Source organism: Carlito syrichta, unplaced genomic scaffold (genome assembly GCF_000164805.1).
Source record: "Carlito syrichta isolate Samal-C Ts95f unplaced genomic scaffold, Tarsius_syrichta-2.0.1 Scaffold302575, whole genome shotgun sequence".
NCBI classification, from domain to species: Eukaryota; Metazoa; Chordata; class Mammalia; order Primates; family Tarsiidae; genus Carlito; species Carlito syrichta.
Genome location: NW_007246671.1, coordinates 33,814 through 105,902, shown reverse-complemented (window position 1 = coordinate 105,902; position 72,089 = coordinate 33,814). Strand labels below are relative to the sequence as shown.

At 45.9% G+C, this 72,089-nt stretch overlaps 1 protein-coding gene across 1 annotated transcript; it reads right to left on the bottom strand.

The window, feature by feature from the left end:
* Positions 1–26,497: 26,497 nt before the first annotated feature.
* AGPAT3 (1-acylglycerol-3-phosphate O-acyltransferase 3) lies at positions 26,498–51,140 on the bottom strand. Its single transcript, XM_008056903.2, is given in 9 exon segments — positions 26,498–27,635; positions 28,738–28,936; positions 33,965–34,040; positions 39,004–39,106; positions 39,839–39,992; positions 40,656–40,817; positions 41,067–41,135; positions 41,137–41,237; positions 50,914–51,140. Coding segments are annotated over 9 exon segments (1,131 nt in total). The 5' UTR covers positions 51,092–51,140; the 3' UTR covers positions 26,498–27,546.
* Positions 51,141–72,089: the final 20,949 nt, after the last annotated feature.

The following is a 72,089-nucleotide window of genomic DNA, read 5'->3' as shown; positions in this document are numbered from 1 at the left end:
TGGTGCATTGTACCTGTGCGAGAGGCGAAAGACCAGACTTCAGAGCAGCTGGAGCAACCAGACCCAACAGAGCAGAGCACTGGAGAGGAAGAAGCTAAGCAGCGGTGGAGAGCCAGAAGTCTGTGTAGGGTTCCCTGAAAGTCCTTGGCCTAGTCTGGGCTAAGCCTATATAGATGACACTCCATGAAACTTACCAGTTAGTAGCTGTTACACAGTGGAGAATGACACAAAGACTAGAGGCCAGGCATTACTACAGCAAAGACTTTTTTAATTCCATGAACACCAAGGACATTCAGCTGAGACACTAGATTGAGGATCACAACTCTAGGGGTCAGCAAAATCTGTAATGGCCCAAATAAGTACTGCAGACCACATGCACTTGTTATCTCACATTCTTATATTTTTTAAACAACTCTTTAAAAATCAAAAACCATTCTTAGCTCAAGGGCTATGGACACACAGGCCAAGGCCAGATATGGCTTGAGACGTCAGTTGCCAACCCGTGTTCTAAAATAAGGCCTCCTTTTACCTGCCTTACCAAAGTCTAAAGCAAAGCCTTGACATGATCCACAAGACAGACAGAGTTTGGAGGTAAAGTCCTGTCAAATTAGACAGTAAAAGGACATAACATGGATTTAATATACCGATGAAAGGGCATAACGTAAATTTAATATACCCAATGAACAGCCATTTTAACATCACCTAAATCTCGTGTTTTTCTAGCAACTCACTTAACTTAACCCTCTAATCACTAGCCAATGACAGAACCAGTTTCTCAGAGGTAGCTTTTGATAGTTACTTTACTACTCCCTCTCAGCTTTTCTGAGCTTTTCTTTTTCAAATATTTGCCTCCACTTATAAGACCCAAGTTAACCTAATAAGCCCTTCCTGTCCTATGTGACAGACCCCACCATGGGAGCAATTATGTGATTAACCCACCCATCTGCCTGCTGTTCATCTCCTGATGTCAGTACCTGCATTTACCTGCCCCTTTGTGATGATGTGGAGCAGACCACCACCCAATCATTTTAACAACCTGCCCCTATCAAAGGAAAGGATTCAAAGTACTCGACCATGAGTAACCAGTTGCCATTGCTTTACTAGACTCTGATGTGGCCATGTGTTCTTTGAGCTATGGCTGTCACCATGTTTCCTGACTTTGTCCCCCTTCCCTACCTTGGAGAGGTGAACCTCCTCTCTCTCTCTCTCTCTGTCTCTCTCATTTACTCTTTAAATAAACTATATTTTCCAATCTAACTTCTGTGCAATTCTGTGCATATTTCACATAGCACTGGATTGCACACCAGATACCCACACCCCTGGCGGGTCTGACCTAACATTCTAGAAGCCCCTGCTAGGGAGTATGTTAGGAGTGTGACCTAACAGATCGGCTTGGGAAACACCTTGGACATTCCTTAGAGCCAGGCAAACAAAGCATAAAACTAAACCTACATATGCCCAAGGTGATAAATATGGTAACTGAACTGCAAGCTTGAACAAAAATCAAGATTCTTCAGTGGTTAATAATCCAGAGTCTCTACAATTTATTATTTACCAATGTTGAATATACACTAAAAAAAAAAAAAATTAGGCATAGAAATAAACAGGAAAATGTAAACCACAGTGAAGAAAAAAAGCAGTCGATAAAAACCAACACCCCAATGGCCCAGATGCTGTATTTACAAGAAGTCTAAAGCAACTATAAAAAATATGTTCAAAGAACTAAATGAAAATATAGTCTTAATGAGTAAAAAGATAGGGACTCACAGCTGAGTAACAGAAAGTATTAAAAAAAGAATTAAATGAAAATTATAGAACTGAAAGGTACAATCATAGAAATAAAAATTTCACTAAATGGAATTAACAGCAAATTGGAGATAGCAGAAGAAGGAGTCAGTGATCTTGAAGACATGGATAAAAATTATTTAATCTGAAGAAGAGAAGAAAGATTAAGGAAAAATGAACTAATTCTCAGAGACCTGTGGGGCAATATAAAATGACCAAAAACACATAGGAGTTCCACAAGAAGAAGAGTATGAGGCTAGGGCAGAAAATATTTTTGCAAAATAATGGCTCCAAATCCAAAAACTTGGTGAAAAACATTGATTTACACATCAAGAAACTTAGGAAAACCTGAGTAGGATACATATAAAGAAAATCTCATGCAGGCATATCACAGTCAAACTGCTGAAAACCACAGCTAGTGAGAAAATCTTTAAAGCAGCCAAAATTGAAAGACATTATGTCCAGAGGAACAAAGGCAAAAAGATACTGACTTTTCATCAGATACAACAAAGATCAAAAAACTGTGGCATAAATCTTTGAAGTGATAAATTTTTTAAAACCTGTCAACTCAAAAACTCTATATATAGCAAAAGTATCCTTCAAAAATGAGGGCAGAATAAAGATATTTTCAGATAAAATTGAGAGAATGTGTGGCCAGCAGGTAGATAGTATGAAAAATGCTGAAGGGTGAATGGAAATGAAACCAGATAACAATGAGGGAGGAAAGGAGTAACATAGAGCCCCAAATCTGAGAGGGCTTTTGGGTAATGTTCTTTACCTGTTCCAAAGAAGTCGCTCAGAGCCCAGTAGGGAAAGACCTTGGTTTATTAGAACTTATGAAGACACTGATGGCAGCCAGTCAGTGAAGAAGGAATCCATGTCTCAGGACAGCACAGCAAGCAGTTTTGTAATAAAGCAAGTAAATTATTAAATTGCTACATGGTGTTTACAAATACATTAAGGGTGCTGCCTACATTGTTCTCGGCTCTGCTTGGCCACCTGCATCCCATGACTCAATTTGGGGGAATATGCATGTCCTGCAGTGACCAGCCTTGGCCAGATGCTGCTCCCTGAGGGAGAGGGCAGAAAGAAGTCAGGTATAGGGGGAAACAGTCTGTGTCCAGATAGTCCAGGAAAGAGCAGCAGATAGTAAACATTACATATTATACTATTTTCTTCTTGTAATTTCTTTGAGTCAACTGACTATTTAAAACAAACAATAATTTGTGATGGTTATAAATGTATACAGAAGTGAAAGAGAAGACAAGGCTAGCATGAAAAATAGAGAAAGGGCATCACACTCAATAAGCTCATTCCATTTGTGAAGTGTGAAACCTCAGGTGTGAAGTGGAAGGTGTAAAGGGTTATATATGAAGAGAGAAAATTGAAGTGATGCAGTACTGACTTTAAAATTTGATATGTTAAGTACACATATTCTCTGCCTGGAGCAAACCCACTAGAGACAAATAAGTAAAAGAGACTTGGCTAAGAAGCCAATAGAGAAAATAAAATGGAATATTAGAAAATATTCGATTAATTCAAAGGAAGGCAAAAAAAAAAAAAAAAAACAGAAAGGACTACACAAAGGACCAGTTAGCACAAGAAAAGATGCTCAACACCCATTAGACATCAAGGAAATGTGAATCCAAATGAAAATGAAATACCACTTCACATTGACTCAAGTAGCTAAAATTAAAACAAAAAATAAAAAACCCCGACAATACCAAGTGTAAACTCCAAGCTGAAGAATATCCATGTCTTCGGTCTGTACCCACAGAGAACAAAGTACAGCTACTCTGAGAAAATAGACACTAACAACTCCCTACCCACAAGAATGTGGACTCAGTGATGTGCCCATGGGCCGGCTCCTACAAGGAAGAGTGTTCTTTCTGTAGGGAGGGAAGGCAGAGACGAAGCTCTCCAGATCCTTTCCTGGTGGCACTCTGCTCGTGGGTCATAAGTGGATTGCTGGGTAAGAGGATTCCTCTGAGCATACCTATTAGAGATGTTTTTTCACATGGGAATTTAGAAAATGCTTGAATTCAGCACAAATACTGGTTTAGCAATTCCTTTTAATAATGGTGAACACAATGCTATTCCTATTGATCAATGTTCATTCCTTTTTTTAGACTCTTTTCTCATGAGACAGCATTTGGGACATTTGTTTTGTTTTCTTTTTGAAAAGTTGTTAGAACCTGAGCTCAAATGGGCTTTCCTGGTAACCCATTACATTGTGTCCAGGCTGCAAAGAGCCTGTTAAATTATGTATTCCGATATTGAATACTTTATCTAACAGGATTTGTGCAGGCCCTCTTCACACAGGGCTGGGGCAAGAAGAAGAGCCAGTCAGTGAATGTCTATACAGGTGGCCCCAAACTGGACACAACCCAGATGTCCTTCAACAAGTGAAGAGTTAAACAAAATGTGGTACATCCACACCATGGAATACAAAAAAAAAAAAAGGAACAGACTGTCGTGTGCAGTGTCACATGCCTGTAATCCTAGTACTTTGGGAGACCAAGGCAGGAAGGTCACTTGAGCCCAGGAGTTCAAGACCTGTCTGGGCAACATTGTGAGACCTGGTCTCTACAAAAAACAAAAAATTAGCCAGGTGTGGTGGCACATGCCTGTAGTCCCAGTTACTTGGGAGGCTGAGGCAGAAGGATTGCCTGAGCCCAGGAGATCAAGGCTGAGGCAAGCCATGATCATGCCACTGCATCCTGGCCTGGGTGACAGAGTGATAAGCTTACTCAAAATTTATTTTTAATTTTTAAAAAAGAAACAAACCATTGATATACACAACAATCTGGATGAATCTGAATGCTGAATGAAAAATGAAAAATATCCAACCCCAAAATTACATACTGGGTGGTTGCATTTATAAAACATTCTAGTAATAACAAAATTATAGAAATGGAAAATAGGCCAGTGGTTGCCAGAGGTCAGGAATTGAGTAGGAAGGAAGAGAGTGTGGCTATAAAAGGGCATATAGATCTTGTGGGGATAGAATGGTCCAGATCTTGTCTGTGTCAGTGTCAACACCTGGCTGTGTCATTGTGCTGTTGTTTTACAATATGTTGCCACTGGAGAAATTCAGTGAATGTTGCTTGGCGTATCTCAATTATTTCTTGCACTGCATATGAATCTACTGTTATCTCAATATTTTAATAAGAACTCCAATGAACTTTAAAACGGTGACATGTAAATTTTCATATAATCCATGAGGTGAACTGTGTGTCACTTTTCATCTTTCACCTCATGGTCCTGCATCTCCCTAATTGCTCCTCGCTTGTTCACCAGGTGTTTTGGGGAGCATCTCCTTGTGCAGTACTCTGCCAGGCAAGGTGGACGTAAGCCTGGCCTTCTGGGTCAGATATTTTCTCACATGTATTTTCATGGGTACTGTTGGGACAAGTGACTTTATTTTCAGTGCTAATCTGCCATGTAACTTCTGACTAACCCCAAGACTGGGACTGCCTCTGAAATGTCTAGTTGATGTAGTCTATCTGTCTATGTAGGAACATATTTTAGTCTATGTAAGGACATCCATTCATTGAAAGTTTCACTTTTCCTTCAAAACAACCATTGATGCCATTGCAGAAATCATAGGCTATGGTGCCCATAGTCACCTACACATTTCTTCCAGGGTATGTACACTTTGTCCCAAGATATAAGCCCTAGGTCTAGAGGGGTTGCAATGCAGAAATCTCCCTGTCTTGCAGCTGCCCAAGACCATAACTTCTGTCCCTAATAAAACACCCTTTACCAACAAACTGGATTTTCTGCCTTCTTCTTTGGTTTCTCAGCTCCTTACGCATTTGAGTGTTGCCTTGCTATATGGCCCTTTCACAGGCACAGATGTTTAACAAATTCTTCATCACAGAGGAGCAAACCATCCACAAAATGGGAAGTGAAAGTGGCAATAATTATATGGAGAAATAACCTGCCTCATGAATCATCAAGGACAGTCCATATAAACCATTTTTTTCTATTAAATTAACAAAAATTTAGGGGAGAAAAAGAGAAGCGCCAAGATGGTGAAGGCCTGGAGAGATGAGCATGCCAGCCTGCCTACAGGGCACCCTGGGAATCCTTGGAGGTGTCCACTTTTCATACAAGACTGGACATGTTTGGCAAGGTACGACTGTAGACAGTTGTCTGCTTTTTTAAAAAACAGTTATAACCTTTCATCCTTTGGCCCAGCAGTTCTGATTCTAGAGCTCCTTAAGAAAACCACTCTCTCAAACCTTTACGGATAAAAAACATTGTAGCTGGGTGCTGTGGCTCATGCATGCAATCCCAGCACTTTGGGAGGCTGAAGCAGGAGGATTGCTTGAGCCAGGAGTTCAAGACCAGCCTGAGACCTCATCTCTAGGAAAAGTAAAAAATGAGCCAGGAATGGTGGCATGTGTCTATAGTCCTAGCTATTCGGGAGGCTGTGGCGGGAGGCCTGAGCATTGAAGGTCGAGGCTGCAGTGAGCCATGATCATGCCACTACACTCCAGCCTGGGTGAGAGTGAGACTCCGACTCAAAACACACACACACACACACACATTGTAGTATCATTTGCAAAAGCAAAAAGTTGGAAACAAACGAAATGCTAACAATTGTGTTACATAAACTATACCATATCCATTGATGAACTGTTATGTTGCCATCAAAATGGTGTTTATGAATTTTTACAAAATTATCTGATGGGCACAGTGTTCACTATTTGGGTGATGAGTACACTAAAAGCCTAGACTTTACCACTATGCAATATGTCCACATAACAAAATTGCATCTGTACCCACTGAATCTATAAAAGTAAAATCAAATAATTTTAAAAGAAAGGACTTATGATAATTTAGGGAATGCTTATAAGACTAATTGATTAAAGTCTTAAAAGTGACGATGTGATATAATAACTACATAAAAGCAAAAGAGGCCAGGAGCGGTGGCTCACTCCTGTAATCCCAGCATTTTGGGGGGCCAAAGAGGGAGGATCCCTTGAACCCAGGAGTTCAAGACCAGGTTTGACAACATAGTGAGAAATCATCTTTACAAAAAGTTCAAAAAGAATAAAAGCAAAAAACTCACTCCACTATTATTACAGAAGAGACTGGAAGGAAATGCATGAGAGTGGCAAATGGGACTTCACTGACCAGGGGCAATTTCTTCCCCTTTTCCTCCTATCTCCATTTTCTACTTTTCTGCAAGGATTGTCTGCAAAAGCAGAGCCACACTATGAGCAGGTAGCAGACTCTGGAGTGGGGACGCGTGGGCTCTAAATTACTCTTCATGTCTCCTGTGTCTGTTTTCTCATCTGAAAGCAGGGATCAGGATAGGTTTGTTTGTTTGTTTTCACTCCAGATCTCTGCACTTGACAAACCTGAATTCTTTAATGCCAACAAAACCCCTGGGAGGAGGTGTCCCATCCCTGAGGCACAGACATAGTTCAAGTGTTGGCTCCATGACAGTTTGGTGGGACTCAGTCATGCCCAGAACATAGTGAGCACCTTCCTCATGGCAACTGCTGAAGGCCATGGAACCCAGGGATGCAGTATTACCATCATTTTCCCATCTTATCCAGGAGGATGCCGCGGGCCTACCAGCAGGCTGAGGTGTGCCTGGCCCTCTAACCACCCACCCTCCTTTTACAAGTCTCAACGAGTGCACTCAAGCACTGACAACTGCTGTTGTTGTCATGCCGTATCTTCACAAAAAAATCCGCTTGCCACATGTGCTTGTGTAGAAACAATATACTCTTCCCAGGCTTTATTCTGCACAATGTAATTTAAATAAGTAGCAGTAATGAAATCAAAGCTGGCACTGCGGACGGCATTTCTGGACACTCTGTTCAATGCCTCTATTTATAACTAGTTGCCTCTTTTTCTTGGCTTCCTACAGTCTGGATTCACAGTCTCTCTCTCCCAGTAGAGCTTACTCTCCAAGAGGCCTGTCTGTACCTATGCCCCCGTGCCTCACTTGTGTCCCTGTACAAGGTGGGGTGGGACAGGAGAAGCCACCTTGCTGAAGGTCTCATCTATGCTCCATCTTTCCCTGACTATTCTCAGGGCCCTGGTGGCAGAAGCCAGCTGTAGCCTGGCTTAGCCATGGGAGCAGGGACGATGACTCTCATGCCAGTCCCTGGCACATCTCATATCAGGTGACATGGGCAGCAGGAGGTAGGGAGAGGGAAGGGCTGGTTAAGGGCTGAGCTGCCTAGCAAGCCAAGCTCCAAGGGCACCAAAACTTCACTGAAGTAGACTGGAAAGTTTGTGTCAGCTCACCCAGATTTCTGTTTTTTCCTCCCTAATTGGTACAATGAAAAATTCTCCAGCCACAGTGGCCTGAGTGGTGACAGAAGAATAGACCCTAGCAGATGCATCAGATGCCCAGGCCACATGCCTTCAGCTCACTATGATTCCAGCTATAGCAAAGCAGCAGCAGGCACTGCTGGGGTCCCTCCTCTGAGACCTGCTGGGAACCTCAATTTTCTGCTCCAGGCCTATAACCTTCTCCACGTCCACTTAACCAGAAAGTATCAGAAAATTGACACTACCAGGCCCTTCCTCGGCGATGGGGCCTGGGTTCAGTGAATAGTTGTGCAAACCTTCCTTTACTCAGAGGGGGCCTGTGACATGGTTTCCAAGAGGGCCTCAGTGTGTTCAAGCCCACAGGAGAGCCAGCTTGATGACAATCCTTGTCTCATCTCCTTGGCCACTTTACCTCACCCTCTCCATATCCTTACTTCTCTCTCTGGGTCCACCTAAATAAACCACCTGCACCCAAGTCCTTGCACACTCTCTGCCTCAGATACTCCATAATGGATACAGTTTTCCTGCACACCTGCTGTCCAGTCACCAGTACTGAGAGGGGCATCAATGGCTGCCCAAATTCTAGAACAGATGCACCCATGGCCTAGTTACTGAAATCAGTGGCTCATCTTATTACCTAAATGTTTAATATGCTGCCCTAGAACTTGACTGGCTCAGGAAATTGCCAGTAGTAAGTACTTTGTTTTGAACACGAAGAGTACTTAGTTGTTATTAATAGAAATTCCAGTTTCTTTCTGCATCCTTTAAATAGATGTGGAGGCAATGTCTGAAGACTGCAGGTCTGCAGGGGGCCTGGTAGCCTCAGCCTAACTCTGGTAGAACCAAAGGCCTCTCTCTCAGCAGTTATTCAGCTGACCCTGATAAGACAGGCAGGAGTTCAGACCTAGGTGACACACTACTGTGGCATGGGGCTGGCATGGCATCCATGGGAGGCTCGCCAAGATCCCTCTGTCCTGTTCTGGCCCAGGTTGGCACAGGGACTCCAAATAGGTTTTCTGAGTAAAGGAACTTACTTTTCTCTACATAGCACTCCCCACTGCCTGATCCCAAGAGTGGCCTTCCTTAGGGCTGGCAGCCACTCCTGCTCCTGGATGCCTTCTCAACAAATACCCGCTTCTTCGCAGAAATTGCTTCAAGGGTTTGCACAGACACATTCTACCAGAGAAAATAGAGATGGGTAAATTCTCAGAGTGTTAGGGAAAGGAAGATGTACCCATCTTCCTGGCAATTTCAGAAAGAAGTAGATCTTGATTTATAAAATACATTCTCATGTCAAGAGAAATGAATGGAATGGCTGAACCTGCTAACAATAAGAGATTCTACCTCTCTTAGTCCAAGGCAGAGCAAGTAGAAAAAGTAAATCCTTCCAAGACCTCTGTCGTTACATCAGTTGTGAGGGACACATCCCTGACACAGGAATGAGGGGGAGCAGCGACTTTTCACATGGCAGTAGAACATTTGTAAATGTTGAGCGTACACTAAGCTACCAAGGAAACCTCAGAGACATCCAAAATGTGAAATGATGTATTTTCTGATCAGAACGCAAGAATACCAGAAATTGAGAAAATAAGAAAGCAAAAAGGTTGTTCTACTCAGAAATCTACAAACGTTCTCTTAAAATGTTGAAATAACAGATGCTGGAGAGGATATGGCGAAAAAGGAACACTTCTATACTGTTGGTGGGGGTGTAAACTAGTACAGACTCTGTGGAAATCAGTGTGGCGATTCCTAAAAGTTCTAAAAATCGACCTTCCATGTGACCCTGCAATCCCCCTACTGGGAATATACCCGGAAGAACTGAAATCACTCTATAAAAAAGGTACCTGCACACGTATGTTTATCACAGCATTGTTTGCAATAGCAAGAACATGAAACCAACTGTGCTGCCCATCAAAAGAGGACTAGATTTTAAAAATGCAGTATGTATTCACAGTGGAATATTACATGGCCATAAAGAAGAACAAAATCACGAACTTCGCAGCGACCTGGATGAAATTAGAGTTTATAATACTGAGTGATCTCTCACAGAAACAAAGAGCTGAGTATCACATGTTCTCACTCTAAGTGGACCTTGAACAAATACTGTAATACTATAAGAAAAGAATTTGCAGTAGTGGGAAACTGCAAGGGGTGGGCAGGCAGGGAGATTGGACTGACAGTAGTCGATATCTGCCTGGAGTAGCGGGGGCACACCTCATCAACAAGGGTACCTGCACAATGAATATTTGTATATCTCACCTTAAATTGTACCCCACAATTAAAAAAATTAAAAGAGGAAAAAAACAATGTTGAGTCAAAGGGCAAATATAAACCCAACTGCACAATTCCTGAAAATCAAAGTAAATGAGAACACTGCATATTAGTTAGCACTGATTCATAGACAAAAGGGAGCCCTAAATTCAAACATGTCCATTTTTAAAAAAAAGAATGAAAAGAAATTAATTCAGCACAAACTTAATAGGTTAGAAAATGAAAAACAAGAATATAAAAATAGACAAGAGAAAGGAGCTAATAAAGACAAAAGTAGACATAATCACTTCAGAAAAAATAAGTAAATGACTGAGTGAAGGAAAAAAGACGATAAAGCACAAATACACAAAATTTACCACAGAAACAAGAAAAATGTTTTAAATTCAAGTCAATATTAGTTCAAAATAAAATTTCAACCAGGATAAAATATAATTTTCTAAGAAAAACTGACTTCAGAACATTTAAAAAGACTAAAAACAAGAAAGTTGTTAAAGAGCCCTTAACCCTTCCCTCAAAAAAAAAAAAAAATCCCAGTTAACCAAACAATTTCCCAAGGAAAGTCTATCAAAAAACTGTACTCATCACCACCTCAGCATAGAAATGAAAGAAAAGTACAACTTTTTGTTTTTTAAAATAGTCGATTGATATTTAATAACGGTTCAAAAGCAGTACAACAAAGAAAGGACTATCTTTTCAGCAAATAATGCAGAAACAACTGGACATCCATATATGCAAACAAATAAACTTCAACCCATACCTCATATCTTATCCAAAAGTTAAAAAAAATGTAAATATAAACTTATCTTCCCTTCCCCAAAAAAGCTTCTAGAGAACATAGGATAAAATCTTTGTAACGTTGTGTTCACAAAAATTTCTTAGGTAGGACACCATAAGCATGATCCATTAAAAAAAAGGATTGATCGGGTGCAGTGGTTCATGCCAATAATCAAAGCACTTTGGGAGACCAAGGTGAGAGGATTGCCTGAGCCCATGGGTTAGAGACCAGTCTGGGCAACTTGGCGAGAACTTACCTTTACAATATATCAAAAAATTGGCAGGGAATGGTGGTGCGTGCCTGTAGTTCCAGCTTCTTGGGAAGCTGAGACAGAAGAATCACCTTAGCCCAGCAGGTCGAGGCTGTGGTGGCCAGGAACATGCCACTGCACTCCAACTTGGGTGACAGGGTGAAATTCCAAATCAACAAAAGAAAAGAAAAGATTGATAGACTGTACTTCCACAAAATTAAAAAATAACAGATCTTCAAAAGGCATGGTTTTTTAAAAATTTATTTTAGATTCAGGGGTACACATGTGTATTTGTTACATGGTCATATTATGTAGTGGTGAAAATTGAGTCTCAGGTGACCCATTCCCTAGATAGTGAACATTATGCCCCATAAGTAGTTTCTGATCCCTAGGCTCCCTCCCCCTTCCTCCTTACTGATGCCTCCAGTGTCTATTATTTCTATTCTGTGACCATTTAGTTCTCACATATGAGTGAACAACTTATTTTTATTAGAGGAATATAAAATTGATGCCAAAACTTGGTCAACTGCACACAGAAAGGAATCTAGACACCAACATAACTTACAAATATCAATGCAAAAAAATTTTTAAAAATCAGCAAATAGAAGCCATCAACATGCTAAATAAAGAAAAAAATCCCTTATTGCCAGGCAGGGTTTTTGCAAAAATGAAAAGGAGAGCTAATATCAGAAAATCTATTCCTATAGCCTATCATATTAATAGATTTAAGGAGAAAACCTTTGTGACTCTCTCTCCAAATTCAACACTCAATCTTGATTTTTTAAAAAATGTTCAGTAAAATAAGAATTAATGAATTCTTTCTTTCTTAACAGGACAATATATGTAACATTATACTCATATAAACACCAGCCCCCAAATCATTATTAATGAGGAAACTTTGAAGTTATTTCCATTAAAGTCAATAACAAGACAGGAAACCCCAGGGCCATCACTACTATTTAACATGGTACTAGACAGTGAGCAGTGCAATTTGACAAGAGGAAGAAATTAGGCCAGGCATGGTGGCTTACACCTTCAATTCTAGCACTTTGGGAGGCTAAATGGAAGAATCTCTTGGGGCCAAGTGTTTGAGATCATGCTGGGCAACATACTGAGACCTTGTCGCTATAAAAATAAAAATAAAAAGCTGGGTATGGTGTTGGGTGCCTGTAGTCTCAGCTATTCAGGAGGCTGAAGTGGGAAGATACCTTGAGGAGTTTGAGGCTGCAGTGAGCTATGATTGCACCACTGCAATCCAGCCTGGGTGACAGAGTGAGACTTCCATCTCTAAAAAAGAAAATAAATTAATAAATTAGAAGTATAAAAACTGTCACTATTTTGCAAATTAGATGACCATACAACTATAAAGAACCAATTTTAAATGATAACAAGAATATTCAGAAGGTTAAATATTCAGATTAACATACAGAAAAGAAAAGCCTTCATATCTATCTATCAATCAGTAAATATCTATCAATGACTAACAATAACTAGCTGGATAAGATTAATGGATAGGTAGATGATAGGTATGTATGTGTGTGTGTGTGTGTGTGTGTGTGTGTGTGTGTGTGTGTGTGTTTCATTTAGAAGGAATGATGGAAAGGAGGACATTATAATAGCAACAGAAAAATATAAAATACCTGGAAATCCATGTAACAAGTAATGTGCAAAACACACAAGACGGAAACCTTGAAGGGACCCAAAGTTGACTTGAACAAATGAAGCCTAAACCATGAAACACAAACCAAGAGACTCATAAAGAAGCCAACTTTTCCCAAGTTGATCTCTAAAGTTAATGGAATCCTTATAATGAAAGTATAAGGCTCATTTTTCTGTAACCAGAAAAGCTGATTCCAAAGAGATATAATAAAATAAACAAAAAAGGATAGGCAGGCAAACATGTAAAGGAAGAGTAATGAGCAAACTCTATCAGATAGTAAAACATTCTACCAAGTCTTAATACTTAAAATGATGTGGCATCAACAGACCAGTGGGACAAAATAAAAATTCACGTATAGACCCTAAAACTTCTGGGAATTTGATATGTGTTAAAGTTGGAACATCAAAGCAAAGGATGTTAACTTTGATTAATTTTTGTAAGTATTAAGAGAGAGCAGGATGAAAGGCATTGAATAAAGATGCATAAAATTGTATTTATGTTCTTTTTATAAGTGTATTACACTACTCAAAAAAAGGACAATCTCTTCAATCAATAGTACTGAGAAAACATGTAGAAAAATGAAATCAGACCCTTATCTTATGCCACATGCAAAAATCAACTCTAAATGGACTAAAGACTTAAAATAGGGCCTGAAAAAAATAAAACCATTAGAAGAAAACATAGGGAAAGTCTCCATGATACTAGTCTGGGCAATAATTTTTTGAATATGATCCCCAAAGCCCAGAAAACAAAAGCAAAAATAGACAAATGGGATTATATCAAACCAATACTCTTCTGCACAGCAAAAGAAACAATTGACAGAGTAAAGAGACAACCTATGGAAATAGAAGAAAATCTTTACAAACCATACATATAAGGGATTAATATCCAAAATATACCAACCTAGGCAACATGGGAAGACTTCATCTCTACAAAAATAAAAATTAGCCAGGCATAGTGGCTTGCACGTGTAGTCCCAGCTACTCTGGAGGCTGAAGCAGAAGGATCACCTGAGCCCAGGAAGTCAAGGCTGCAGGGAGCCCTGGTTGTGTCACTGCACTCTAGTTGGGCAACAGAGTGAGACACCCAACTCAAAAAAAAAAAATAGAAAGTATATAAGAAACTCAAATAACTCAACAGCACAGACACAAATAACCCAATTTAAGAAGTGAGCAAAAGATCTGATAAATATTTCTCAAAAGAAGACATATAAATGACCAAAAGGCATATGGAAAAAAAAATGCTCAACATCACTAATCATCATTGATCCTTTGTATTGCAGGGAAATTCAAATTAAAACCAGAGAGAGTGCCATTGGAAAGATGGTGGACTACAGACACTTGGCGCTCATCCCCCTGTAAGGAAGGAAGAAGGCAATGAATAAACAGCTAAGCTTTGACTGTGGTGTTGAAGGGAGAGTGTTGGAGTGCAGCAGGGGAGTGGAGAGGCACCTGCGGTGATTGGAAGTCCAGGAGGGCAGTGTGGAGGTACCCTGCCTCTTCAGACTTGTCTTCCCTGCCTGGCTCAGATCTGCCTGAAATCAGGAGGTATAGCCAGGCTCGGTGGCTCAGCCTGTGATCCGCACCTTTGGGAGGCTGAGGTGAGTGGATTGCCTGAGCCCGCGGGTTCAAGACCTGCCTGGGCAACTTGGCGAGACCTCATCTCTACAATAAATAAAAAAGTAGCCGAGCGTGGTAGCACGTGCCTGTAGTTCCAGCTACTTGGAAGGCTGAGGCGGAAGGATCGCCAGAGCCCAGCAGGTCGAGGCTGCAGTGGCCGGGAGCAGCCTCTGCACTCCAGTCTGGGCAACAGAATGAGACTCCAACTCAAAAAAAAAAAAAAAAGAAATCAGGAGGTACTTGCTGTTGTAGGGGAAAAGGTAAGCGGAAGAACCCCAACAGTCTCATGGCAACTGTAAATACCTAGAGTCCTTACCACAGGAGAATTCCACAGTCCTTGCAAGTCCTATGCCCAGTTTGGAGAACTTCTGGGAATTCATGCAGGGGCACTGACCTGAATTAGGTGCACAAGGTGTGCACCCCTTACGCTCAACCCACCCCCTGTGAACTAAGCTGTCACAGCACCATCTTGAGACCAGAACTAGCTCTGGAGTGCATGCTGCTCTGGGGGCCAGTTAGCCACTGCACCTCTCCAGCACTGGGGTTCCATCTTAATTCCATCAAGTCCACATGGGTGGCCGAATGTCACAATCCCAGCTGTGTGGAGCTTGAGCCTAGGATTGGTCCTGCACAGCAGGAAAACTAACCGCCACCACTGAACTTCAGCTGGAGGAACAGTCTGGTTGTCCTGCCCAGGGCAAGCCCACCTGTAAGCTGACCAGACTGCTTCATGCTCTCTTCCAAGCAGAAGAGACCCCTGAAGTTTCAAGCAGTTGACATACTCCTGGACCAGTGCAATGACTATGCACCTGCACCCAAGTCCTGAGAAACAGCCCATGGTGCCCTATCCCCTGCAGACAAGCCCCTGGCCTGCTCACTGACCTTATGTTCACAATTAGAGCCTGAAAAATAGTCCTGCAGGCCACCACTGGCAAACATACTTCCATGATGGCTGAGGAGCTGTGCTTCCATGTCCTAGGCCTGAGAAGCAGCCCCAGAGACAATCCATGGCAGACGTGCCCCCCAGATTGTTGAGCAGCTGTGCACCCATATCTTGACTTGAAAAACAGTCACACCCCCCCCCCCCCCCACCAGCAGACACATCTTTAGGTCAGTCAAACAGCTGTGTGTCCACATCCTGGGCCTGCAAAACAGCCCCATGGACCACCCCCCGCAGACATTCACCTATGGCAGCCAAGAAGCCATGCATAAAATTAGAAGAGGTGATTTTTTTCACTAGATGTGTAGAAATCAATGTGAGGACACATCAAACATTAAAAAGCAAGGAAACATGACACTTCTAAAGGAGCATAATAATTCCCCAGACCCCAATCATAAGGAAAAATATATAAAATATCCAAAAAAGGATTTAAAATAGGAATTGTAGGAAACTCAGTGAGAAGCAAGAGAATACAGATTGATAATTCAATGAAATAGGAAAAATAGTTCATGATTTGAATGAGAAATTCAACAAAGAGATAGACATCATAAAAAAAGAACTGAACAGGGCAACCCCTTTGGGTCCCCTCCCACTGTGAAAGCTTTCTGTTTTCTCAATAAATCCTACTTTCTCACATTTCAAAACAACAACAAAAACAACAACAACAAGACTGAACAGAAATCTTACAGCTGAAGAATTCAATGAATGAAATAAAAAATACAACTGAGAGCTCCAAACAACAGGCTAGACAAAGCAGAAGAAAGAATTTCTGATTTTAAAGACAAGTTGTTGGAAATAACACAGGTGGATCAAAATGAAGAAGAATAGAAGAAGGAGGAGGAGGAGAAGGAGAAGGAGAAGAAGAAAACATAGAGAAAGCCCACAGAGTTAATGGAACATCATAAGTAAATGCATATTCTCATTGTGGGCATTCTAGGAGAAGAGAAGGAAAAAGGTGTAGAAAAAATATTTAATTAAATAAACCTGGAAAACTCAAGTCTTGAGATAGAGATGGACATTCAGGTCCAGGAAGCTCAAAGAATTCCAAATAGATTCAACTCAGACAGGTCCTATCTGAGGCACATTATAGTCAAATTGTCAAGAGTCAAGGACAAAGAATTCTAAAAGCAGCAAAAGAAAAGTGTCAAGTCATATGGAAGGAACTCCCCCTTCAACTAACAGCAACTTTTTTTTTTAAAGAAGAAACCATATACCCCAGGAGAGAATGGAATGATATATTCAAAATTACCAAAATTAAAAAAAAAAAAACTACCAACCAAGAATATTATACTCAGCAAATTAATCTCTCAGAAATGAAGGCAATCTATAACAGACAAGCAAAAACTAAGGGATTTCATTACCACTAGACGGTTTTACAAGAAATGACCAAGGGAGTCTTACATCTGGAAATTAAAAGAACACAAAAACCATCATGAAAACATGCAAAACTATAAAAGTATTGGTAGAGCTAATACACACAGGAGAAAGAGAAAGAAATCAAACCTCAACACTACAGAAAAACTGTCAACCACAAAGAACAAACGATGAGAGAAAAAGGAAGGAACAAAGGCTATCCAAAATAATGAGAAAATAATCAATAAAATGACAAGAATAAGTCCTAATTTATCCATAATAACCTTAAATGTAAACATGTTAAGTTCCCCATCAACTGGCTAAATAGATTAAACACACACACACACACACACACACACACACACACACACACAGCCCAGCTATATGCTGCCTACAAGAAACTCACCTCACTTGTAAAAACACACAAGCTGAAAGTTAAGGATTTGAAAAAGACATCCTATGCAAATAGAAACCAAAAGTGAGCAGCAGTAGCTTTGCTTATATAAGGCAAAACTGACAAATCAAAAACTATAAACAGAGACAAAGAAGGATATTATATAATATAAAGTGATTCATTCAGCAAGAGAATAGAACAATTGTAAATATACATATGAGCCTAACACTAGAGCACCCAGATTTATAAAGCTAATAGTATTATATCTATACAGAGAAATAGATCCAAATACAAAAGTAGTTGGAATCTTCAACACCCCACTGTCATCATTGGACAGCTCATCTAAACAGAAAATCACCACCAACAACAAAAATAAGATTGAAACTGCACCATAGATCTGGTCCCAACAGACATAAACAGAACATTTTACCCAGCTTACCCAGCAGCTGCAAAATACATATTTCATCAGCACATGGAACAGTCTTCAGGACTGACCATATGTTAGGGCATAAAACAAGTTTCAAAAAAAATTAAAATAAAAATCATACCAGGTATCTTATCTAACCACAACAGAAATAAAACTAGAAATCAATAACATGAGGAACATTTGAAACTATACAAATACATGGAAATTAAACAACATGCTCCTGAATGGCCAATGGATGAAGGAAGAAATTAAGAATGAATTTTTAAAATCCCTTGAAACAAATGAAACTAGAAACACAACATTCCAAAACCTATTGAGTACAATAGAATTAAAAAAGAAAGGAAATACCTGTAAGTGCCTACATCAAAAAAACATTTCAAATAAACAACCTAATGATGCATCTCAAGGAACTAGAAAACCAAGAATAAGCCAAAGCTCCAAATTAGTAGAAGGAAAGAAATATTAAAGATCACAGCAGAAATAAATGAAATTGACATAAAAATACAAAAGAGCAACAAAACAAAAAGTTAATTTTTAAAAAAAAAGTAAACAAAATTGACATAACATTAGTTAGACTAAGAAAAAAAGAGAGAAGAACCTAAATAAATAAAATAAAAAACAAAAAAGGTGACATTACAATAGATACCACAGAAATACAAATAATCATTAAAGACTACCATGAACAACTATACCCCAATAAATTTGAAAACACAGAGGAAATGGATACATTCCTGGACACAATACAACATACTAAGATTGGACCAAAAAGAAATGAAAAACGTGAACAGACCAATAGTAAGATTGAATCAGTAATAAAAAGTCTCCCAACAAAGAAAAGGCCACGAACAGATGACTTCACCACTGAATTCTACTGAACCTTTACAGAATCAGTACCACATTTTCTCAAACCACTCAAAATAATTAAAGTGGAGGTAATTCTAACTCATTTTACAAGGCCAGCATAACCCTGATACCAAAATCAGAGAAAGACACAACAAATCAATAATACACAATAATACCAAAAAGATAATACACCATGATCGCATGGATTTATCCCAGGAATGCAAGGATGGCACAACATACACAAATCAATAAATGTGATACACCACATCAACATAATGAAGGACAAAAACATTATGGTCATTTCAATAGATGCAGAAAAGCATTTGATAAAATTCAACACCCTTTTGTGATTAAAAAAAAAAAAAAAACACCTCTCAATAAATTATGTATAGAAGGAAAATGTCCCAAACAACAAATACCATATATAACAAATCCACAGTTAACATCAAACAGAATGGAAAAAAGATGAAAGCATTTTCTCTAAGAACTGAAAAAAGGTAAGAATGGCCACTTTCCTTACTCCTATTCATAGTACTACTGGAAGACCTAGCCAGAGAAATTGGGCAACAGAAAGAAATAAAGGGCAAAATAAAGGGCATCCAAATTGAAAAGGAGGAAGTCAAATTGTCCCTGTTTGCAGATGAAATGATCCTATACATAGAAAAACCTAAGGACTCATCAAAAAACTCTTAGGATTGATATTTAAAATCAGTAAATTGCAGGATACAAACTCAACATATGAAAATCAGTAGCATTTTAATACACAAATAATAAACTAGTTGAAAAATAAATTTAAAAAGTTAATCTCATCTACAATAGATATATAAAAACTTAGGAGTACATTTAACCAAAGTGGTGAAAGACCTCTACAAGGAAAACTACAAAACAATGATGACAGAAATTAAAGAGGATATAGACAGGTGGAAAAACATTCCATTCACATGGATCATAAGAATTAATATTGTTAAAATGGCCATACTACCTAAAGTAATCTATAGATTCAATATAATCCCTACCAAAATACCAATTACATTCTTCACAGAAATAGAAAAAAAATCCAAAAATTTGTATGGAACCACAAAAGACACCAAATAGTTAAAGCAATCCTGAGCAAAAAGTACAAAGCTGAAGACAACATATCACCATTCTTCAAAATATACTACAATGCTATAGTGACCCAAACAGCATGGTACTGGCATAAAAACAGACCGATAGAATTGATTAGAGAACCCAGAAATTAATCCACATATCTACAGCCAACTGATCATTGCTAAAGTGCAAGAACATACACTGGGGGAAGGGATAGCCTCTTTAATAAACTGCAAGGAAAACTGGGTATTCATATACAGAAGAATGGAAATAGACCCCTACCTCTCAGCCTATACAAAAATCAACCCCAAAATGGATCAAAGACCTAAATGCAAGACGTGAAACTGTGAAACCTCTAGAAAAAAACATAGGAGAAATGCTTCAGGGTATTGGTCTGGAAAAAGATTTTATGAATAAGACTTCAAAAGCATAGGCAACAAAAGCAAAAGTAAACAAATGGAATTATATCAAACTAAAATGCTTTTGCACAGAGGAGCTTTAGGGGCACGGAGAACTCTACATCTCATTGAGTTCTCAGGGGTCCTTTCACTTTAAAAATATATGGGAACTAAATGGTTACAAAGATGGAAATAATAGACACCGGGGACACCAATAAGGGAAGAGATGGGGAGAGGAGTTAGGGTTCAGAAATTACCTGTGGGGTACATGTTTACTACCTAGGGAATGGGCCATCTGAGACCAAATCCCCACGGCTACTCAATGTGTCTATGTAACAAACATTCACGTGTACTCCCTGAAACAAAACAAAAACAAAACAAAACAAAACCAGAACAAGTGTAAAGTATTTACACACAGGGTCAATGGAAATGAAGGCACATGGTACTCTAGAAAATAGAAGGGGACCTTTGCTTTCAGTCAGTCCCAGTGGAGGGCAGAGTACTCCATCAGATCTGCTATGAATCTATCTGGCTTACATTCAGTCTGTAATTATCACTAGGAGAAGGTTCTCCACGGTGTCCTCACCCCATCCAGAAGCCAAGGTGCCGAGCCAAGCAGAGAGGCTGTGCGAGATCCCTGGGGGGTTGGGACCTGTCAGTCATTCCCAGGAGCACAGCAAGAACTCATCAAGAGACAGTTTTTTGAGGGGAAGAGGGGAGGGGCTAGATTCAGTTCCTGAAATAACTGAATATATATAGGAAAGAAAGCAGCTGAAGGCTCCTTCTTGGAAGCAGAGTTCTTGAGGAGGTCATCTGCCTGCCATGGGCTTGCCCAGACCCATCTCCTCCAGCACACACTCCCTGGGGACAGACTGGGACCCTGGCTGCTGGAAGTGGACAGTCTGTCTGACAGGACTTCTGAGCCCTTTTTTCTTGCTCTACATATACATTCTCTTTCTCTTCCTCCTACTCCTTCGTTTTTAAGAGACAGGGTCTTACTCTGTCACCCTGGCTGGAGTGAAGTGGCATGACTATAGCTCACTGCAGCCTCCAACTGCTGGGCTCAGGCAGTCCTCCTGCCTCAGTCTCCCTAGAAGCTGGGAGTACAGGTGTGCACCAGTTACCAAGCCTGGCTATTTTTTTTCACTTTTGTAGAGATGGGGTCTTGCTATGTTGCCCAAGATGTCAGGCAGCCAAGGGCTACTATACATATAGAGCTTCCTCGGCAGGGTAAACACAGAGAAAGGATCTGGGCCAATGAAAGTAGCTAATAGGTATCATAACTACCTAGTTGGTCCATGTCTTGGGTGTCCCAGACATCTGTAACACTCAGGTGTGAAATCCACAAGGGTCTGCCACAAGGGTCACTACTGTGGGCACTTGTATTCAAATAGGCAAAGCAGGGCTCAAGCAAGCAAGTCCCTCCTGTTAGAGGAGGACAAGACCTAACCACCACGTTGTCCCCAGTACCAAGTGATCCCAGATACTTCACTTTCATCTCCTGAGGAAACAGCATGCAAAAGGTTGTGTGCTTTTGATGCAGGTGGTATATTTTAAAAATGAATGGCGTCTGAATGCAGGACTTTCCAGAGCTCCCAATTGAGCCAGGCCTTCCCAGCTTCCCAGGAGCCACACGAAGCACCAGCAGGGACCTGTCACTAGCACCAATGCATTTTCCTGGGGCAGAAAGCACATCACTGGGGCCTTCCCAGAATTACAAGCACACCACGATTCTTGTAGGTCAATTTATTTTCAGAAGACAGACAATGAGAACTTGGAATATCTTTTGGTTCTAACAAGGGTTTTTGTTTTTTAATAAAGAAAAATAGGGGGGTTCCTTGATTTTCTTCACAGAATGAATGTATTTTTACAAAAGAAATGTTTTGGTTACATGCATGCCTACTTTGGAAAAGCTTTTGTCCTTGATAGCTTTTAAAACCTGTTTTTAGACACTGGGCCATGTAGCATGGTTTATGAACCAGCTGATTTCTCCTCCATGATTTCTGCCAGGTGACCTCTTTCCTTTTTCAATCTCCTGCTTACAGAAAGCAACTGCTATCAGAATAGGGGGACTCAAAAAACCATCAGCAGGACAGCCTCAAAGAATACAGCCTGGGAGAGTGGGCTGGACAGGTGTGTGACCTCAAGGGACAGTAGTGCCTGGTGGTCCTAGTTTCCCCTTGGAGAAATCTGTGCAGACTGGAAACAAAGAAACAGGAGGCAAAGAGTCACTTTCTCTTATATTGTGGATATTTTATCCCTCTCTTTCACAGCAGCAGTTTTAATCAACAAGTATGATGCCTGTAGCATTTCACCTAGAAAAGCCCACCATACAAGAGCCACACGCGCTCGGGCTGGCTCACACTGCCCATGTACAGAGATTCTTGCATAGCATGACAAACACAGCCAGTCCTGTGGGACACAGGCCTTTCAAGTCTGAGTTAGTGCCCCCCACCCCCAACAAGCTTCTATAGACCAAAAATACCTCTGTCCTCCACCACATAAAGCTTGTGAGTAGCAAAACTTGTAAAAATGAAGTGTACAAAAGGAAACATTCATATAATACATTTGCACCCTGTATACAATGTATCCTTATGAAACTGGCCAACAGTCGGGTATGGCAAATTTTCAAGAATAGAAAATAGAACCCCAAGCAGCTGTCACGTGCACGCAAGTCAATGGTTTGTGTGGGTTTTCCAGAGAGAGAGATTTTCATTAACAGTTACAGTACTTGCTGGCATCTTTATGATTAAGAAGCCAGATGAGTTTCCTGGCATTTAGGCAAGTAACATTTGATTGTCACAATGTACAATTCTGAGACAATAAATACAAGTAGATCAGATGCATTTCTTCATTGTATCAAGTAACTCCAGTTTAATACAATTTAGTGCATTTCAGTATCTCATTCACAGTTCAACTTCTGTCTAAATACTTTTGCAACAACAACAAAAAAACTGAAAAGTTAATGAGAAAACTCCAGGTGACCTTGTCATTACAGAGCTTAACATTTTAAGACAATTCAATGATTTTTGAAAAGCAAACGCTGCTGTTGCCTGGGCTGACTGATGCCAATTCCTCTGGTAACTTCCTGGGCTCCCTAAAAGTGTTCTTGCCATTTTACTTCCCGAGCAGTTTGTGAGAATGCCACCATTTTCCCTGAATTAACAAGCAGCGAGTATTTGTAGTAAAACTTAATTCATGTGCCCACCCACTCAACAGATCACAGTGCAACATATTTTACCCAAAAATTGTCCATGTGTTTTTGCATCCTGGCCCCAATTTGCAAGAGTACAGAACCTGAATGTCCGTGTTGGCCAGGACAAACCCGCAGCTGGGTTACCCATAACCCAGAGTCATGTCGGTGGTGTGGCCGGCCCCACCTGCTGGCCCGAGGGGCTGGGGGCGGCTTGCCTTTGGTTTGGGGGCTGGCTCACTGAAGAGAGGGCAGGTTCATGGGCCAGGGGGACGTGCCATTTCCAGAGAGAAGGCAGGCAGGCATTTCAGGCTCGCTGTTTTAACCCTGAGCCTAGTCACACTGCAGAAGGGGCAGAAGCGCATGGCACCTTCGCATGCCGGGACTGCATGCTGCGAGCCACTGGTGAGACGTCTGCAGTGCGAGTGGACGCGTGAAGTTGAACAATTCAGATGAAAATCAGCAGGGCTGAAAAGATTATACTTGGCTTGTCCTATAAGTGTCTTGGGCAGAGACAAAGCATGCAGAAAAAGTGACTTATTCTTCACCCTGATCAGATACTAGTTAGTAACCATGACGGCATGAATGGCCCCACACTATCTCTTGAATTGCACATGGCGTACACCTGGCTGGGTCCAACCCCTGCTTTCCTTTCAATCAACTTCAATGCTCAGTAGTACCTCAACAAAATTAGCATAGAGAGAGATTCTCATGGGGCACAAAGGGGAGTAATGGGACAAACACGGAAGAGATTCAAAACTGACCCACAATAGTACCCGCATTATTCTTTTTTTTTTTTAAATAAGAAAGTGCTGCTTCCATTGTTGTGTTCCTATTATTGTTTATATATTCAGAGCTCATCTCTTCCACCGGACTCTGTACTTCTTGAGGGAAGAGAACTTAAAGAATCTCAGTCAGGGCTGTGCATCTGGTATGCTGCCACCAAGTACCTGACAATCAGTGTTATTTCTCTGGGTTAAAGGTCTTCTCAACAAATAGCCATCTCAAGACCTCCTCAAGACCTTAGTCTGGAGAAAGATATAGTATTGCCAAATCCATGAAGGACTTTCCCTCTGGCCAGCCACAACTTTCCCCAGCACCTACCCATGTGCACTCAATGGAGATGGTCACTGCTTACCATGCTGAGACCCCAAAGAGAAAAAGCCAGAAAGTCCCTAGATGCTGGTAGCTCCATAAAGGCACTGTGAAATGCCACAGACATCTTAGAAACTTCTAGAACTCTCCAGAGCAGGGGCAAAAGAACTGACCCTCTCCCCAGTTTGACATAGTATTAGTGATGTCTGCTCGTGCTCTGGCTCTGGGCAGGGCTTGAAACCCAAACTATTTTCATGGGACCCAGCCAGAACACGTGTGGGAAGAGCCCTTGGGAAGGCAAGCAGGAGACCCTACAGCACCTGGTGCCTGGGCCTGAGCTGAGACACATGTCGGCCGGTGGTCCCAAGTGACCAAGGCTGGGAGCTCAGCCTAACAGGTGTCCATGGGAGGGCAGGGCCTCTGCACTGCGAGCCTCTGGTGGGAGGCCTGGCTCTGCAGGGGCCATGGAGTAACAGGCCAGCAACACCCTTCCTGTGCTCAGCCTGGTCTGAGGACCCAGCATAAAGGGCACCAGAGACTCCAGGCTGAGGGTGTCCTTACCCCAACCGTGACCAGCACGGACTGAGGGCTACAGAGTTGCTTCAGCCTGAACATTCAGCCTGAGCACCAGCCATGAAGGAAGCTCGGTAGTAGGGTGTCAAGGAAAAAGAAAAAATACTATTCTGTGATTTATTAACTTAATTAAAGAAATTAAAGGAGCTCTCTTCCCCCTTTCCTTCTCAAGTGGATGAAAAGCAAAATCCACCCCCCTCCAAAAACAAAACAAAACAAAAAAACCCCAGAACATTCGTGGTGTAGTTTTTATTGCTCTCAGAGGCTTGGTATTCAGATGCACAAGCTAAGCTGTGATCAGGAGTCAGGTGAGGTCCACACCCCTCGCCCATGGCTCCATCCCCACCTAACCCGGGAGCCTGGCAGCTCCTCCCAATTCAGAGCAGACTTTACACGGCATATATTAATTTCAAAGGGAGGGAACTTCTCTGGGAAACAAGAACTATTCATTAAATGGCAGAAGGCCTAAATTTGCATCTTCCGGGTCATGTGTGTGCATGGTAGTACCCTTCAGCTTTTTTCCTTTAAGATTTTCAGATGTTAGTGAGTGAGTTAGTGAGTGATGTGGATCTAAAACACACATAGAGACAGATGAGCAGCATATTGTGTGAGGAAAAAACAGAAGGCTCTCCAGTGGGGACTGGCTCGGGGGAGGGCATGCCTGCCTGCAGCCAGGGGACTGGGCAGGGCAGGAGGACATGCACTGTCAAACAGGGGAAGGCGCCCTGCTATAGTAAGTGCTCTCAGGTGGGTTTCGCTGGTCCTGGGTGGCTGCCCCTTCCTCTCCTCAATGGGCTGTGTTCATCCCACCGCCAGGGGCAGGCACACACCAGGATGGCTTTCTGCATACCCTGTGCATGGCACCCAAATGCCAGACACAGAGCCAGCAGCATCCTTGGTACAAAAAGCCTGCACCATTTGGACAAAGCCTCCCCAGACACTCAGGGCTGATGCAAATTGTGTTCTTGCTACTTTGCTTCATGCTTCTTTCTTCTATTTTTTTTTCTAGAAAACTCAACCTACCTCTAGTCAGAATGCTAGTTACGATATATCAGTGATAACACCCATTTTTTTTCTTTTCCCTTTCTAAAAAAGATAAGGGGAATGTGACGCAAAACAAGCAAGTTGAAAGTTAAAGAAAAAGTCAAATACAGGTGGGCTGATAGTGTCATGACCTAGCTGGGCCAAGGAGGGGACTGGGCCTCACAGGGACCAGAAAAGCTAGTCCTACTACTGCAATCGGCCCAGCGACCACTACCCAGGGCCAAGCTGGGCATCACATGTGCTGTGGGAGGAACACCTCCCACAGGGCAGAGGGCCAGAGGGACTGTGGCAGGTATGAGGAAGACAGCAGGCTGGGCACTGCCCTCTTCTCTGTCAGGACACTGGAGACGTCATGGAGGTGGAAAGCTGGGGGGATGGTGGCCAGACCACGATGACACCTGCCTGAACAGAGGCAGGCCCTCCCCAGGGACACAGTGCACGGCTGGGGAAGTGGGAGATGCCCCATCTTTAGCTTCCAGCAGGAAGCCAAGAACCATCAAGAGATCAGCTAGTAAAATAAAATCTCTAAAAGCCAATGAGCTCAGTGTTAACAGTCTCCAGTGACCTTTGAGAGAGAGGTTTGATGGTGCTGTCACTTCTTAGAAAGCATCCTAGAGAGTCCTGTAGGCTGCCCAGCCTCCCTCCTGGGCTCCTGATCTGCTGGGGGGAAGGGTGGTGGACCCGTGTGGCTTCCCTCCCAGCACCCAGTGCTGAGGGACTGGAGTCTGACAGCCACAAGAGGGACAGAGGAGCTTTAGGGACACAGAGAACTCTACATCTCACCGAGTCCTCAGGGGTCCATTTGCTTTAAAAACAGATGCAAGGTATTTACACACAGAGTTAATGGGAATGAGGGCAAAGAGTGCTCTAGAAAATAGAAGGGGGCCTTCACCTTCAGCCAGCCCCAGTAGAGGGCAGAGTGATCCATCAGATCTGCCATGAATCCACCTGGCTTACATTCAGTGTGTGCTTATCACTAGGAGAAGGCTCTCCACGGTGCCCCCGCTCCCTCTAGAAGCCAAGGTGCGGAGCCAAGCAGAGCGGCTGTGCGAGCTCCCTGGGGGGCTGGGACCTGGCAGTAGGTTCCCAGGGGGACAGCAGAAATTCATCAAGGGAGTTTTTTGAGGGTGCAGGGGAAGAGGGGAGGGGCCAGGTTAAGTTCCCAAAATAACTGATAAATAAAAATCTCAATCTAAGTTTAAGGAGAGAAAGCAGCCGAAGGCTCCTTCTTGGAAGTGGAATTCTCGAGGAGGGCATCTGCGTGCGACAGGCTCACCCAGGACCCGTCTGCATCAGCGCGCGCCCCTTGGGGACGGGCTGGGACCCTGGTGGCCGGAAGCGGACCGTCTTCGTCTGGCAGGCCTTCTGAGTTCTTTTCTCTTGGCTCAAGTTTTATTTGTTAATATTAGTCACCAGTTAATAAGAAAAATAGTTTCTAAGTGTCTTTTTTTCCTCCGCTCTGTGTGTGTTGTTCTGTTTTTAATTGAGTTAATTGGATATCACCGTCAGGTTATGTGTGTTCAATCACAGCCATGAGTTATTCCTTTTTCTTAACTTCTTGGTTCCCGTAGCTGGAGCCTTTTTCTATTTCAGTTACTCCTATCAGTCTGCGAACTCCAAAGGAAGCTTTAAAAATGAGAGGAAGAGAGACAAGATTATCACTCCTGATCTGCTGGAGGTTATAAAAACTGGCTTTGGGGGCTTCCTTTCTCAGGTCTCAGCCAACCCTGTCCCACCTGTCTCGTGGCCTCTGCTCCCTCACTGAGCTGGGGACAGGTGTGGGGGGGCACAGCTCTCAGGGCTGTGGTCTTCTCTGGTGAGGGAGAGGGCTGCAGTGCATGTGGTTACATTCTCTGACCAGCTGGGTCAAAGGCAGCAGGACATGTGACACTTGCCCTGCCTCCTGGCTCTGGCTCCCTGACTGGAGTGAGTAGCAGGCTTCAGAACACTGACAGAGAGGCCTCACAAAACCCCAGTAAGTGCCTGAGATGGCCATATCCTGTCCTTCGTGGGTGACACCAAGTCACCATGTTGTCCAATGAGAGAGGATGATGACAATCACTGCCTTTTGGGACCCTCCCCCCAGGCTCCTGGCAGGGGGTGCAGGAACAAGTTGGGAGCTGACATTGCTGCAACTCACCAGGGAGTCAGCTGGCTGGGTAACATGGACAATATTTCCAGCTAAAGAACCCCCTCAATTTGCAGGGAATGGGTGGGCATCCGTGTTCACAGCAGATGTGTTCTGGGCATTTGTCTATACCAGGCTAGCTGAGGAGTCCTTGCAGGTGCCTGGCAGTATGCTCGGGCCAGACACACAGGGAGGGGGAAGTCACTAAGGGTCAACAGGTGGGTGCTAGATAATCAAAGTATCCTGGTTACTCCTTCCGAGCTGCCAGCCCAGTCCATCCCTCTAAAAGCCCAGATGCAGACAGGGGCACCTAGGACCCTCTCAACCTCAACAAGTGTCTTCACCAGGGACTGATGGCTGGGCCGCAGTGCAAGGATGGGTGGCCCTTCAACTCTGAGGTGATGGTCCTGCCACTTAATGGCAAGACACCAGCTCCGAGGCCCACAAGGCTCAGGGTGGATCCCAGCTCCCCTGAGGTCCATGACTGCCAAGCCACTACCTTATAGGGCCACCACCATGATGAGTTGTGCAGTCCTGGGCACCGGGGCCGACATCATGAGGCCCCCCAAGCTGCATGCTGTTAGTGGGAGTTTCCATTACCTGCTCCCACAAACCCTAAGAACATCAGGATCAGGAGGGGGGATCCACTTGCAAAGACACCCAAGACAAAACTGAAGAGAGGGGAGAGGAGAAGCGTGGCCCAAAAGAGGAAGTTCAGGAGGGTCCATGGCCTCCTGGCAGGCTTAAATTGCTCCCCTGGAAACACGCCCTTCTGGTTGTACATGTCCTGCAGTGCATCCTGAAAGAGAACAAAGAACAGGGAAGGGTCAGGTTTCCTCACATGCTGCTCTTTTGATGCAGGAGAAATTGTCAGTAATGAAAATATCTCAGCCTAAAAAAAATGCCACAGGTGAACAAATCACATAATCTGCAGGCAAGCAGTGAAACTGGCTTTATCTTTCTGGAGACTCTTTGGTAGCTTGTGTCCAAAGTTTGCGAACACATCAACCCTTTCCCAGAAGTCTCCCATGAAAATAATCAGTCAAGAGAGCATCGTTGTGAATATAGAGACTGTCCCTGGCATGTGCCTGCCTGGGGTGGCTTACGTCATTCACATCCCACACCTCTCACAAGCAACAGGCAGTAGGGGCATCAGGTATGATGCGTGCGGGAGTCCCGTGGCCTGGGCATCACCCACACTCAGCTGCACTGCCCACAGAAAGTTCTGGAACCTCTCGTTCCTGTTTCCTGGTCTGGCAAAGAAGGTTTATGGGGTAGGGTGGAGGGGGGAGAGGGGCCAGGAGAAGATGCTGTGGAGGGTGTCCAAGGTCATTCCAGCAGTGGTCCTCCTAAACATTTTCCCCAGTGGAAACATTGAGAGTTCGGGGGCTGAGAAACTAGTGCCTAATGGGCCAGAATTCTCTGCAGCCATTACACATGGTACGAAGTAACAAGCAAATACATTCAGGGTATTTTAAGTTTTTGCTGGGTTTTTTTTGAGTTGGAGTTTCACTCTGTCGCTCAGGCTGGAGTGCAGTGGCACGCTCATAGCCACCGCAGCCTTGACCTGCTGGGCCTAGACGATTCTTCTGTTTCAGCCTTCCAAGTAGCTGTAACTACAGGTGCATGCCACCATGCTTGGCTAATTTTTGTGAGTTATTGTAGAGACGAGGTCTCACCAAGTTACCTAGGCTAGTCTTGAACCCCCAGGCTCAGGCAATCCTCTCGCCTCAGCGTCCCAAAGTGCTGGGATTGTATTTTAAGTTTTTTGACAGAAGAGGTTAAAGTACCATTCAACTCCACTTACATTTAAAAATATATATGACTGCATACATGTGTATAGTCCCAAGTATGGACAGAATCACAATATGTTGTTAATAGGTGGAGTGGAACATTTTCTGTCTTATTTTATGCAGTTGTGTTTTGTATTCTATAAACAGTCCATCCCATAGCCTCATCCAACCTACTGTAGACATCAGCGGCCCTGACCATTCACATGCACACAAGAGTAGACGCTGGCAAGGCCCTTGTGGCCAGGAGCATCTGTGGCCTCACGTCTGCAGCACTCCTTGCTAGGAATGAGAAGCAAGCTGATGTCCACAGACAGAAAAGTGAGTAACTAAAATGGGCATCAGCATGTGGAGGAATAGCACACAGCATTTAAAAGGCATGAATCAAATCTATTGACGTCAGTGTGGACAGATCTCAAAAACAATGGCGACTAAGGAAAAAAGATGAGAATGCTACATAAAATATGATATCCTTTATGTAAATTTAAAAACAAGGGCACAAAAAACCATTGAAAATGTTACCTTATGTTTCAGTAATATGTAAAATTATATATTTTCATATTATGTAAAATTGTATATTCTATATATATGCTATAATTATGTCTATATATTATATATATGCAATATGCACAATTAATATAATAGTAAACATAATGTAAAAAAATCCATGTAAATCAGTTTTGTTAAAACTTGTTATTTGCTGCACTTTGCTTCAGATTATTCTAGAAAGCAAGCTATTACAAATGGAGATGAGGTCTTGCTCCTCTCATCTCCAGAGTCTTTCTCCTCTTGATTCAGTGATTCCCATCCCTAAGCATGGATTTTTATTTGTACTATGTGTGTTGTGTACCTATAAGCAATAATAATACACAGCACTGCTTGTATGTGCTGTAATTTTCTGAAAATAGCACCATACCATATGCATTCTGCAATCTGCTCTTTTCACACATTATATTCTTGAGATTCAGTTATGTTGACCTTAGGTAGATCCAGTTCATTAATTTCAATTCTTTTATCCTATCAAATGAATATACATACACAATGTAACTATTTCCCAGTAGTAGACTTTCAGATTATTTCTAATTTCCTGCTAAGTACTGTTGCTTGAAAATGTAGGAGATTCAAACTTTTAAGATCTGACCCAGATTCAGAGATGAACTTTCCCTTTCAACCTAGTACATATTAGATCTATCTGTCTACACCAGGCACACACATTGTTATTTCCATTTTGTTTGGGTTTCCTTTCTTAAGAGAGTTATATTGTTCTAGGAAATCATGTATTTAATTCAAGTTTTCAAACTCATGGACATAAAGTTAGTCATACTACTCCCATATTATTTTTACTCTGCTCTTTTCATCTTCTTTGCTATTCCTATTACTTCTATCATTCTCTTTTAATTAAACAGTCTTACCCAAGGTTATCTGTTTTAATAATATTTTTAAAGAAAAAATTTTTGGTGTGGTGCAGTTGATTTGCTCTTCTATAGCCTCAATTTGTGTAAGTAATTTCTGCTATTGTTTTTATATTTTCTTTGCTCTGGGTTTCCCTGGGTTTACTCTATTGTGTATGCATATTTATGTATGTATTAAAATGAATGTGTATGTGTATACATATATGTATAATTATTAAGAGGATAAAATATATGTAAGAAATATAGAAAAGATCCTGATACATAGTAAGTGCTATAAATGTCTAAAGCCAATCTGTTTTGTGGGCAGCTTGTCTTTTCTCTCGGGTTATTCTAAGATCTTGCTGTTGTTTTTGTTGTTCCACAGTTTCATTACTACATGGAAGTAAATTTCTTTATATTTATCATATTCAGGACATGTACTTTTTGAACCTGATGAAAATCTATGTTTCATCAATTTTAGAAATTTTACAGCTATTATCTTTGACAATTGCTCTTAGCCATTTTCCCCTCCATCTGTACTACACTCCCAATGATTGCCTCAGAATCTTCCAGCTTACTAATTCTCTCTTTAGCTGTATTTAGTCTGCTATTTAATCATTTAATTAAGATTTTATCATCATCAATGACTTGATTCCCCATGCTTATAAGTTCTACTTGGTTTTTCTCAAAGCTTTATTACTTTTTCCCATAAGTCTTGTCTCTTGTTTTAAATTCTTTCTTATGTGCTTAATCATTTCAAATATACTCATTTTAGTCTTTGACCTGGTCAGACTTCTATATGATAGTTCTGTCAGTTGTATTTTGAAGGGTTTCATTTTTCTATTTGCAGTATCTGTTGTCCATAACAATAATGTATAGAGTTCGCATTTTTCTCCCCAAATGTTAGTATTTTGTTACAAGCTCATCTTCAGCTGAATTTAATCTGTAGGAACTTTGAGCAGCATAGGTTTGGCATTATATTCCTCCAGTTTTGCATTTGTTTCTCTTGAGAATTCTAGAGTGATTCATCTAAAACTAATTTTGTGTTGATATGTTGGCTTTGTGTTTCTTCTTCTTCTTATTTTATTTTTATTTTTTTTGAAGTCAGAGTCTCACTCTGTTGCCCAGGCTGGGGTGTAGTGGCTCACTCATGGCCACCCCAGCAGCGACCTGCTGGGCTCTGGTGATCCTTCCGCCTCAGCCTTCCACGTAGCCGGAATTACAGGCATGCACTACCATGCCCAGCTAATTTTTTGGTGTATTATAGAGTCGTGGTCTCACCAAGTTACCCATGGTGGTCTTGAAGTCCTGGGCTCAGGCAATCCTCTTGCCTTGGCCTCCCAAAGTGCTGGGATTACAGGCTTGAGCCACCACGCCCGGCCTTCTCTCTCTCTCTTTTTTTTTTTAGTCAGGGTCTCACTCTGCTACCTAGCCTGGAGTGCAGTAGAATGATCACAGCTATCACAGCTCACCACAGTCTCAACCTTCTGGGCTCAAGTGATCCTTATACCTCAACTTGCCAAGTAACTGGGACTATAGGCATGTGTGACCATGCCTGGCTAATTTTCTGATTTTTTTGTAAAGACAAGGTCTCTAACTCCTGGCCTCAAGCAATTCTCCTGCCTTGCCCTCCCAAAGTGCTGGGATTTCAGGCATAAACCACCATGCCCAGCTGGCTCTATGCTTCTTGAATGATGTTGTTGGCAAAAATTCAAATCTCAAGCCTGTTTGAGGGCAGGCCTGTAATTATGAATCCCCTGGGCAGACTTTTTTGAGCCCAAGAGGAAAAAGGCAAGTTTCCAGGTCATTTTCCTGTGCTGGTAGGTAACCTTTCTGAAGGTCAGTTTAATCTTTTTCAGTTTAACCTTTCTGAAGGTCAAACTTTTAGAGGGTCTCAGCTTCATGTGGGGTTTTCAGTTCTAACCTCCTGCCTCGAATGGGGTCAAATCCTAATCTTCTGTTTCCACGTAGGCACACAAACTCAATTATTTAGGTGGTGGGGGCAGGAAATGCCACAAGTGTAGGACAGCATTGTTGGCTCACAGGCTTATCACTTTGTTTTTTAGTTCCACCTTCCTTTTCAGGCCCTGGAAATTTCCCTTATTTTCTCAAGAGCTCATCAATGCATTTAAAAGGATATTTGATATATACTGGAAGCATTTTCTGGTTATTCACTCTCCCACAATGCTAAAAATGAAAATCTAATGTCCTTTGCATTTGTGTACATAAAAGTAAACTGAAAGTGGGTTATGGGGTAGGGCTTGCCAAGGGGGAATGGGAATAGGACAGAGTGTGCTTTTCAAAAGAACCTTTTAACATTATCTAATGTGTATTGATTATATAAGCAGTCTATTTTATATCTATAACAAGTTGGTTACATATCTGTAATTTCTTTCACATAAGAAAATGAAACAAATGTGATGAAATGTTATCAACCATGGTTATACGAGCATTTGTTATCCTTCATAATTTTTTTTAGTTTGTTAACTTCTTGAAAATTAAGGAGAAGGGAAAAGAAAAGGCTCAGAAGTATCTGAGCACTGCACAGATTTCCATCTCCAGAGAAGAACCATGTGTCTCCTGTCTGCCCTTCAAGACCTCCCTTCAGGAGACTTGAACCCCACAGGCAAAGCTGAGCACTTTTACCTTCTCCTGGTATAGTTTATGAAGCCATTGAGCTGCTTCCTTCTCATCCAGTGGGATCTCTTCCAGAGGAAATCTCCTGTTTTATCAAGAAGATTAAAAGCAAAGTGAACTACCAGATGACATCAAACTAAAAAGGAAAACACACATCGTCAAGCACCGGGGTTGCCTGGGGTCCTGCTTTTTCTACCAAATCTCTCTTAGTTTCTAAAAACAAACATCACAGTAATTTCTCCTTGGGTATTCACTCTGAGTACATTGGAACCAGCCAGGCCAAGTGTCAGGGAGGGGCTGAGAGGTGCCTTTCTGTGCAGGGACGGCTAAAGCATCTCACAACAGGGGTACCTGCAAGCAATTTAACTGGTTACATCACACCTCCAGTTCCACTGTGAGGGGGCATCATGCACAGGCTTCTGAAGTAGTTTGGTTTTTGTGAATATGTTCATTCTTTGGAAATAACCATAACTGAGAGTGTCATTCATTAGGCAAAGAAGATTATGTACTTCACAAATGAAATCCACTTGCTTCAGATATGAAAAGTATTAAAAATTTAGGAACTTTAATCTCAATTAACAAAACAGGACACTAGCTGATTTATATTCCTAATCCAGTAACTGGATTGACAGCTCTGTGGCTGACTGTCCACTCGGTCAGATAAGCAGGGTAATGGCCTGACAACTATAATAAGAACATTTTTAATAAGTGACATTTTACAGCTCCTACTTTGAAAGTAAGTTGGATATGAATGAGAAGAGGGCATAAGTCATTCATATATGTTAAGCTGAAACCTTTTAAAATCTCTCAAATGTTAATAAGCACAATGTTTGCCAGCTGGGAGTACAGCAACAATTCTGAAGAAGTAGAGAACGAGCGTCTGTGAAGAGAGCCCAGGAATGGCCTCGTCAACATGCCTGTCATCAAGGCACATGGCAGATCATCAGTGGACATGATCTCTGTTCACCAACACCCAGCTCTCTTTCTCCTTCTGGGCACTTCAAAAAGGCACACCTCCCTGCCTCCTGGAAGTCAGCGTGCAGACGTAACACATCTCTTCCAGGAAGGAGTATGCTAGCTGCTAGTACTCAGCTTTCTGCCCCACTTTTTTTCTGCTGAAGCTGTTTAAGGAGGGAAAGCCCAGACACCCTGAAAGTCATCCAAGCTCATCTTAGTGTCGTAAGAATGTGCTGTGTGTCCCTGCAGTACTGAAAATGCCCAGGAGGGGGCAGATGACACAAAGCAGAGTAAGAGTGGTGGGCCGGGCAGGGGGCTTGCCCTGTCACCACCAGGGTCTGGCTGCCAGCACCCCAACCCTGCCCCAGGGGCCTACAGTGGCTTCTTCAGGGAGAAAAGCCAGGTGGAGCTTCTGCAGCCAGAGGCAAATGTCTACTTTAAGGAAGCATCTCAGACTTTAAAGTACTGAGCACCCGGAAGCTGTGGTTTATAGGGGTTCTACCTGTGGAACTTCACCCAGCAGAAATGAAGTGGAGATTCTGTAGGACACAAGTACACGCTGGTACATGCCAACAGAAACATGCACACGCCAGCACATGGCAACACACACTAGCACATGTCAGCACATACCAGCACATACCAACACACAGCCACACATGTCAGTACACACCAGCCAGGCACAACAGTACATGCCAACATATAGCATCACACACCAGCACATACCAGCACACAGCATCACCTGCCAGCACACACCAGTACACACCAGCTCATCAGTACATACCAGCAAATGCCAGCACAAGCAAGCACACAACAGTTTATGCCAGCACATGCCAGAACAGCATATGCCAGCATAGCACAGCCTCTGTCAGGCTCCACTGCACACTCAGGAGACGACAGCAGTGAAGATGGTGAATCATGTCCTGGGAAACAAAAAACGTTCATCTCTGGGCCCCCAAGTTCACCTGGTGTTGAAGGATTTGCCAGACACCACGTTAGTGGGGAGCCGGCTTGGAGGTGGTCTCTGTCTACAGCGTGGCAACACTGGGAGGACAGACTTGCCACCTGTTCTCCCCTGATACACACACACACACACACACACACACACACACACACACACACACACTACACCACACCACACCACACACACAGATGATTTATATGCACACACACCACACCACACACACAATTTATATGCACACATACGTAATTTATATTCACACACCACATCATACATCACCACACACATACACACACACGCTACACCACACCACACACACAGTGATTTATATGCACACACACCACATCACACATTACACCACACACGATTTATACACCCACACACAATACATACCACACCACAAACACAGATGATTAATATACACATATCACACCACACACACAATTTATATGCATAAAACACACAGATGGTTTATATGCACACATACCACAGATACACATCACACAGATAATTTATATGTACACACACCACACACACAGGTAATTTATATGCATGCATACAACACATAACACACACATCCACACCACCCACACATTTTATACACACACTACACCACACACATATAATTTATACATACACACTACACTATAGATACTATGCATACGGAGCACACACAAACCACATGCATACTATACCACACACACACCACACATTATACCACACACATACAGTGCACACACACATATATAATTTATACACACACACACCCCACATACAAACACACCATGCATACACATATATATACCATGCACACACACACCCTACATACAAGTTTTAGTCTGCTTATTATATACATTATGAAATATATGAAAATAAGAATTAAAAATAAGATAAAAGGTGAAAATAGATTCCATTTTTTTTGTACTCCAGGGGGTCACCCCAGCACCCACCTCCCGGAGCTAACCTGAAACACCGGAAGGACCTCAGCCCCCAGGACCTGCCTTGAGAACAGGAGAGCCCAGGAGACCATTCCAAACCCCGCAACCCTGCCCAGCCACAGGCCTCAGGCATCCCTGCCATGTAGAGAGAGAAGGGGGCAAACCCTCAGCAGCTCAGTCCCTTGGTGCGTGTGACCACAAGGCTGCAAAACACGCAAGCAGCAAGTAACTGAACGGCAGGCACTTTTAGAAGCTCAAAGAATACATCTATTAAAATACGATGGGACAAAATACGGCCCAACACAGGGAAGGGAGCAGATGAGGGAGTCCTTTTTGTGGCTGGAGCCACGGCCACTGGGAGGCACATGAGCCTGGTGGGCAGCTCTTCACTGAACCGCCCACACAGCTGTTCCTGCCCACTAGTCTAGACCTTGGGCAGCCACTCAGACCATCTAAGTCTCAGCCACCGCTACCACCTGAGGACAAGTGCTAGTGGTGCCTCAGCAGCTCCTCTCATGACGATGGCTGAGACCAGCAAGGCCAGGGTCAGCACGGGGCCCCTGGCTGCCATTACAGTCCCTTTCCATTTCTTATCCTGGCCTGCCAGCTGGACCGTCCATGGCCGAGGTTGGTCACTGTGGACCCCACCATCGACAACACATCAGACCCCCACCAGGGTTTTAGAGAGACAGGGGACAGGACCCTGGGCTCACTGCCTGCTCATCCCCAGCTGGAGGAAGAGCCGCACCTCCAGACAATCCCTCACACCTTCACACAGGAAACAGTCACCTCATGTGTTATTCCTGGAAACTTACTAGAGTGTGGCCAACTGGGTGGTATTTTTTTTTAACGTATACAGGCTCAAGTTCACAAGACTGAAATACAGAGGGCCCTTGAGGGTGGGACCGACCAATGTGCACCCAAGGTGGGGTGACTGGACTGCAAACACGGGAAGGAACACAATGACGGCTCTGCACAATCTTATCCACACACCAAGGACAGTCCTGCCTTAATGTACACACATGAACAAACAGGAGACCACCAGCTCAACTAGTGCCATCCAGCACCCAACTTCGCTCATGCACATCAGAGGAAGCCCAGAGAGCCTGCCCAAAATCATGCCCCAAGCTGGACTCTGCCTCAGATCCAGAGTGTTCTAAGGTAAAAATACTTTGGGATAGTTTTTCTTAACTTCATGAGCCAAAGACACTGGGAGAGTCAAAGAGCCGCAGGGAAATGGGCAGCTGTGTTTAGATGCGGCTCTCCTGGCCAGGGTGACCCTGACATGCATGGAAAGAGGGAGGGGCTGCTCTCAGGACCATCTTGGCCAGGGTCACCTCGACATGTGTGGAAAGAGGGAGGGGCTGCTTGGCGAGGTCTCCGATGCTCTCCAGAACAAACCTCAGCTCTATGAAGGGAGATTTGAATGCTTACCATTTTATTTCATGGGGACGGGACTGGGGGCTCCTGGCACTGAAGCCTCCACACTCAAGACGCAGTTTAAAGCAGGCTCTTCCCCTCCTGGGACCACTGCTTCCTTTCAGACATTTCAGGGCTGGACCACCAGGTCCCACAAACAGCCACACAGAGGAAATAGCGTCTTACAGCCAGAGGCTGGCAGGAGGCTCCATGCGCTCCATGTGGCTCACCCCGCAGGAGACATGGGTCTCATCCTTTGGGTGTCCTCCCAGGTCGTGTGACTACAGGCCCCAGTAAAGCTATGGAACCTAGTGGGGTTTGAGACCAGGCCAGGAGAGGGAACAGAGTTTTCAGAGTGAATACAGGAGCTTCCCAAGAAGGCAGGACAGGGATGGCTCCTAGCTGGCCCTGAAATCTCCCCAAAGGAACAAGACACACAATGGGGGCCATAAGTCTCCTCATGTCTCAGGGTCCTCTCAGTGGCCTAAGGGCTGGACAAGTCACAGGGAAGGAGTTCAGACAGGTTTTCTGTGTGGGCTTTACCCAACAGGGGCTGGGACACAGGGCCTTGGCCCAGCCAGTTCCCTAGACCTCTGCCCCAGCCCAAGCTATGTAGGGTCTCCCTACTTGTGCCACGAAGGAGGAGTGGGGAAGCTGGGTCTTACCTTAAGCACTTGTGGGAGGACAGGGAGGGGCTCACCTCACACACATGGTGGGGACAGGGAGAGTGGTCCTCACCTCATGCACATGGTGGGGACAAGGAGGGTGGGCCTCACCTCACACACATGTCTGCCTCATACTTCTTCCCATAGAGGATCCCCAGCAGGGATGGGTTCTTGTTTCCTCTGAAGTTCAGGGTTACATCATAGACAGCTGCAACTGTGAGGAAACATGAGGACAATGATCACACCTGGGGAGGATGGGCACTACCAGACAGGACAGCAAGCTCCATTTAGAACCTGGCCCATCTCAGGTAGAACAAGATATATATTTTTTTTTTTTTGTAGGGACAAGGTCTCACTATGCTGTCCAAGGAGGGGGGGGGTTACAGGCCTGTCAAAGCTGATCTCAAACTTCGGGCCTCAAGAGATCCTCCCACCTTGGCCTCCCAAAGTGCTGGGATTACAGGCATGAGTCACCACACCAGGCTCCACATGAGGATTCATATGTGGAATTTTTTCTCTTTTCCCCCAGTTCTCATCTTTTAACTAGGGTGTTTACTTGGTTTACATTTCCTGTATTTATCGATGTGTGTCTCATCAACTATCTGGCTGTTTTCTATTTGTTCTATATGTTCTTTGTCCCTTTCTTTATCTTGACTCCTTTCAGATTAATTAGATATATGTACTAGTATTCTTCCCTTTACAAGGTTTTCTGTGATATATTTATTATTATTTTAATTATTTCTCATTAACTAGCATTTTGTTGCCTCAGAAAATGATGCATCTTAAGACATGCCAATGCCACTCTTTCGAGTCTATGCTTTGGTGTCCTTTGCATTCCATTTACTGCACTTATTTTATTTTTTTTCAAATCATCATTTTCTGTTTCCATTTCGCAAGGATGCCAGGGGACAGTGGCATGCCTGGCTCCGTGGCTGCGGGCTCCTACCTGTCCCCCGGAGGCACTGGACCGCGGTGGTAAAGCCCTTGGTCCGCGGCAGCAGGTGGTACTTGAGGACAGGTAGCCCCTTGGCGGCGGCCACCTCCATACTGACGCGGTGCTTGGTCTCTGTGAAGCGTGTGCCCTCGCAGTACAGGAGGAACTAGGATGAGAACGTGGGGACAGGGGGTCACTCCAGGTGCGCACAGCCGGTCTCGCAACCAGCATGGGGCATAACCTGAAAGGCTATCTCATTTGAGGGCTGCAACCAGCACTCCGGTCACACACATGCACCACATGGGACAGCTCTCTGGAAAGAACTTTCCAGAAAGAAGTGAAACACGAGATGTCCCAGGCAGCAACCTCTGACCAGAGTGTGGAAAGAAGAAAATCTTTTATCCGTTCACCACAACATGAGTGAGAAATGCTAATGAAATAAGCAGCCAATCTCCCGAGAACTACTGCCATAGGCCAGAAAGAAGGACTAGAAAAAGGAACACAGACACAGATGGAGCAGGAGTGGGCAGAGCCCAGGCTGCTGGGAGCACCCACCCTGTCCCACCCCAGCCCCTTAGGATGGATGTAGTCAGAGCCGGACTGGCAGGGCACAGGTGGTCCAGGAGGATCATCTATCCCTGCAGGTGGGCATGGTGGGGGTCCCTTTTGGAAGCAGTGGTCCGAGAGGGTCTATGGACCTCACAGCTGACCCTCTAGGCTGCATGTTTGTCAGAGGCATGAGTGGTGTCCACATTCCACCCAATGTCCTTCTCGGACTCTCAGGGCTCTGATGCCACCTGGCCATGGTGCAGGCACCTGACATACTCACCCACATGTACTCGGGGTAGTCGGACAGGCGCTTCAGACCTTCGATGACAGTGTCCCGGTCCTCCTCCCACTTCCGCTTGCAGAACACAATCTCCAGGAAGTACCACGTCCACCCGATGAGGGGCACGTAGAGCAGCTCCTTCTTGGCGAGGACTTTGGAACTCTAGGTGGGAGAAGTGGAGGGCCACAGGCCTGTCAGTCAGCCTAAGGAAAACCCAGAACTCCAGACTTGGGGAGCCTCTTTAGCACCTCCACCAAGACCCCCGCTGCTCCCTCAGCTTCACCCTTGGGACCCCTGCTGTTCCTCACCAGTCCTTTCCCTGGACCCTTCCTGCTGCCTCCACCCCCCGGCCCTCCCCTGGGACCCCCCATCCTCACCCTCAGCACCTCCCCTGGGACCCCCACTGCTCACCCCCAGCACGCCGAACCGCTCACACATGGTCCATCCACAGAGGAAGTCGATTTCGAAGTTGTGGTTGAGGAATGATGACCACATGCTCCTTCCCAAAGCGGTCCACTGTGGCCTGGTCCGTAAACAGGGTGCACTCGGTGCAGGACCACCACTCCAGAAGCATGACCAACTCTATGGGCAGAGGGAGGGGATCAGCACCAGTGTGTACCTGCCTTCCTCAAAGGATGACCGCCAGCACCTCCAAGGGCTCTCCAGCATGCCAGGAGCACCCACAGGGGACACTTACAGGATTTTCACCTAGAGTGGAATTTTCTGCTAGAAATGAGTTTTGATGACTTATATTTTAATAAGCTTTCCCAAATTACAATGACCTTCTCTAAGCAACAGGAGGAGGAGAAGACAAATGGAAAGTAGGAGAAACGTGGGAGGAGAGCTATGACTTATAGGACATGCTCATCTCTCTGTGCAATTACCATTCTTACTGCACTGTGGTTGGATGACGTGTGTACAGCCACTAGCAAGGCTGAGATGCCTGGGAAGGTGGGAGCATTTACTACACAGTCGGGAAGCAGGATGCACGTCCACAGGATTAAAGGTGAAAAACACGCAAACAGCTAATAGCGTAATGGAATACTGGGATATCTTCTACAACTGCCTTTGGTGTTACACTGTTTTTCCATATTTAAAAACAAAAAAGCAGTGTGAAAAGTAACCCCTTGCCTACCCCCGGGGAGGCCTGGGGTGGGGTGGGGGAGGCAAGACCCAGTTTGTTCACCGCTGGGGAGGCCTGAGGCCCAAAGGGCCCCACAGAGACAGCAGGGTGCACTGCCATGAGCACACAGGTGCCAGCAAGTCAGGGATATGATCCCCACTGTAGAGCACTGTGTCTCCACCTCTTGGCCGATTTCAGAAGCTACTCATCCAGTCTCTCCCACAGCTCCAGGCCCAGGGGCTGAGGAGTGTCTCCCAGGAGCATGGGTGGTCACTGCAGCAGAGAGCTCTGTCTGCACAAGCTAGAAGTCCACATGCCTGTGGGGGCTTTGGGGACAGACTGGGAATGTGGTATCATCTGTCTCCTTGTGGGGAGTTTAAGGGATGCACACACGTTCATGAGAACTTTAGGTCTGGAAGTTTCCGTGGTAACAATTCTGCATGTCTTTGTCATGCAAGAGAACCGAATGTGAGTCCCTTTCAGAAGGCTGCATGGGGTAGGGGCAGGAAGGAAGCCGAGCGGCAGGGTTTCACCTATAGAGTGGGGAGTTGACAGGTGGGTATGTGCATGTGCAGCTAGCCCTGGGACCCATGTGCCAGCAGCCGGAGTCATGCCTACTATGGCCAGTGGTCCTGAAAGGGTGACCTTGCAGGACCAGGTCAAGGTTTTCAGTCTCAGGACAGCCCTATGCTTCTGTTCTGGACACCAACCTGCCTGCTTCCCAGAGGACTACTCCAGAGGCCTGCTGAGAACTAGCCCTTGGGACCAGAGGCCAGGGAACACTGACCGGCTCCAAGTGTCTGGGCTCACAGAGTTCAGGGCTCAGGCAAACTGCTGGCACTGGCCTAGTTTCCCCATTTATAAACAGGGAATAATAGTGTCTTCCTCATAGGTTCCTTGGAGAACTCAGTGAAACACAGCACATGAAGTTAACCCCAAGAATGGGGGACACAGCTGGTTTCCCCTTCCAGACAATTGTCTCCCTGGACCCAGGAGGACGGGGGTACACGTGCTTGGTTCCCAACATGCACATATGAACATGCTGCCAGTTGTTTGGCCTCTGAGGTCTAAACTTTCTCCTGTACTCAAGGCCCGGATTGGACAGGTTTTGGGTCTTGGATGACATCTGAACCAGCAATGGTCCTGTCTACCTGAGGGGCAATCAGAGGAGGAGGGCATGAAGTGTCATCCAAGGACAAGGTCACAGAAGCACCATGGGGAGGACAGGGGACCTGAGCAGACAGGGTCCGTGTCAACAGAAAAGGCCACTTATCAGAGGCAGACAATACATAAAATGAGCCTGTTAGCCATGGTTGTGTTAATCTGGCATTCAAATTCAATGACTGCAAGAAGGAATAAAAAGATAAAATAACCCATTTAAAAATGGATGAAGGATCTGAGTAGGCATTTCTCCAAAGAGTATTTATAAATGGGCACTAAGTGCATGAAAAGATGCTTAATGTCATCAGGGAAATGCAAATAAAAGCAACAATGAGACAGTCCCTCACACTCATGGAATAGCTTTATCAAAAAGACCAGTGATGGCAAGTGTCGGTGAGGGTATGGGTCAGTTGGACCTCTCAGCACTCCTGGTGGGAACATTAAATGGTGCAGCTGCTTTGAAAACAGCTGTGAGGTTTTCCAGACACCAAGTTACTGCAGAACCCAGCAACGCCACCCCTAGATATGTTCCCAAGAAAACTGGAAACACGTCCACACAGACTTGTACATGCACAGCAGAATTATTCATAACAGTCCAAATATCTATCATTTGACTGAATAGACTATATATATCCACACAGTTAAGGATTTTTCAGTCATAACAAGTAATGAGGTACAGACACATGCCACAGCATGAATGAACTTGTAAACATCATGCTCAGTGACAGAAGCCAGTCATCAAAGGTCACATGTTGTATGATCATTTATATGAAATGTCCAGAATAGACCAATCCATAGGGACAAAAAGCAAATGAGTGGTTTCCAGGGCTGGAGAGAAGGTGGATGAAGGAGTGACTCCTTCATGGGTCTGAGGTTTATTTTTGGGGTGAAAACGTTCTAACATTAGACTGATGTGATGGTTGCATAACAGAACTAGAACTCTGAACTGTATTTTTCATGGGTGAATTCTGGCTGGTCACTGTGGCGCACACCTGTAATCCTAGCACTTTGGGAGGCAGAGGCGAGAGGATTGCATAAGCTCTGGAGTTTGAGACCAGCCTGGGCAACATGGCGAGAATTCGTCTCTACAATAAATGAAAAAAAAAAAATTAGCCAGATAGTCCTGATACTTGGAAGGCTGAGGTGTAAAGATTGCCTGAACCTAGCAGGTGGAGGATACAGTGGCCGTGATCGTACTACTGCATTTCAGCCTGAGCAACAGAGTGAGATTACAACTCAAAAAAAAAGGGGGGCGATTTTAACTCAGTAAAGTTTTAAGGAAAAAAAAAAAACAAGCCAAGGGAGGGCATGGCCTGCTCATCAGTGGAGGGCACCCTTTGCTGACCAGGTCTTCTCACACCCTCCTCCCAAAAGGGCCCATCTGAGACGGACAGACACGAAGTCTGGAGATGGTCTCTGTTCTTATTCCTTTCTCCAGCTAATTCTTATCCCCTGATAGAGGTGGCCCTGTAGCAGGTCTCCCATGTGTGAACTGGCCAAGCAAGAGATCACAGTTGAGAGGAGCGACTTTGAAAAAAACGTGGTAAGAAAATTTAACACAAGATCTGCTCTCTCAATACTTTTTTTTTTTTTAATGTAGAGACAGGATCTCACTATATTGTCCAGGCTGAACTCAACTCCTGGCCTCAAGTGATCCTCCTGTCTCAGCCTCCCAAGTAGATGGGATTACAGGCATGAGCCACTGCATCCAGCTTCAATGCATTTTTAAGTGCATAGTACAGTCCTGTTAACTACAGGCATGGTGTTATATGGCAGAGCTCTAAAACTTCATCTTGTATAGCTAAAATTTTATTCCTGCTGAATAACAACCCCTTGTTTCTCTCTCCTCCCTAGCTCCCGGCAACTGCATTCTACTCTCTGCTTCGATGAGTGACTATTTTGGATTCCTCATGTAAGTGGAATCAGGTAGTATTTGTCCTTCTGTGTCGAGCTTATTTCACTGAGTATAATGTCCTTAAGGTTCATCTGTGTCATCCCCATGTCCGAATTACCTTCCTTTTAAAGTCTTTATAATATTCCATTGTGGTGTATGTGTGTGTGTGTATGCACACACATCTTTTCTTTATCCTTTCTTTATCCACCCATCTGCCAACGGACATAGAGTGAGTGTCCACATCTCGGCTGTTGTGAGTTCCGCTGCAGTGAGCATGGGCATGCAGAAATCTTCTCAATAGCGAAGTTTTACAATCCTTGCCTATCTTCATATTGAGGAGGGTCAACATGATTCAACCTTCTGATTTGCACACCACCAGGGCAGTGAGTGCAGTACATGGACAGGATCCTGGGCTGGGAAACCCAGGGCCTGGGCCTGCCCTCTGGCCTCTTTGTCAGCTGAACAGCCCTCACTGTAAGACTGGGTAGACCCTACCCCCACACAGTGCTGCTGGGATCCAGAGGCTACTGCATCAGGGGCTCAGGAAGGTGTCATGGGTGCTCAGTCACTGTTTCAACAGGGGTGGACACACAGGGAAAGCCACCGATGAAGGGAGGGATGGCAGAAGTGTAACTGCTATAAGCCATCTCTGAATCTTTTAAAAGATGCTTTTCAATGCTTCACTGAAGTCTAATGACACAGGCCTCACTCATGTTGGTACCTCCCCGAGTGTCCCCTCTCTCTCCACAACTGCCTTCCAAGTGACTTACAAATCACACTGCTGGCAACCATGACTCATCTGCTGTGAGCAGACAGACTCATGTTTCGTCTGCATGAAGTATATCCTCCATGAAGCATGTGCTGTCTGCATGACTGTGACCCAGGGCCTCTTTTCCACCAATTATATATAAAGGACACTAGCGATACATTTCCCACAACATCGTGTACAGGTGAATGGGGCCACTGCATCTGATCACGCATCTCAGCCCACGCAGTTGGAGATGCCTGCAGGCGGTGTGTAGGGCTAGGGGGGCTGACTGCCGGGCTGTCACGACACTGGGTGGAAGCACAGGTGAGCAGAAAGGACACAGGGGAAGAGAGGGAATTCAAAGACTGTGTTGGGCCCTGGGGGACCACACTGCCTCTCAAAGGGAAAGCTGCCTGTGAGCAGATGGCAGCAGGGCAGACAGAAGTCCTGTGTCTGGGCAGGAGAAGAGCTGATAATACCCATGGCAGGCCTAGCTAGCAGGCCGCTCCTCACCAGGGACTCCCCATGGTGAGTGCTCGGGACTGCCGCCCTTATGGCCAAGCCTGGAGAGGGCTGGAAAGGGAGGATGAGATGCAGCCCATATTACTCCCTGTAATATTCTAGAAGGGCAAGCTGTGCGGTCTGGAGAGGACCTCTCTGAAGGTCACCCATGGCACTCCCCGGAAAGGCAGCCCTCTTCCTAAGCTATCAGCATGAGGGTGGCCTTCCTCAGCAGATCACAGGATGCATCGGTCTGTGGTAGATACCATGGACAGTGCCAGGGCCTGCATCTATAAACTGACTCATGGGTGGTAGCTCCTGAGTTTGACATGAGTTTCCTCTCATCATTTCCTTCATTCAAATACATGCTTCCCAAACAAAGTCATTATTTGCCCATTTCAACCACTGATGTTTAAAAATTCAGAATTTGCCTAATAATACCAAGAATTTGTTGAGCATTGCAATGTGCCTACTCCACACATTGATTTAGTCTTTATAATAGGGCGCCAAGGTAGGCGATTTTACCTCTGTTATACATAGAGAGAAAGCCAAGGTTTAGAGAGACTAAAACCCGCTTGAGGTCAGCCAGGAGCGAGGAAGTTGGGCTGGGCTATTTGGCTCCAAACCCACCTTTGCCACAGCAGCTGCAGCTCTGAGGATCAGATGGCAACAGACACAAATGATGAGTTCAAAATGGCAGCAAGAAGGCACCAGGCATTGAGGAACAAGAACAGGAACAGAGAATTGACAGGAAACAGAGGGTTATTAAAAAATAATGTGAGCCGGGCATGGTGGCTCATGTCTATAATCCCAGCACTTTGGGAGGCCAAGGTGGGACGATTGCTTGGGCCCAGGAGTTCAAGACTAGCCTGGACAACATAGTAAGACCTCGACTCTACAAAAAAATTTAAAAATTAGCCAGGTATGGTGGTGCAGCCTATAGTTCCAGCTACTCAGGAGGCTGAGGCAGGAGGATCACCTAAGCCCAGAAAGTCAAGGTAGCAGTGAGCTGTGATTGTGCCATTACACTCCAGCCTGGGTGTCAGAGTGAGACTCTGTCTCAAAAAAATAACAAATGAAAAAATAAAGTGAATCCTCTTCTCACCACATGCCTGCTGAACTGGAAGAGACTTCCACATGGCTCTGATCAGAGAAGGGCTCTAATAATGTGTGCATGGAAATAAGCCTAAGTGGAGAACCTCCAAATGTAATAAGTCACATGAAGATTCAGCCATGAGAGTTTAGCACACAGGAGAGGTTGGAGCTTCCCTTGTGCATCTGCCTTTATTCCAGACATTTGGGAATTTTATATTAATCTTAACTTCTACCTCAATATTTCTCATTTTATGATTTTTTTCATACTTTCTTGTCTTTTTTTAAAAAGAGATTTGCCTTTTCTTGATTTACCTTCATCTAATACTTTGGAAGTTATTTTTCTCTTTTTTCATGCCCTATGCTTAATAAAGTCTATAGCTAAGATCTGAACTCTTCTTGATAAACACAAGAATAAACTCCCCAACTTTGATGACCCCCATTCCTGATACACAGGCTCTTGCTGTTGCAGTATTTTAGGCCAGTCTTTCTTCAACCTCACAACTTGAACATCATTTTTTTTTTTAATGAGTGTTTAGATTTACCTTTCTACCAATTTCTTTGGATATCATTCATTTGTTTCTTTAGGAAATGAGATCTTGCTGTGTTGCCCAGGTTAGTCTTGAACTCCTGGGCTCAAGCAATTCTTTCCTCTCAGCCTTCTGAGGTGCTGGGATTACAGATGTGAGCCACCACATCTGGCCTGAATACCATTCTTTCTTGGAACTCATACCTTACTTTCATGATAATTTTTGTTCTTACTAAAGTGTATTATTTAAGTAAAAATTAAGTGAAAATCTATGGGCAGTAAATGATCTCTTTTTTTATTTACCTAAAACTTTTAGATTTCATTCTTATTCTTGAAAGATCATTTTGCTGAACATAGAATTCTTTGACTATTCTCTTTCAGTAGGTTGAGGATTTTCCACCATCTTCCGCCTCCAATGATAGCTGTGGGAAGTCTGCTGTGAGTCTCTCTGTCAGTCCTTTGAAGGCTCTCTGGTTTCCTTCTCTGGGTATTTGAGACTTCTTTTTGTCTTTGACAGTTTGTGACTTCACTAGGACATGTCTAGATGTGAATTTCTGCTTATTTGCCTTGCTTGGTATACATTTGTTTTCTATATTTGCAGAATCATGTTCTTCATTAGTTCAGGAAAGTTCTCAGCCATTGTCTCTTCTGACGTTGCTTCTCTTATTCTCTCCTTTTGGGACATGGACCCAAGACCTATTTTATGGACCTTCTCATACTATCTTTATGTTTTTTTATTCCTGTTTCACATTTATTTTTGTCTCTGTGTCAGTTATTACTGTATTCCAGATGATTTCTTCACATTTATGTTCAGTCTACCCATTCTCTTATTAACTATGCTATAAATTCATAAACTGATATAAATTCATTAGGTTTTTACTTTTAAAATTCCATGGTTTTCACTCATAGAGGGCTTTACTTGGTTCTTTTTCAAATCTGGTCACTTTCAGTCATCTTTTGTCTAGCTCTGTTGTTTATGCTGTTGTTCTTGATAATGAGTTCATATTTAATTTTTCTGTGGAAAGCTTCAGGCCTAAATTAGAGAGACTTTCCCCTGAACATATTTCTGTGTGCCTCTACTGAAACCCAATGGTTGTTGCTAACTTAGCCTGAGTCAAGCCATCTCTCAAGAATCCTGGTTTAGAGTCAGTTCTCTCTCTCATGGTTGGCCAAAGTTTAGGTTCCTGAAAGGCAATGTTGATATTCTGTTTCAACACTCCAACGTTTTTAGCTAAGGGGATTGGAGAGAGGTGACTGAGATGTGTTTTCTTTTTCTTTTTTTTCCTACTGTAAACCCAGAAATACATTTAAAAGTTAGTCTTATCCAGGATTTAGCTATTTTGAAATGTTTTAACTTCAGAATACTGCTGGCAACAGGAGGCTACAATTTAGTTTTCATTAATTTTTACCCTTTTTGTATGTATTCATTTTACCCAGTTATACCAGCTATACTGATGAATAAATCATTTGTATATTTTATATTATGGGATTTTAAGTTATTCCTTCCCACAAAAAAAATAGCAGCAGCCTTTTGTTAAAACAAACAAACTGAGAACTGAAGCTCTAACATGGTTAGGTCCAGCTAAGCCTAAGGGCTGGACTACTGGCCTCCTTATAGACAGTGAGAGGCCCAGGCATGCAGACTTGGTCAATACAAGCATCCTCTGTAGCACAGCTGCCTGCTCCTGACTGGGAGGAGATGATGAAGATGGGGTCTACAGGCTCCTCTTGTCCCATGTGAAATAAAATGTGTGTGTTGTCATGCCAAGAAATACAACTAGCACAACAGTGTGAAGTAAACACGAAAGTTCCCTCCTTTCTCCACTCCCTGGACATGAGCATCACTCAAGTGACTTGTGTATCCTTCCAGGATTTTGCTATGCATGCACATACCACACATGACATCGTTTTTTTGTAAAAGCAAAACAAAAGTAGCAGCATACTGTGTACTTTGTTATACACTTTACTTTTTCACTTAAAAAAGTATTTTTTTTTGTTTGTTTGTTTGAGTTGGAGTCTCACTTTGTCGCCCAGACTGGAGTGCAGTGGCCGCTTCTAGCCACTGCAGCCTCGCCTGCTGGGTTCCGGCGATCCTTCCACCTCAGCCTTTCAAGTAGCCAGAATTACAGGCATGCGCTACCACGCCTGGCTGATTTTTTGATTTATTGTAGAGATGAGGTCTCGCTGCCCAGGCGGGTCTCGAACCTGCGGGCTCAGGCAATCCACTCACCTCAGCCTCCCAAAGGCGCGGGATTACAGGCTGAGCCACCGAGCCCGGCTTAAAAAAGTATTTTAAGATAAAGAGGGGTGGCCCTTATTATTCTTGATGGCTGCACAGGATCCCACTGAATGGACATACCACAATTACCGTTCATTAGTGAACACTCAGGCTGCTGCCAGTTTTGTGCAAATATGAAAATGATAAAATGAGACTATCTGCCCAGATATGTGCTTGTGTGGATTCCTCTCTAGACTATGTCTTATTTTGTGGAATAGCTGAGTAAACAATTACAACCATTTAAATTGCTGACAGCTACGGACAAATGGCCCTCCAGAGATGTAACTGCTCACACTCCCACCGAGCCCATAGTGAGTAGCTACCTCTGTCCACAGCAGGTGTTGATATCAAGCGCTTAAGTCTCTGTTCACATTTTGTTTTTCTGTGTATAAATATATACACACAAGCACATACAAACACAGCTGTACATGTGTATCTCGTTCTGAGGTAGGTAAGAGCCCTTTTCCCTTAGAGATACACACTGCAGTGTTTGCTTCAGATGCTCTGGCACTGGGATGGTTGTGTGTACAGAACACACAAGGCTGGCCTATGGTGGGAACTGTTGAGGCTTGGAATGGGCAAACTGAATTTATCATTCTCCTTCCTTTTGTTTGTCTAAAATACCCCCAAGTACCACATTAAATCTCATGAAATGGCCATTTCTAAAGGTCACCATGGTCAAATGCTGGAGCACTCCTGGTTTAGCCTCGTAGGAAGGTTTGGGCTGAGCAACTCTTCCCACATCTGTTAGCCAGGCATGAACTTCTAGAAGCTCTGGGTAGTCCCCACCAACCACCACGCTGGGAATGGGGTGGGGGCAGGCCTTCACATCACATGCACACCCTCCCCCACAAGGGGTTCTCAGGGCGGGAACCCAGACTGGTTTTGCTTGGCAGTTGGCACCTCCCACCCTGACCTGGGAAGACACTCACGGCTCCAGAGTGAGTAGGCGAGGCGGCAGTTCAGCCGGCGGTACAGCTGCTTGTTGATGGGCCACAGGGCCAGCGTGCATAGCTGGGTGAAGTTGATGACCAGCCCGCTCACCACGAAGACAAACCCAATGAGCAGGTGCACCACGAACTGCGTCTTCAGGAAGGAGAGCAGGCCCATGGCCGCTGCTCAGGAGCGGGTGCAAGGCCCTTCACTGAGAACAGCCGTCCTGCCAAGGACAGAGGACAGTGGTCAGCATGTGCTGGTCCAGGAGACCAGGGGTTGCAGCCCGGGGAAAGCCCTGATCCTCAGTCAGTTCCCCAGGGCTGCCACAATGGGAGGAGCTCATTCACGCTTCGCGCCAGTGCCTGCTCCTTCTGGAACACAGGACCAGGGGTCTGACAGTCATGCACCATCCATCCATGTACCTCATGTACCCCATGCACCACACTCAGGCATCACACTTCACACCACACTAATGAATTACACCTCACACCACTCACCATACTCAGCAAAGTACCTCACACCACAGGCCACACTCACCATTACACCTCACACCACATACTACACTCACACATCACACTACACACCACACCTCACACTACACACACCTCACACCACATATCACACTCAGCATCACACCACACTCAGCATCACACCACATGCCACACTCACTAATCACACCACACACCACACTCAGGCATCACACCTCAAACTACACACCACACTTAGCATCACAGCATACATTACACTCACACATCACACGACACTTGTGCATCACACCACACTCAGGCATCACACCACAGACACACCACGTTCAGCATCACACCACACATCACACACCACACTTGGGCATCACAGAACACACCACATACTTACTATACACGCACATCACACCACACACCACATGTGACATTCATGCATCACACCACACCCATGCATCATACCACATGGTACACTCATGCATCATACCACACCACACTTGTGCATCACAGCACATAGCAAACACCATACCACACACCACATTCATGCATCACAGCACATACCACCACATACTCGCACATCACACCACACACCACACACCAAACTCATGTATCACATACACCACATAACACTCTCATGCCTTGCACCACACACACAACACACACTCATATACACCACATATCACTCTCAGGCATTGTACCACACACACTCATGCACTGTACCACACACACACCATACATCATACCATATACACACTATACCACACATACCACACCACACTCACACACACCACATATCACACTCATACATCACACCACATAAACCATACTCTCCCATATTGTACACACCACACATACCACATTCCATATACATATACCATCTATACCACCCCTCCACATCATACACACTCACACAAACCACACACACCACACATACCAGACACACAAACATGCCACACTTCCACATAATCTCCCATGCAAACAAGAAAGAAAAAAAGAAAGAAAAGATTGGAAGGAATGCACCCAAATATTAATAGTGATTATCTCTAGGTAAAGGCATTATGAGTAATTTTAATTTATTTAGTATCTCATTTAAATGATCAGAATTGCACACAAAATCTACATAAAAACAGATCCACAGTATCTTATTAATTCTTCCACTTGGGAATTAGTGCTCTTTGCTTCCCAAGCGGTTGCACATATTTTAAGCTGAAAGACTTCTGTTTTGGTTTCCAGCACAGGAGTGACTCCCCAGGAGCCCCACTGCCCTCGTCCTCACATGCAAGGGGAGGGGCAGCCTGCACTGCTTGGTTGTATTGTTCCTGAGTGGCTCTGTGATTCCCCATGTGATGCCACAACTCAAACCCTGGCAAAATTAGGACCAGCACCACTGTCAACCCCCACCTGGTTCTGGACAGGGATGGGTTCTGACATGGCTCCAGCAGCGACTCTGCACTTCCCAGGTGGCCCCTGCTTTGTGACTGCCACTGCTGCCATTCTGTGATTGGAGAAGGACTAGTGACGCTCATTCCGCCCACCTGGAGGAAACTGGCCACTCCCCACCCCACAGAATGCCCCCTACACACAGGCTCCTGCTCTCCACCTCCAGGGACTTGCAGAGCACTTCCTCCCACTGCCTTCAGGGCCCATGAGGTCAGCGTGGCTCCCACCATCCCAACGATCTCAGACCTGTGTGTGCAAGAAGGTGCCTCTCCCTAGATCCCAGGCCCTCTCCACCACATGGCCCACAGCTCTGCTTCTACCACACAAGCTCTGGTCATGGTTTGGAATTTGTCTGCAAATGTGTCCACTCCTTCCTTTAAAAGGCAAAGCCCGACTCTCATCCCTTCTGATGTAGCCTGGTCTTGGCAATCATCCTACCCAACAGAGTCACAGAAGTGATGTCACATGATCTCCAAGGCTGCTCAAGGAAAGACAGCTTCTGCCTGGCTCTGCTGTGGGAATAGCCACTCTGGGGAAGCTAGCCACCACATCCCCAGGACAGTAGGCCCTATCTATGTGAAAGGAGCCCAGGCCATGCGCCACATGGGGGAGCCACCCTGGAGGCAGACCCTTCTGCCCCAGGCAGACTTTCAGATGACCACAGTCTTGGTCACCAGCTTCCTGCAAGCTCACAAGCCACCCAGGCCACCCAGCCCAGTTGAATTGCTGATTCCAGAAACTGTGGGGATAATACATGTTTATTGTTGTTTTATGCCACTATGTTTTCAGTGAGCTTGTTAAGCAGCAACAGAAAATTACTATGAGACTCCAAACATGAAGGACAGATAATACAACAGGGACAACAAAAATGCTTCCTAGGTGTGAAACTACACACCAGGGTCTGTTCTGAACACTCCATGCACTGACTCATCAAACTCTCTCAGGACCCCAGAGTGGACACTATTACTACCCCAACTGACAGGTGAGCAAACTGAAGCACGGAGAGGTTCAGTGACTTGTTCAGGGTCACACAGTGAGTTGGCAGTAGAGCCAGATGCCAGCCCAAGGCAGTGAGACTGGAATGTCTGTGCTCATATCCCAACACCCTGCAGCCTTCCTGGCATGGGCAGGGGTTCCCCAGAACAGAGTCCCCAGCATGTCAAGCAGGTCAGGCTCAATATCTCAGGACTTCTTTCCTGCACTAAAGATAGCGTGCATGACCAGACCTTAGTTGCATGAGGGTGGGTCTGCTCCACAGTCTGTCACCTGGCCTCCATCTAGCATATAGTGGGCTCTCAGACCCAACAGCCCCAGGAGACCAGGGTGGGCACAGGCCTCTCCACTCAGGCCTAGAATGGTCTGGGTCCCCAAGGGTCAGCTCACAGACTGGCACATCAGCTGTGAAACTTTCAAGAGCAGATTCCCACGCCAGACCTGCAGACCCCATCACCAAGGCATGGGGTAGAGAATCTCATTTTTGAAAATCAACTTCATCAAAGTGTAATTCACAGGCAATTAAGAAGTGCTCGCAGTGTGAAAGTGTGCAATATGATGAATGTGTCAAGCCAAGACAATGTGAAGCCCCCACAACAGGGACCGTTTCCAGCCCTGTTGATCCCATCTGGCCCCTGGCACACCATGCAGCTTCTGACACTATAGATTCACTTGTCTTTCTATAGGTTCATATAAGTGGGATCATGTGGCATAGGGCTCAGCTGGCCCAGCACCTCTGAGACTCGGCCCTCTGTGGCACGCTGGGAGACATCCTCTGCAGCTTTGTGGATGCTCCATTGTGAGTCATCCATCCACTGGGGGCATAGAGGTACGTCCAGCCTCTGGGATCGTGAACAAAGCCTCTATGCATGTTCTCAGTGTGCAGACAGCTTTCATCAAGAATCCATGTGAATTCTATAAAGCAGCCAGTCCCTGCATCTCTAGACTAGAAAGTATACACAGAGTCCTCCTGAGAGTCCACACCTACCCCAGCACACACTGCTTATGGCCTGGTGCTGCACGCCACTTATGCCCACCTGCGACTCCTGGTCTCTGGTCCAGTTCCACTCCAAGGCCAAAGCCTCTGGGGCTCAGGAGCTTTCACAAACTGGATGGAGTCATGAGATGCTCTCTAGATGGGCTGGCTCTGCCCCTTGAGCTCAGTTCCAGCTGCAGAAACACCGCCCTGCTCCATGGCCCAAGGTCATTACCTGCACCGTCCACCCAAAGCCACCTAGACAATGTCCTGCACTGTCTACCCATCTCCCTGGCCAGCTGTTGACATTTTTCCTGCTGTTGGCCACAAGCCAGGATTATCAGCCTCTCCCTCCTGGAAGTCCCAGACACAGGGTCAAAACACATGACTGCATCTCTTACTCTGGACCAGTCCCCGCCCTAAGGAATACCTGCTGTTTACTTCATTTCAGCTGGCAGCACCTGGAGTCCTCCTGCCTACTCACCCCAACAAGGGCAGACAAGCAGGCCCTTTCCTTAGGCTATCACCACATCTCTGATCTGCTTGGAGAGTTCCCTAGGTGCCCTTGCCACCCTCTATGCCTAACCCGCCCTGAGCTCCTTAATAAATTGTCCCACATCAATTGGCCACAAAGATGCCCAACAGCAGTGGGTAGAGGCACCTCTCTTCCCAGAAAGGTGACAAAGAGACAGGTGCCCTGCTCCCTGCTCAGGAGTCCTTAAGGCTGTCAGAGCAGGAAAGTGCTAGGAAGGTACCTGGACCCAGTTGCCCCCAAAACATCTGCTCATGTACCCTTTAAGGCCTTTTTAGGAAATTATGTATCCTTGGACAATGTTAAACTGACTTCTACTTTTTTTTAGGGAGGAGGTCGAGGTCTCTGTCGCCCAAGCCGAAGTCCAGTGGCATGACCACAGCTCACCACAGCCCTGACTACCTGGGCTCAGGCTATTCTTCTGCCTCAGTCTCCTCCTGATTAGCTAGGAAGGTGCCTGGACCCAGTTGCCCCCAAAACATCTGCTCATGTACCCTTTAAGGCCCTCACACTTTGGGAGGCCAAGGCAGGAGGACTGCTTGAGCCCAAGGTTTGAGACCAGCCTAGACAACATAGTGAGAACTTGTCTGTACAAAAATAAAAATTAAATAAGCCAGGTGTGGTGGCGTGCACCGATAGTCCCAGCTAATCAGGAGGAGACTGAGGCAGAAGAATAGCCTGAGCCCAGGTAGTCAGGGCTGTGGTGAGCTGTGGTCATGCCACTGGACTTCGGCTTGGGTGACAGAGTGAGACCTCGACCTCCCCCCTAAAAAAAAGTAGAAGTCAGTTTAACATTGTCCAAGGATACATAATTTCCTAAAAAGGCCTTAAAGGGCTTAAAACCCAAGTTTAAATATGCAAGGGGTATCATTCTCGTACAGTGTAAATTTTAACTTTTTAAAATATAGCTTGACTCTTTTAGATGTAGTTAATGGACTCTAAACCCCATAATGATCTGACAGCTTCCATCTTTCAAACCACACGAAGACAAGCTCTTCTGAATGCTCAGTTACCCCCAGCAGTAGCCAACAGTCAGTGCCAGCTAGATTCCCAGCCCTCCCCAGCCAACCCTGTTTCACCACATAAGTTGGCCAAGTTTGTTCTCATCCACAAGGACCCCCCTTCACCCGAAGCCATAAGGAATGGTAACTGCAGAAGGCGTGGTGAGGTAAGGAAACACAGACAGCAACCCTTGTGGCTCCTGTAAGCTTTTAGAAACAGAAACTTGAGTCTAGTGAGAAAAGTACCTTGCATAAACCAGGAAAACTTACCCAACATGAACCCACGGCTCCACCTCAAGTCTGCCCCCACCCCAAGAGTAAACCACTGTGATTCCTTTACTACCTGTAAGCAAGGTATTTTCATGCCTTTTTAAAAAACTATAATCTTCTGAGGTTCGCTATTTTCTTTTTTTTTATTTTCCCCTTTATTTTAAAGATGTGGGGTACAATTCAGGGTTAGGAATACAAAAGTTCAGTATGCAGGTACCCTTGTTGATGAGGTATGTCCCTCCCTCCCCTGGCAGTTAACTGCCAATCCCACCCCCGCACCCCTTCCCTAGCAGTTTCTCACTACTGCCAATCCTTTTCTTAGAGTATTATGATAATTGTTCAAGGTCCACTTATGTGTGAGAACATATGGTACTCTGTTGTCTTCTTTCAACCTTGTTTTTAAACCCCGCTCCATGACATCATGTGCAGCTCATTTTGTTGCTGGATAGAAGCCCACAGTGGGAACACCCACAGAACCCCTGTGTCTTCCTAGGACAGTGATAGACCTTTTGTGCTCATTGTTAAAATAAAAGGTCGTGCTGCTGGGGGCACTTCTGTGCCTACCTGCTAGGCCAGAGTCCAGGAAATCTATGGGGATCCCTGGGACTGAGAACTGGTGGGGACAGGGTGGGCTACTCTGAGCACTTCTTGATGATGCTGACTTGTCCTCAGAGGGGACTTCACGGATTTCCTCTTCTGCCAACGGCCCACAGGCTTCCATAGACCTACCACCCTGCTGACACTGTTACCATCAGACCAAATTTTACTCCAATCTAGTGTAAAATGGTAACAAGTGATTTTAGTTTTTATTTTCCTGACTGCTATGATGTCATCAAATTCCAGTACTGGAGGTTCTCGGGGCTTAAATTTCCCTGTGTCACAGATGGAGAAACTGAGGACCAGAGGGGCCCAGAGGCATCAGAGTTGAGCTCCCAGCCACAAAGTCATCACTTTATGCGCTGGAAATGTGAGGATGGAGATCTCGTGGGTGGAGTTTCCTTGTGAAAGCCCTGGGGCCCAGATCTTCCCCTTGTCCCCACACACTGACCACATCAGACAGCCTATGCAGGACCTAGCACCCCAAAGACCTTTGAGAAAAGCCATGCAGGGTGGGGCCTCAGGGCACTGGTATGACCTCTGGGGCATGACTCGTGGTAGCCAGGCAGCGGAACAGCAGACCCTCCAGCTCCCACGGCACCTCTCCATCACTGCTTAGACACCGCCAAGATGGCCAGGAAACCTGAGCTTGCTGAGTCCCTGTACTAGGTAATGGTTTTAGATGGCTCCAGAAGTCCTGCATCAGCGTCTTGGTTCTGAGGGTCAGTGGCTACTTCCAAGGCATCATTGCAGTCCCTGTACAAGCTGCCAGGACCCGCTGAGGACAGAGGGACTGTTTGCCTGCCACTCAGAGGGTTGTGGCCCAAACAGCAGGTGGGCTTCACAGGGCACGACACAGGTGCCCAGCTCTGAGCAGAGCTCCCCAGCCTCACAGGGAGGCAGAAGTGGGCTGCATAACCAGCAGGTAATTAAGTTAAATGCTGTCATTAGAGTGAACCCTAAACCTATCTGACGAGTGGCCTTATAAGAAGAGAAGACATACCAAGGAGGGAGGCTTTAGGGGAGCCACTGTTATCTGGGACAACCTCCCAGGAGGTGGTTGGAATTCCTAGGGGTGGTCCTGGAACCTGACTGACCCTCCTCCCACTTCTACCACCCACTAAGAAGTGGGACCCTCAGCTAGTTCTGCCACTCTGCCCCTCCAGGGGCTTTGGCTGCTAATTCTAAGAAAGGACGCTATTGCTGTGTCTACCAAGTGCATGGTGATGGAGACCTGGGATAGGAGCAACTGGCCCAGCCCCAGAGAGCCCACACCCAACTCTGACACCTCTTGTCATGGTGAGCTGAGTCTCTAGGTCCTTAGCATGTGACAGACCTTGAAAGTGGTAACTAAGTTAAATGATGTCATTAAGGTGGGCCCCAATCCCATCCGACCAGTGTCCTCATGAGAAGAGAAGACCCTGTGAAGACAGCCAAGGGGGAGGCCTTGGGGAAGTCACTGTGACCTGGGACTTCTGGCCGCTGGGACTGCAAGATGATGATGCCCTGATTTTGGAGTCCCCGTCTGGCCACAGCAGCCTGAATGACTCACATGCCTACAGACAGGCCACCTCGTTCCCAGATCCCAGGGTTCTGGAAGTGTCCTGCCACACACATGGTCTACCATCTGCTCCATCTCCTGCCTGCACACCTCGGGACCCTCTTCCTGCCACAGTCCCATGCTCCTCTTCCTCAAGAACCAGCAGGCAGAAGTTCTGACCTGCATCACCTCCGAGGTGTCCCCCTTTCTTTGCCAAACCCTCAACTTTTCCAATGATGTCTCTCCACAGAATGGAAACTGCAGTCCCAAGCCCACCACCTCCACACTGTCAGAAGTGACGACTGGGCCCTCTGTTTCCTTCCTTGAACAGAAGATTTTCTGGCTTCCTTGGCATGCAGAGGATGGTGTGTGTTTATAAGAGGGCTCAGCACTAGTCTTCTGTCCATGAGCCCCTCCTGCCTCTGCCAGCAATGCTGAGATCTCACAGCTGGGAACAGTACTGATTCCAACATGCAGTGCCATCTTCTCAAAACACTGCTGAGTGCCCATCCCAGCCGGCATCCTGCTCTGTGGAGGGGCAAGAGCTGAGTGGGACTGGGGTAGCGATCTGCTGCCCCCTGGTTCTGCAATCCAGGAAGAAGGTCTCTCCATTGACAACTAACCTGGGACCAACAACTGCCCTGCCTGAGTGGTCTTTCTGAGAGCAAGGCTGGCTTTCAGCAGATGGCGGTTAGTGGAAGAACAGGACACTTAAATATGTCAAAAGTGCATCATGTTGATGTTCTAGACAAGAGGACTGAGTTATAGGATTAAAAGAACTTTTGAGTGACATGGATTTCAATTATCCAAATCCAAGTCCATAAAGAACTGAGAAATGACTGTCACCTTCCCTCTTCTTTCTACCCCTCTGTCCCATCTACCCACTACCCACATTTGCATGCCCATGTGTATAGCGTGCAGAGCCAACCTGGCCCACTGTCCCACGTGCTGACTGTGCGGGGGCATGTGCGGGGTAGGGGAGTGGGTAAGGGGGTGAGCTGGGCTTTTGGTTTGGATGTGGAAAGCTCTGCTGTGGCTGAGTCAGGGGTGCTGGGGAGAAAGTCTATGAACAGGACTGGGGACACAAAGACCGTAGAGACACAGCAGTATCTCAAAGCAGCTTCATTCAGGCACAATGTTTACTACTTAGAACACAGCCAAGGACCCATGAATAAACTCCACACACCTCTGAGCAGCCAACCTCGGTCTTTTGAGAGGGTATCCATCTCACTCACAGTGGACTCCCTTCATTGGTTCCTCCTTCCTCCCACTTTAAGCACAGCCTGGATGCATGTGACTGGCGGGTCTCCCAGCCCACAGCCCATCAGAAGCACCTGCTGAGGAAGAGGGGAGAGGGGGCTGTGGGGGGGCAGTCATGCTGCTAACAACAGTTCCAGTGGCAGGAGCGACCGACATGAGGCCACCTTGGAGGTCGTGTGGTGCTGGCCGGCAGGGCTGGGAATCCAGCTGCCTCTTAGTGACATCACAGTGAGGACATAATAAGGTGATTGTTGTCTACCCTAACCAAGTGGGAACGCTGAGAGAGGCTGCTTCATGTTCACCATGTTGTTTAAGGAGTCTCGGAACCAGGAAAGGGATTTTTAAGAGTTCAACTACCATTTTAGATGAAACAAACATAATCCTTGAGGTAAACTTTAGATCTTGGGTAAATTCACTTACAGAGATTACCCTATCTTTCAGTAACCTGAAAGTATGAAGTATTTGCCAGTTCAACGTTGTCAGCCTTTGGAATTAGCAAGAAGTCTAAAAATGGAAAAGGAGGAGGTCAAATTGTCACTACACACAGATGATAGGTGTATATCTCAAGACCCAAGAGAATCCATTATAACCTAAATGCTACTATAAACAGCAAGAGATTATGGTAATGTTGAAAGGAATAAAGCACAACATATAGAAGTCAGTAGCCTCTGAATTAGAAGAGACAAAGGTGACTGCAGAGTTTATTTCCCAGGTTGCTGGTGGCTCTGCCCCACGTGGTCACTGAGGGCCTGGGCTCTAGAAGCACCACTGTCTTCAATCCATAGCTTCTGGGTTGTTTCAGTTGTTGCCTTTCGGGCGGGCAGGAAAGAAGAAAACTGGAAGGTCAGGGCCAGAGCTGTCCTCTCCAGCAAAGGCGGGGCAAGTTCACTGCCCACTGCAATCACTTAGAGTCTGGGAAGATGAGGACATACCATCCTCTCATGTGTCCAGGAGCCAGGAAGAGCGGCCCCAGGGACCACACCTCCACACAAAAACAGGAGGTATAATGAGTAGATTTGCAATAAAAAGACAAAATACCTAATAGCCAATTTCAGAAGAAATCAAGCCTCTATGAGGACACTATAGAGCATCTTGAAAGCCAAAAGCAGAGCTGAACACATGGAGAAGTCCTGTGTTACCAGGCTGCAACCACCCCTTCCCTGTGCCCTGACAAGGGGACACTGCTGCTCCCATCAAGGCATGTCATCTACTCCTTGCCTCACAACCTAGGCTGGCTTTCCCCATGAATATAATGTGGTGAGGGAAGTGTCATGTGACTTCTGGGCCAGCCTTTGGAGGCTCTGCAGCCTCCCTTACACCCTGTGGCCCACCCAGTGAGAATGCCAGGCCATCCTAGGGGAAGACAGGACCCATGGGACAGAAGTGGGCTGTCCCAGTCAGGGCCCTGGAAGGCTGCCAGCTGACAGCAGTCACATGAATGACCCCAGGTGAGACCAGCAGAAGAGCTGCCTTGCTGAGCCCAATCTAAATGCTGATTCACAGAATCATGTGCCCCCAGAATGGTGGCTTTTTTTTTAATCACTACAATTTGAAATAGTCTGTTAGACGGTAACACATAAATGATAAATAAACCATTTATAAACATAACTGAATCTTGATTAAAATATCAAAAGTCCCAGCTCAGAATTAAACACGTTGGTTCTACAGTTGATATGGAAAAATAAACAGAAAAGAAAAGCCAAGAAACCATAAGAAAGAACAAGAACATAGAGCTATAAGATACTACAACATCTACAAAACCTCAGTAATTAAAGTAGCATAATGAGACATCAGGAGACACGCAGACCCTTATAGTAGATGCTCCACACCCACAAGCAGCCATCTGGAACCCCACAGCAGGGTGTGGGCCTACAGCCTCTGTGTGGAGTCTTGGATCCTGTGTGTGCTGAGTACTGGCCACAGGTGAGCAACAACACATCTCACACAATGCACTCGATTTGCTGTTGTATTTGTATTCCTATTGTGTTTAGATACCGTTAACCAAGATACAAAATTAATTTAAAATGATTACTGAACTTATGAGAATCTTTCAGCATTATGTATTTTCTCGGCCCATGAATAAAACAGCACAATTGAATGACACACCTGAAACCCATCCTCTGGTCCTTGACAACAGAGCCCTGCTCTTGCAGCATGCACATCACTGTGTGTGACCTGCCAGACACCACCCCCATGCTGGGTACAGAAGTCTGCTGAACAGCGGTGCAAAGCCTTGGATCTGGGAGGGAAGCCCTGGCTCCAGATCTAAACCTAAAGGTAATCCCCTCCTCACTCTGAGCAACCGATCCAGGGATGGACAGGGACCCAGTTCAGCCAGGGAGACATTGGAGGGAGAAGTCTCCAGGTCTTTTGGGGAGACTGCTCTCCCAGGACAAAAGATGACGACCTCAGGTCGTGCCCTCTGCCTCTTCCCTCCCTGAGTGGGGAGAAGGTATCCACAGGCAGGAGTAGGAGGCGACAAGCATGAGGACAAATGACTGTTGGCTTCAGGAGGGCACTCCTGGGTTCACCTTGGCTCTGAGGAACAGCCAAGATCATGCCGGCAGCTACCCCTGCAGAAGGTAGGAGCATCAAGAGCTGCTGGTTTCTAAACCCCTGTTTCCATTATATGCAGCCAAACACACTTCTAGCACCACCATCCTCTTTGTCTATGGCTCACAGAGGCCAAGCATGTAGCACAGGTGCTCCATTGTGGGTTGCTAAACACAGGGCTCACGTTTCCTGCACACACGAGAAACAGCAGCTGCCTTCTTAATTTACAAGTCATCATGGCCTATCTCAACTAGAAGTTTCCTGCAGGAACGACATGGCAGGGGTGCCCATGCAGCACCTCACCAAATGGGCTTATCTAAGAGCCAAAGCCCTCATCAGACACCAGTCAAGGCTGCCGGGGGGCAGCTGCACAACACCTGATGGAAGCGAGTTTGGACCCAGTGAAAAGGAAGCAGCTGATGTTTCCAGACCTCGCTGGGGATACTGGGGTGTCATTCCAACAAGTAGAGGCCAAACAAATAGCCCACCTTGGATGCCCTGGCAGGCTGTTCAAGGGAGACCCACCCAGCCTGGCACCCATTCCAACCACACTTAGAGGAGAGGAGGGGACAGAGGGGACATGGGGCAGAAACCAGGGATGGAGTGGACCCTGGCAATACAAAATGAGAAGGCAGCTGGTCAAGGACCCCCAGTCCCCCCCGTTGCCCACCTACCCCTCTTTCTGAGCTCCAGAATCTTGGCTGTCTCCAGGTTGTCTTGATGGTCTGCTAGCCTGAGTTGTGGTGGTATTGGCGTAGGAGGTGGAGGGTTGTGAAAAGCTCCCAGGACCCGATGACTGCACAATAGGCCTGTGACAAGTCTGTGGGCCCGCTGGGCACAGCAGGTGCTCCCCACCATAGGGTGCTGCCATGCACCAGGGCAGAAGGGCACTCTTCAAGGGTGGTGGATCTGTGGGGACCATGCTCTAAAACACACATGCATGCACACATATATACACCCAGCACACACATATGTGCACATGAGTACACACACATAAAACAGTCATGGCTAAGTTGACTTAGATATACTTTTCTTACAATGAACCACACATGATAATACTGACTTTCAGAAAACAGATGGGTGTTTGCTGTGTAATTATTCAGTTAAGTGGTCATTGATGTCTCAGACACTTTTCATTATCCTTCATCATTTTAAAAGGTTACGGAGGAGGTGGTGTTTCCATTTCCCTGGGGAGGTAGAGAGACTTTCGCTCCCACCACTACAACAAGAATAGAATAAAGCCAGAAAAGCTGCAAGGTCAGGACTTGGCTTCGTCCCACCAAGATCTGAGGCTAAGGACAACCAGCCAACCAGAATCTGGGGAAAGACGGAAGCCTGTGAGTAGAGTGGGACTGGGCGCTGTCTTCCCTGGGCAGTTGTAGGCACATTCTTGGCAAGGGACTTGGTGGCATCCCAAGAGGTGTAGCAGGGGTGGCAGAGGGGAGTCCACCCTCCCGCTGGCTTTTCCTCCAGGACCCCCATCTGGTTCCACCAGGTGCTCATGGGGACAAGGGAGAGTCTTGAGAAAGTCGTGTTCCCATGCAGACTTGAGAATATGTAGGCATCTCATGGTGTTCCTAAAGAGTACACAGACCTTACAGGATATTGGTATAACCACTGTTTACAAAGACAAAAATGTCACATTTGTCATTAAGTAGGCATCATGATCCTCATGTTTAAAAACCAGATTTGAAAAAAAGGTGGAATGCCCATCAACTAATTAGTGATTATGAAAAAAGAAAAGAAAAGAAAAGAAAAAAGGTGAAGATTCAAAACAGTATAAACTAAGTGGTTTCCAAGCAGCCATCTCTGGCCCGGATGGCAGGTGAGCTTTGGACTTTCATTTCTCGGCACTATGGTGACCCCTCCACGCAGGTGCCACGGAAGGGAATGCCATGTCAGTTGAGCTTCCTAAGAAGTTAGACTCTTCCTGAGCCACAGAGCTGGGTTACCTGTCACTGAGCAGTTTGTCTATTATTGGTGCTTCCTATCTGGATATAGACTCAGAAAATCACAGATATACATGTTTTGAAGTAAAAAGTAGTACCTAAAACAGTAATCAGCCCAATAAAACACAGTGTGAACTGGAAGGCGTAAGGAAGGCTATTCCCAGTGACGGTAGTAGAACTGAATTTCCTTTGGGGTGATGGTTGTTAACAAGCACTTGGGGTAGCCAGGGGGCTCCCGGTCGTCACACACAGAGCTCTGAGCCCTAAGGCTAAGCACGACCCCGAACCCACTGACCACACAGGCATGTGTTTTCACTTCCTGTCGCTGTCATCTCCAGACTGGAAAGTGACACCAGCTGGACATGCACATTCACAACCCATGGCCTCAGGCTGCACTCAGTGCCCATGCCACCCGCTCCTCCCTCCCTACTTGTCACCATGTGCCGCTTAAGAGCTCACTTAGTGCAGCAGATGCCTCTGTGGCTGCAAGGATCAAGTGAGATAAACGCACTGGCACTTTTCCTCCCTGGTGTCCTGGAGAGGGCCTGACTCACTGGCTTCAACCCTGCAGGGGAGCCCGAGGGACCCTTGCAGGTGCTGAGGCAGGAGCCGATCCCTCTTTTCCTGCAGGTCCCTGCAGTGGGAGTGGTTCGCCTCCCACGCCCAAGTCATGAATGTGCCCGGGACACCCCAACTTCCCCTCATTTCATGTCTTCAAATAGTCAATTTACCCCTCTCCTTCCTGGGCTTTCCCTTTTCTTCAGCTTTACCCAAATAGCCAAAAGTTTACAGCAAACTAGGGTTTTGTTCTGCAATCTGTTCCCAATAATTTCACTCTACAGTGGCCAAGAGCAGTGTTCCACTGAGGACATAGCCCCACATAGCTGGGGAATGAGCTTCCCAGCTTCTTCTCTGGGGATTGCTTCTTAGCACTGCCACAGCCTCCTTTCCTGAAAAGTGACAGGGCCCCACATCACTGGGGTTTGCTACTGCTCTGCCTCTCCTGCCCCACAGATCTGCAGGCTTCGGCCTGGGCACAATGAGGCCAGAAGCCAGTGTGGTGGGGAGGGTAGGCCACACGGGCTCTTCTTACCTTCTCTTTCCTTCTCTCTTTCTGCTCCAGATTCCAGGCAAACAGGGCCCATGGAGGGAGGAACCTGGGCCTCCTGCCCAGCAGTGACGTGGGGGGACACAGCCACTGGGCATGAGGACAGCCCAGTGACCACTCAGGCACCTCCTGGAGCCCAAAAATAGCCATTGCTCTGGAGTGACAAGGGCCCGCATTTCTGAGAGTGGTGGGGGAGGGGCTGGGGTGTGATATTTGGGATGAAGATTCTGCCAAGTGGGTAAAATGTTGGGGCCTCAGTGCACCGGAGAGCCACTTGTCTTTACAATTGACCCAGAGCTAGGTGCAACACACTAGAGAGCGCGGCTGAGAGCCAGGCGCAGCTTCTCAAAGAGGCCCATCCCAGCTCGCTTGGACCCTGCTGCCCTGGACCCTCCCATGCCTGCCACTGCCCTGCTTGGGTGCTAGTCCCTCAGCTCCAGTGGAAAGTCACGCAGCAACGTGATGGTAACAAGATTCATGCACCAAAAACTTATCCTCTTGTTCCCTCGGGCTCAATTTTAAATAAAACTCCGTCTTTTGTAATCAAGAATTTCCACTTCAGCTGTTGAAAAATGGTTTTAAGCCTTTTTCTCTCTCAGCCTACACTTTAAAGATCTTTTTGTCCGTTCTAATCTAATTGTGTACTTGCTTGAGAAATTCCAGGGACTGTTCCAAAGACTGACCTTGCAATAACAGATCAGGGAGAACTCTCCATGTTTAGAGGTTGCCCTAAGGCGATTAATCTACAACCTGGCTCTAGTCAGGACAGCATTGGCCAGCTCTCCAGGTGGATGACAGTTTCAGATAACCATCAAAGCCAGACCAGCTCCCTGTGCCGCTCCCAGATATCCCTCCATCCCATTCCTTCCCTTTAAAATCCCCTGTCCTCAGCCTAACATTTTTATTTTTTTTATTTTTTTTAAGGCATGAGCCTGGTCATTCCCCATCTGCTGACTTTTGGAATAAAGTCACATTCCTTGCACAGAGCTTGTGCTTGTTCTTTTTGGCCTCCAAGTGATGAGCAGTAGGACTGGCTATGGGCGGTATCGTGGCCTTGCTGAAAATGTTTTCCACCTTGACCAAGTATGGCAAGAAGTGGTTTCTACTGCTGCACCAGCATTTTCACATTCTAAGTGCACATCACACCTCCTGCCCATTCTCATTTTAATCCCCAGGTGATTGGTTTGTGAGCCTCACCCACCCCAAGCCAGGCCCTGGGGACACAGAATACAGAGTGCATTCGGCACAGCCTTGCTTGAGGAATGGCTGAATGACAGATAGGAGTTTAAGCTCCAGGAGCAGAAAAGGTAAAGGAAGTCACTGCCTGGAGGCAGTTGGTGCACAGGAGGCTCCATCTGAGGACACTGCCAGGAAGACAGAAGGTGGGAGGTTGCTTAAGTGCAGCAATTCACAAGAGAGGATGAGAAACAATATTCACCTTTCTAAGCTAAGTTGAAAGGAAAGTGATGAGAGGGACTTGCTTCTACCCGAGGACTGGTTTTGTCTTGAAGGGGTTTATAAATTGAGCCCCAAGAGGGTGGGTACTGTCTGCTCACCATTGCATACAGAGCCTAGCCAGTGCCTGGCATACAGTAGGTGATCAATGAAAACTTGTGGGAGAGAGGAGTCAGAGGGAAGGAAAGACGCTTTTGGTTTGCAAGTAGAAAATGCTGTCCTGAGCTGGGCTTGGTGGCTCAGCCTTTAATTCCAGCACTTTGGGAGGCTGAGGCAAGCGGATTGCCTGAGCCTGTGGGTTCAAGACTAGCCCAGGCAACTAACCGAGACTTTAGCCAGTCATTGTAGCATGCACCTGTAGTTCTGGCTACTTGGAAGGCTGAGGTACAAGGATCGCCGGATCCCAGCAGGTCAACACTGGGGTGGCTGTGAGTATGCCACTGCACTCTAGCCTGGGTGATGGAATGAGACTCCAACTCAAAAAAAAAAAAAAAAATCTAAACCATTTGTTACATCTTGCACTGTTTCGAGAAAGTTAATTTTGGCCAGACACAGTAGTGCATACCTGTAATCCCAGCTACTCTGGAGGCTGAGGCAAGAGGATTACTTGAGCCCAGGGGTTTGAGATTAGCATAGGCAATATAGCAGAGACCCCGACTTTAAAAAAACTTTATTTTATTATTTGAATCACTATACAGTAAAGTTGACCTTCTTTGGTGTATACTTCTGTGAATTTTTAACATACATATAGGTTCATATAACCACTACTACAATCTGGATATACTTAACCATTTTAATGTAAGATAGCCTTCAAAGCCGGGCTCGGTGACTCAGCCTGTAATCCCGCACCTTTGGGAGGCTGAGGTGAGTGGATTGCCTGAGCCCGCGGGTTCGAGACGCGCCTGGGCAGTGAGACCTCATCTCTACAATAAATCAAAAAATCAGCCGGGCATGGTAGCGCGTGCCTGTAATTCCAGCTACTTGGAAGGCTGAGGCGGAAGGATCGCCAGAGCCCAGCAGGTCGAGGCTGCCGTGGCCGGGAGCGGCCACTACACTCCAGTCTGGGCAACAGAGTGAGACTCCAACTCAAAAAAAAAAAGAAAAGAAAAGAAAAGAAAATGCTGTCCTGGTGTGACCACAGGTGCTCCTGGGAGCAGGAGGCCCTCCCTCTGCTATGGGAATGCCATGGCTTCCACAGTGTTCTCTCTCTATCCGCAGGCAACTGGCAAGAAGGTTTGTGGATGACAGGATGGTTTTTAGTTTATGTGTTTGTTTTTTTATAAAAGAGAGGATCTCGCTATGTTGCCCAGGATGGTCTTGCAAACTCCTGGCCTCAAGCAATCCTCCCGCCTTAACCTCCCAAAGTGCTAAGATTACAGGCGCAAGCCACCGCACCTGACTGGGACAGTTTTCTCTTTATAAAACATAGCTGACTGGAGATGCAGAGCAGAGTTTCTGCCAACCCCTCAGCTTGGCTGGATGAAACCACACACGGCCCTGCCACACTCCTCCCACTGAGCAAGCAGCCAAAGGGGGCTGAAGAGAAGACCCAACCCATCTGCTACAGTCCAGGGCGACCATGAGCAGGCATAGCCATGGGGCCAGGCACCCATCTGCCTCTTGCGGACTTTTCTCAGCATTCTGAGCTATGGAGCAGTTTTCATAAGATTAATGAGAAGCCTAATTCCTTTCTCTTTTCTCACTGTGGACTGAGCCTGGAGAGTTCCTGGTCCAGAACCATATGCTCAGAGAGTGGTGCATGCTAGACCCTGACGGCCACCCCAGGGGTGGCATCTTCAGGAAAACCTGCAAGATGGTGGCCCCTTCAGAGGGCCTTCATGGGCTCCCTGCCATCACCCCACACGGAACCAGAACACATATGATGAATGCAGAGGTGCATCAGGAGTACCTCATGAAAGACCGACAGATGCCTGGTGAACACGAACAGGAATGCATGGTAGCTGGCATGGGCACAGTCATCTGGACCCATGGTGCCACCAACACAGAATCATCCCTACTGTGAGTCCAGGAGCCAACATGAGGCTCAGCATCTCTGCCCCCTCAAAACACCCCACCCCACCCACACAGCCCTCCAGGTCAAAGTGGACCACAGAGACAACAAGAACCCACGGATTCCGGAAGCTTCTGGGTTTGCTGCAAGCACAACTGAGTGGCACCTGAGGGTCTGCCACCGTAACCCTGAAGACACCACATGAATCCTCAATTCCATAAGTAATTTACTTTCTTAGGAGCTGAGCATAAATCAGAAAGGAGCGCTTCTGGAAAATCTGCACAGCATGAGATGGTACCACTAGTCCCTCCCTGCCTTATCAACAGACTGATACCTAAAAGTTCCTTTGTAAGCCAATTTTTAAAGGTTATTTAGGTTTTGAGGTCAGAAAACAAAGGTGCTATTTTCCCAACAAATAATAGATCTTTGATCATTTTAAACATTTGTAAAACTGCATAGTTCAGTCACTAATCCCAAGAAATGCCTTGAGACACTGCCCCTGCCCAGGCTCTGGGGTGGCTGGTCTCACGTGGGGCAACCATGGGGGGCTGTGGTGGCCACGAGCCTGCCTGCCTGGGCCTCCTGGTCTGTGCCCTGGTCTCCTCATGCTCACAGTGTCCTGGGGTGTATGGTGATGTCCATGGTTGCTCCTTGGGACTCGGGAATCCTTGCCAACAATTGCCCTCACCTCAAACCTCAAACTCCTGGAGTTTAAGCTCCAGGAGCAGAAAAGGTAAAGAAAGCTACTGCCTGGAGGCAGTTGGTACACAGGAGGCTCTGTCCAGGGACACCACAGGGAAGACAAAAGGTTGGAGGCTGCTTAAGTACAGCAACTAACAAGAGAGGAAGAGAAACAATAAAATCCCAGAGACCCAAAATCCTGGGCTAATTCCTTCCCCAAAGTTCCACATGTAGGCTTTATCTTTTGGTTTCATGTAAACCTCTGTGTAAATTGTATCAATCCTTTTGACATTAACTGAATCGCCATATGACCTGCTGCCCCTCTGCCTGCGCCACTGCAGTGACCCTCCCTGTGGTTAGAAAAAGCATTAATCGGATCTCCAGGAGAGAAAGCTTGCAGATCAGAGAGAAGAATCCCCCCACACCCCCACCTCCCCACCACCAAGCAGGTGCTGAGGAAGCCAATACTCATCTGGAGTGGACCCTTCAGAAGGGACATGGCCTCTTTGTGGGAAACTACCCTATCCTCGGGCTCTGGAAAATAAAGTTGGCCCCAGACTTGGGGCTTCTGGGCTCCCCACAACTGCCCTGATGACTTCCACAACCAGGTGGGCTCTGGCGCCACGGGGATCCCTCCCACTGTGTGGGCCATCATCAATACCCTGGACAGAGGCATCACGTGTTTGGTGCCCTTTGATCCTCTGCAGAAACTGGGAGGGCATAGGTGTCCCCACCTTATTGATGGAAACCGGAGCCCCAGAGCACAAGTGTCCTGTCTAACCACAGCCTACAACTGAGTGGGGCTAGACTCCAGTCTCTGAGATCCAAGGCCAGTACACCCTGCGATCCCTCAGGAGGAGCTGGCATGGCCTTGGGTCAAGGACAGCCAGGAAGTACTGCTGGTGATCACTGCAAACCAGCTTATCTGTCAGTGGGCATGACAGAGTGGTGCCATCTTGATGGAAACTCCCTGCTTTCTGCTCAATTTACAGACCACCAGGTACACCAGCTGCCCCGGCAGCATCTGCTTGGGGAGACAAGAAGGAGGAAGGACGGTGTGAGTGCAGAAGGAACAGGAGCTTGTCCCCGGCATTATGCACTTGTCCATCTCAGGATGTACTGAGCCCACAGGTGCTATGGCACCCTTCTTCAGGAAAGTTCCAAACCAAAAGGCCTCCTGGGACCCACAGACCCTAGGAGGGATTGGGATGCCCGCCTGCCACTCCTGCTTGCCCTTCCTGCCAGGAGGTCCCCATGCAAAGGGCCAGGGAGAGTTTGTCGACACGCAGAAGGGATCCAGAGCTGGAAGAGAAGGGAGCCCACAGCAAAAGTCCCAGAACCACTTGGCCCCAGGCCCCACTCACCAGTAGAAGTAATAGGCCAAAGCCACTGCCAGCAGGGCTGCGCAGACCCCGGAGAAAAGGCAGGCCGAGTAGCTGGTCAGCATGTTGGGTCCCGGTCCCATGGGCTTCCTAAAGTCGGTGAGAAGGAGCCTGCAGGGAGCAGGTGTCCGCCTTGGCCGGAGGATAAGGAGCACAAACTCAAGGAGAGGGATTACCACCAGGATGGAGCCACCCGAGCCTGGAAGGGGCTGCAGCTGCCAGAAACACTGCTCAGCAGAAGGCGGGAGACAGGCAGTCCCAGGGTGCAATCTTCTAGGCCCACAGTACCCTTCAAGTCTCAGAGACAAACTCAAGGGACAACAGGAACACAATGAAGTGGGACATGGAATACCAGCCCTGCCTCCTGCCCACCACTGTGGGCTCTGCCGTCGGGGCACCAGCTAATCCAATAAGCGGCTTTCAGCCAGGAGCCGCTCGCTGTAAACAGGCAGTGTCACGGGGCCGGCCAAGACGCAGGTCAACTGGCCCCGCCCCAGCACTGGCCCAGGACTGGGGACCTGACAGCACCCACACCTTCTCTCTTCATCTGTGGGAAGCTGACGGCACCCCAACAACAGCATGGCTCAGGGAAGAGTTGTGGGGTGAGGTAGACAGTTTCTTCAGACTGGGACTAAAAAAGACCCCAAAAGGCCTCCAGGTGATGGAAAAGCACCCTGCACCTGGGGCAACGCTCCATGCTCAACAGAGTAGAGCCACCCAGACCCCTGCGAAGGGCCCACGCACACTCCAGACCCATGCACCTGCAATACTCACTCCAAAAGTGAGAAACATTTGTTGAATGACCACTCTGGGCACCACAATTCAGGGGTCCCCACATTTAAAGAACTGTAGGAAAAGTCACCTCTTGTTCTCCAGAAAGTCAAGCGCTGTCCCCACATCTCCCATCTGAAACTTTTACCTGAGATGAAGGAGTCTAAAGGCAGA